The sequence below is a fragment of the Lycium ferocissimum genome, chromosome 7 (genome assembly GCF_029784015.1).
Source record: "Lycium ferocissimum isolate CSIRO_LF1 chromosome 7, AGI_CSIRO_Lferr_CH_V1, whole genome shotgun sequence".
NCBI classification, from domain to species: Eukaryota; Viridiplantae; Streptophyta; class Magnoliopsida; order Solanales; family Solanaceae; genus Lycium; species Lycium ferocissimum.
Genome location: NC_081348.1, coordinates 26,586,545 through 26,658,633, shown reverse-complemented (window position 1 = coordinate 26,658,633; position 72,089 = coordinate 26,586,545). Strand labels below are relative to the sequence as shown.

General features: G+C 34.6%; 3 protein-coding genes and 1 pseudogene across 3 annotated transcripts; all 4 read right to left on the bottom strand.

The window, feature by feature from the left end:
• Nucleotides 1-892: 892 nt before the first annotated feature.
• On the bottom strand, nt 893-3,270 carry LOC132064080 (protein RGF1 INDUCIBLE TRANSCRIPTION FACTOR 1). Its single transcript, XM_059456941.1, is given in 6 exon segments — nt 893-1,268; nt 1,271-1,538; nt 1,975-2,115; nt 2,216-2,290; nt 2,379-2,555; nt 2,651-3,270. Coding segments are annotated over 6 exon segments (720 nt in total). The 5' UTR covers nt 2,654-3,270; the 3' UTR covers nt 893-1,212.
• Nucleotides 3,271-27,642: 24,372 nt separating this feature from the next.
• Nucleotides 27,643-31,765, bottom strand: LOC132064079 (axial regulator YABBY 1). Its single transcript, XM_059456940.1, has 7 exons — nt 31,483-31,765; nt 30,874-31,020; nt 30,538-30,652; nt 28,951-28,999; nt 28,718-28,793; nt 28,447-28,521; nt 27,643-27,999 (listed from the first exon to the last, which is right to left on the bottom strand). The coding sequence occupies exons 1-7, from the start codon at nt 31,708-31,710 to the stop codon at nt 27,931-27,933; spliced, it is 759 nt and encodes a 252-aa protein (XP_059312923.1). The 5' UTR covers nt 31,711-31,765; the 3' UTR covers nt 27,643-27,930.
• A 6,849-nt stretch (nt 31,766-38,614) lies between these two features.
• On the bottom strand, nt 38,615-39,398 carry LOC132062066 (maturase K-like; annotated as a pseudogene).
• A 10,817-nt stretch (nt 39,399-50,215) lies between these two features.
• Nucleotides 50,216-58,218, bottom strand: LOC132064078 (Golgi SNAP receptor complex member 1-2). The gene is made up of 6 exons (XM_059456939.1): nt 58,001-58,218; nt 53,810-54,006; nt 52,517-52,606; nt 52,359-52,427; nt 50,532-50,661; nt 50,216-50,446 (listed from the first exon to the last, which is right to left on the bottom strand). The coding sequence occupies exons 1-6, from the start codon at nt 58,119-58,121 to the stop codon at nt 50,349-50,351; spliced, it is 705 nt and encodes a 234-aa protein (XP_059312922.1). The 5' UTR covers nt 58,122-58,218; the 3' UTR covers nt 50,216-50,348.
• Nucleotides 58,219-72,089: the final 13,871 nt, after the last annotated feature.

Genomic DNA, 72,089 nt, shown 5'->3' with positions numbered 1-72,089 from the left:
AAGCCAGCCTCCTTTGTGTTTGTAGATTTACCTGAATATGAGCAAGGGTCCCTACAACCATCTGGTGCCACTTGCCAGATTATGATTAATATAGTTTTACAAATTTGTAACAATTAGCATACTATAACATTTTGATACTCCCTCCCTCCCTCCCAATTTATGTGATGTAATTTAACTATATACAAAATATATAAAATAAAGAGAGCCTTTAAAATTTTTTGATTTAAAACAAATCAAAGATATTTATGTTTCATTACGTGTAAAAGAAAAAATTTAAAGTTAAATTATTATTAAATACTAAAAAAATGTGTCATTATTTTTCAAAATGACTAAAAAAGAAAAGTGTATCGTATAAATTGGACAAGAGCAACTTTTTTCTTGCTTACTACTTTAGTTACTATTTAATCACCCCGTAATCAATCAAGCTCCTAAGTCCCAAGTCCTAACCATCATTTCAAGCTCCCAAGCGATTCTGCTCTTATTATACGTACAAAGTTTCCACGTTGAGTATGCATCCTACGTTAAAAAGCTGATTAAATTTGCATTTTTGCCAGTTAGACTATGAGGAAATTGTGTTTTTGCGTCAGAAGTGTTACAAGTGCATGTTTCGAAAATAACTACACCAACTACGTATAAAAGTGCACAGTTCCAGCGGTAAAACAAGCAGCAAAGAATACACACATGCAACGACCTATAAATTCACCTAATAAAAAATGAAGTTCCTCCATTATTATTATTGGAATGACAAAACTTGCTAATTCAACAGAAATGACGACAACTACAATCATAGTGCAAGCTGTAAATATACCATAAAATTGGAATGATTAACAAATTAGCAGGGGCAAAGCAGTACTAAGTAAGACATTAAGACTCAAGACATTAAGACTAATCATTGAATTAAATCGACAAAATAAGCATCAATAGGAGCACAAGCAAGTCCATGTAAAACCAAATGTTAGGTATAACTATTACAGTAATTTCAAAACATTAATACTAATCCAATTCGTATTCACTTGTTTCTCTATGTCAGAAAGGAAATATAGCTTCCATAATGTCAGATAATAATGGAGAGAAAAAAGCCATTCTACAAAATTGGGAGGTAAATTTTCTTTTTCTTCCTAAATTACCCTTAAAACTAAACTATTTGAATTTCCAATTATGTCCTTCAATTCTACCTCCCGACTTCAATTCTTTCCCTAAAAAAACACAAAATTAGTAAAGTGGAGACCGTTGAGGTGTACCCTTTCTCCGGTTCATCCCTGAACCCGGTCCACAACCGGTTGAAAAACAGACCGGAAAGCCGACAAGGTACTACGTTTCTTCCTTACAATCTCTGTTGTTGCAGTACATCCAACCGTATGGCAACCCACTTCTCCGGTTCCACTTGAACCGGACTCGGTTCCAACCGAACCGACCGGTTCAAGAATTGTATCAGGTGTCATTTGTCCATCATCTAAACCCGGTTCAGGTAGTGTCATGTAGTCACACCTATAGATGTATTTCGTAAGTTTGCCCTCTGTTCTTAAAATGTGTTGAACCTGTAACAAAAACAAGACGTACCAAGTGAAACAGATTGTATATTAGAAATGGGTCGGTGTCAAAATTCAAAATAATTAACAAAAAAAGATTGCAACCAGTAACAAAAATAAGACATACCCAGGTGAAAAAATATTGTATATAAGTAATGGGTCGGTGTCAAAATTCAAAATAATTAACAAAAAAAGATTGGAACCAGTAACAAAAACAAGCCATACCCAGGTGAAAAAGATTGTATATGAAAAATGGGTCAGTGTCAAAATTCAAAATAATTAACAAAAAAAAGATTGGAACCACTAGCAAAAAAGAGACGTACCCAGGTGAAAAAGATTGTATATAAGTAATGGGTTGGTGACAAAATTCTAAATAATTAACAAAAAAAGATTTGGGGGGTTATGAATTATCATAATTGGTGTAATTAAAAAGTGTAGAACTAACCTTGCAAGAGATGGAACAAAAGAGAAATGGATCCTGAAGGCCTCTGTCACAGATTATGCAGCAATTACCTGAGCCTCTACTAGCCCTTGTTTGTGGCCTTTGGTTTAAAAATACCACTTTTGCACTATTTGTAGTGTATGACTGCATTCCAAAAAAGAGCAAAAAAATCTTACCACTCTATCAGATAATCAAAGAAGAAAGAAACAATTCAAAAGGTGACAATTTTTTCTTAAATACTCACTTGAACAAAAGAACAATCCAGCAATTTATCAGCATCACCAAGCCTTATGACATCATGATACACATACCTCCTAATCTGCATAGAAAAACATCATATTTCAGAATTATGAACATAATTCAACATGTTTATGATGGTGAAATTTTGAAAAAGAAATTAAGGAGACCTGCAAAAGACGGTGAGAACGGTGACGAGACAAACAATGAGGGCAAATACCCTCACAACAATCCAAACAAAAAACATTCTTTTCATTCTTCTTAGCATCCTCGTGAATTATGCAAGCATTAAAGAATTTCTCTGTCAACAGTGCAACAAGCCACTGAGGTAAATGTGCATATTCCAACTGCAAAAACAAAAACAAAAAAAGAATCATCAGAATATATAATCACTTTGTTGTAATAGAACTAGAGAATAAAATCCACTAAAAAGAGACCCCACCATGTTTATATGAATATTCCTCCTCCTTTTTGCTTCGATATATAAGGTTTTTGCAAGTTAAAAAGAAAATAGTGTTTTGGTTAGAAAGAGAAGAAAAAAGGTATGGGGTATTGAGGGGACAGAGGGAAAAAAGGAGGACGGCGCCTGCAAAAAATATTAAGACTGTGGCCTTACTGTAACCAATGAAAGAAGAAGAGTAGTAGCAGTAATAGTGTAGTGGTATGGTATGGTATGGTATATGTGACAATTTGCTAATGGTTTATAATGATATATAGGCTACAATTCCCTCCAATTCGTACTAGTACTATCTCTCTCTTATCTTGTAGTATGTACTAGTACTACTATTCTCTTTCTTTGCAAAATTGCTTTACCAAAACAATGCAGATTTTGATTTGAAACCATTACCAATTTTGTGTAAAATCTTGAACTAAGTCAAAATAAAAGGTGGAGTCTAAAAATCTGTCTCTTCTCAAAGGAAAAGAAAAAAGGAGAAGAAGAACAGATTGATATCTTCTGGTTTGTTTTGTTTCGATTATTGTTTTGTTATTTTTATAGTAATAATTAGCACTATTTACAAGTAAAAGAGCTCGTATACCAAAGAGCCTATAAGAAATGAGCATTTGGTGGTTTATGTATGGTAGGTTTCTTGGCTAAGAGCACTAGGCAGAAACAGAGTCCCTTCATCTGATCTATTTCTCTCTCTTTCCTTCTTAGCTAAATGACAAGACCCTAAGATGGTGACTCTTTTCTCACATCTCGGTAAAAAAACAATAAAAATTGACAGACTCAGGTTAAAGGAAATTAGGAAGTGACCCTATTTAAATTTTCGGAAAAAATCCATATATGCCCGCGGACTATGCGAAATTACACGCATTTGCCCGTCGTTTAAAGGTCAGTCCGCTCATGCCCCTAACGTTACGTTTTGCGTTACTCATGCCCTTGAGTTAACGAAACCTGACAAAAATATTGGACTCGCGAATTTTAACGTTCCCGACAAAAATATAGTATAGAGTCATATTTGATCCACTAAAATTCCTAAATATTATGACACAAAAGAAACAATGTGGCACAATATATCACTGCATTTCAAAACATAAAAAATAAAATTCACTTCTTTCTAAATATTATCATTCCTATTCCAAAAGAAACAATGTGGCACAATATATCGGCCCAAAAGCCCCAATTTTTAATTCAAAACTTCACGAATTTCTGAAGTGAATTTACAATTAAAATGAGTTATTGAGTTGGCACATTAATTGGCCGCCACTTAATTACAATCCATGCATCAATCATTACATTACATCTAAATTATATAATCCATGCATCAATCATTACATTACATCTAAATTATATAACTAAAAGATCAAATGCAATTACAACTACCTTTTAAAGATTGTTTTCACAAATAAGAGCACCATTTTATCTTTTCAAAAGATTTATTTTAGAAATGATAATATCTTCTTCTTTTTTCAATTAGTTGATGACCTGGATAGTTCTTTCTAGATATTTTTTGTCTTCTCAGTCCTAATATTTACAGATTTGCCATAAAAAAATCTTGCAGTGCTGAAATTTTGATAGCAATAATAGAGAGAATATTATATTTTAAGGATTTATATGGTCTTACATAAAATTTAATATGGTATGGCCCTTTCGTGAATTCCGCGCATAACATAAATTTAGTAGAATTATTTGGAGTCCATGATGTGAGATGGAGTGACGAACCCTTCCACAACTATTTGAAGAACTCGAAACTTCCGACATTTCATAAACAAGTGAAAGAATAAGAGCACAAAGTGTGGGTTGCACGATAAGTGTGGAGTTTCAAAATGCAGTACCAAAAAATCATTGGCTAGCATAAAGGGCACTAAAAAAAAATAAAAAATCTAAGAACTATTGGTACAACAAGAAGTTGTTGCATGCATTATCGTGTAGATATTGGGACTAGGAAGACGAAAAATATCTAGAAAGAATTATCCAGGTCATCAATTGACAAAAAAAAAAAGATATTATCATTAGTAAAACAAATCTTTTGAAAAGGTAAAATGGTGCTCTTGTTTGTGCAAAATAATCTTTAAAAGATAGCTGTAATTGCATTTGATCTTTCAATTGTATAATTTAGATGTAATGTAATGGTGGATGCATGAATTGTAATTACAAATATTTTTTATGTTTTGGAATGCAGTGATATTTTGTGCCATATTGTTGCTTTTGTGCCATAATATTTAGGAATTTCAGTGGGTCAAATATGACCCTATACTATGCGGAACTGCAAAAATTTGCCCTCCAATATTTTTGTCAGGTTTCTATTAACTCAAGGGCATGAGTGACACAAAATGTAACGTTAGGGGCATGGGCGGACTGACCTTTAAATGACGGATAAATGCGTGCAATTTCGTATAGTCCGCGGGCAAATATGGACCTTTGCCGTTAAATTTTTAACTTTGGTGATAAAGCATAATCGTTTTGGGATATGCTCAATTTTGAGCTATGTTTATCAGATAGCCAGACCACTGTAAGGTAGCCTATTATGATCCTATAAAAAATCTACATTACAGTTTTGTGACAAATTTTTGAAGAAAATATGGAAAAGAACGAGTGATGGTAGAAATTGGAAGGCATTTGCTAAGCGGAAATTCCAAAGGGAGTCAAGAGAATACTTGAAGTCACACTAGACTTGCACTGTTTTTCAAGATTTAGAAGTAGATATTTCAAAAAGATTTTGCGAATCACTAATAGATATTCTAATGTACATTCTTTTTTATCATTTTACTAATTCTGTTGTTAAAAGGAAAAAAGAAAACGAAAATGGTGATCATAATTGATGATAAAGAAGTCAAAGTAGCTTTCACATTGAGCTTGTGCAATATACATGATGAAGGCAGGGACAGAAAGAAAAAGCCAGCTAACTTTTCCCAATTTTAGCTTACTGTAATGGTCGCATGAACTCCAAAGCCAGCCTTGGAACCATGCCCTATTTACTATACTAGTCATTTTTACACACAGCTCATACCTGTGCTGTTGTAGCTTTACATATACAGACGAATTTAATAAATCTGTTGATTGTATTTTTTGACTCAATTGTCATTCGTTGTGTTTGAAGACCTGTAGAGTTGTATATTTCTCCGTTAAAGGAAACAAAAAAAGGAGTAGCCTATTGGTTTTTTACCTTTTTATGATCATGGTGTCGAGTTCAGTATAAGCGCATCTCAGCCAATTTTATGGGATGTCGATGACTTTTCAATAGTAGATGCACCGGGTAACTCTATTTATCAATACTTAGATAGAAGTAGAAATTATCTAGTAGGCGTTTGACCATAGATTCCAAATATATTTATTTTGAATTTTATGAAATTAGAGTCGAAGATAGAGTTATGTTTGGTTATACTTTTCTAAAGGAGAGAAGAGTCCATCTTAGTTGAAATTTATGAAGATGGAGTCGGAAAACGAGTTAGAATTGAAGTTGTTTTTTAAACTTGGAATCTAACCTCAAGTTGGATTTCGAATTTTCGTGGCTAAACACAATTTTGAAATAAAGTGAAAAATTATCCTTTTCTCCGAAAAAAAAAGTGAATAATTCTCACACCAAATGGTTTCCAAATATTTTTACCTCCACTGAAATTTGAACTTGATACCTAGTGAAATTCGATTTACTTCACCTATTAAACACCCTCAATCTTAAGTAAAGGACTAGCCTCGTTACTCTCTCACATTTGATGATTCATTCCTAATATTTTCATTGTTACTATATTATTTTTTACACGGGAGATTTATAAAATTTAACGTTGCTAGTCCTCTTAAGGGAGATCTTTACAGAATTATTTTCTTCGGTCAAAATTATAACTGACCATAAAAATTATTTCCTCAAAGCAACAAGTTTCTATCATTTGTCTTCACATTAACGTATTATTTAACCATAGTAAGCTAACAAATATTCCAACACGTATTTAACACTTGTCATGGTACATTAACATGAATTAGTTTTAAATTCAAATATAAGTAGATATCTTCATTGTCAAAGCCAATAGTCGTGTTTGAATTAGGATTAGTGAGGACGAGCGGATTTCTCTGTAAAAGAAAAAGAAACAGAAGAGGGACTAGCAGATTGTTACTGGATAAAGGTTGGACTACTGGTGTTGGAATAATGTGGGGTGAGATGAATAAATTTGTAGTTTTTACTGTATAGTTAGTTGATCTAAGAATTTAAAAGTTTTGTAACTCTTATTCAAAGAGAATTATTAGTTGAGTGATCATACCAGAGATTAACCAAGTCAACCATATATACACATTAATTAAGTTTAATTATATATGATGAGCAAAAAATACATATAAATTTATTGTTCACTTATGGAAATTATAAGAAGTAAGTAAAATTTTGATAAAACTGACCCTGTCGTTTGAACATTGAAGTTACATACCGTTAATGGACAATGATTGATTTTTACCTTATTCTATTGCCTTATTTGGCAATAAATAGTACTATTTCCGTATTGCAAATACCGAACATCAATATTTGAAATATTAATAGAATATTTAAAATGATGTTGGATGATTATTTCAAGTGAAACAAAGGTTTTTCAACCACAAAATAATTTTCTTCTGTAGTAAAATTTTATATCCAAACTCTCAATTACTCTTTTTTTCAACTTCAACCCCAAATATTATTTTCTTTTCTTTTTCTAAAAATAAACTAAACCAGATATTGTTCCAAATGAATTTTTGGGCAGGGAACTATACTGGGCTGGATGTCTACAGTACAAATTGGTCAACGAGTATTGCTTGCTCTGAAGAGGGAAGGCATGGATGGGCTAGGCTTCATATTTGTCTTTATATAACGGTCCATTTGCATCTCACTCCGTGGCCTATATAACGTGTAAGGACGCCATTTAAATTTATTTTCCGTTTAAGAAAATTTGTGCAAAAATTACTTCAATGCCACACAACCATAATAAAAATAAAAATAATGTTTTCACGAGTTATGTTGGGGAAGATATAACTTTGGTACAATTCTCATTTTATTTATTTTGTTAAATTTTTCACATGTCTTAGCGAATTAATAAACGGAAAAGGGCCAAATATACCCCTGTACTGTTGGAAAAGGATTACATGTACCCCTCGTTATACTTTGGGTCCAATATATTCCTGCAATTATACTTTGGGCTCAAATATACCCCTCTCGTTATGCAGTGGCACAAATATACCCCTCATTTTAATGGAAAGACACGTGTCATCATCTTATTAGTCTATTTTAAATTATTCCCTAATTAATTAAAATTTAATCCATAATCTGATATCCAATTAATAAAACCCATACCCATACCCGGAAAATTAGACGCAAGCATGGAACATCTTCTTCAATGGCTGCTTCTTCAATCCAGCCACTTCTTTTAGGTGCAGAGGAGAAGAAACAAGACGAAGATGAAGACCAAGATTGCGACAATAGTGAAGAATCTACAAAGGAGATCCAAAAAACCTGTTACTGTTGGGATATATACTATTAACCATGTGTTTGGATATAGTGTTTATTAAAAAACAATTGTTTATTCAATTTTTAATAAAGAGTTAAATAGATCATGTACTAATATGTGTGTCCTTTACTTATATAGTAGATGATTTAGTGTATAGAGTTTAGCTTATACACGGAAGATTAAATCATCGGTTCTTATAAGTATAAAGTTTATTTCACAATCTAAGATGAAAATTGGACAAAGCCATCGGTATGATTGTAGCACAAGATTAAATATAACGTATCTTCATTATGGGAACGGTATACTTCCGTCTTCTTGTGCTAAAACATTTTGTATGTATTGAGCGGACCAAATAGAAATAAGTGTTTTTGTACTGACTATATAAAACAAATTGTCTAGTTCATTAAATATACTTATACTCTAAATCTTGATATAATTATTACGATCAATGTGATATGTTCATTATTTTGATTTATTAAAGGTATGACTCAATTGCGGGTCTATGTATTCCTGGTAAATTAGATAATGGCAAAATACATTTGTGAAATAATAATTAGTTGATAGAATACATGTCTCGACTTTGAGTTGACGATACCCCTTTATGAATGCTTATAAGTCTCATGTGAAAACTTTGTCGGTGGATTTTGTATCCGTCACATGATATAAGTTAAGCGAAAATATAAAAGATTTAATTAGTCAATGAATTAAATTGTCAGTACTTTAATTTAATTGATTGGTATTTGCAATCTTAACATCGGGAGTTAAATAAGTGAAAGATTTCGAAATTAAATTGAGGAGTGCAATTACAATTTTTTAATGGAATAAATTGTAATTTAGGATTAATTCATTCATATTCCGAATTAATACCACAATTGGAGCCTCGTTATTAAATTTGTGATCCCTGCTATGCCTAATTATTCTTGGACCTGGAAAATAATATTTTTTGGGGAAAAGCAAGTCCACACGTTTTGGACTAAGGTTTGCACCCTAAAATGTGGTCATATATAATACGCTTTTCAGCCCTAAAGGGTAGGTTTTTTCATGAGCCTTAATACTTGCCACACAAGTATTCATAGTCCAAAGACTATTTAGGTTACATAGCAGAAGACTACAGACTGTGAAACTGGAGGATGATCTGCTCGTGATTGAAGGTTTGATTCGCGGTCGCGGTCGCGGTCACGCTTCAAGAGATAAATATCGATTTTATGTTTGATTAAAATCTTTGATTATGTGTTATCTATATTACATGTAAGTTCGATCCTGGCTATTTGCTTCCACTGTTTATGCCCGTATTCCATCGGTTATATCGTCTCTAGTTATAAGCTGCTTACCCCATCAGCTTAAGCTTGATATTTCAGTTGATTTCATCAAGTATGATAGCTTATGCTAAAGAGTAAAGGGCTAATCAAGTCTCCAAAAAAAAATTAATAAATGATGACAGTTTCTGGTGTGATAATGAACCATTTTATCCCAGATTTAAATATCTTATGGTTTTGTAGATTTTAACCATTGATTTCTTGGTACATGGAATCGTTAGATTCGGGTGAATTTAAAATGCAAAAGCAATAATACGAGGAATTATTTAAATGGGTTAAAAAGTCAATGTAAATTGGTTGTATCCATTAGATTCTCTAGACTCAACTGCACACAAATTGGTAGCCTTAGGAACACAATAGTGTCTCTCCGTCTTTCTGAGGGTTGTGCAGACTGAAATTCCATATGTGCAGAAGCAGCCGTTGAAGAAGTTTTTTCAAGCTTGCTCCAAATTTTCAAGGTATGATATGTTTTAATTGGATACCGGGTTAGGAGTTAAATTTTAATTAATTAGGGATAAGTTTAAAATAGACTAATAAGATGATGACACGTGTCCCTATGTTAAAATGAGTATATTTGTGCCACTGCATAACGACAGGGGTATATTTGAGCCCAAAGTATAACGGCAGGAGTATATTTGAACCCAAAATATAAAGAGGGGTATATGTAGCCCTTTTCCAATAGTACAAGGGTGTATTTGGCCCTTTTCCGATTAACAAATCTTTCATTAGTAAAAAATTATGTCGGGTTTAACCTTCACATAATCTGCATTCCCCTATCTTGTTAAATTTGATCACAAATTTTACCGAATCAGAAAGTCTGCCTTGTTCACAAGGTATGCCGGGCCGGCATAACTTTGATATAATCTTCATTTTACCTATCTTGTTAAATTGTTCACAAGTTTTTCTGGATTGACAAATATTGCTTGTGTTATTAAATTGTTCACAGTTTTTTTTTTTTTTTTTCTAGATGAGCAAGACTTGGTACTATCTCCATTCTACCTATCTTTATTGTTCACAAGTTTTTCTCCCTACAAGCATTACTTGATACTATTTACATTATACCTATTTTGTTAAATTGTTCATAAATTTATGTGAATTGACAAAACTTGTATGTGTTAGTCAATTATTCACAAACTTTTTGCCCGACGGGTACAAATAATATTATTTTCATTCTACCTAAGGAGCCGTTTGGACATGATTTGAAATCATGAGATGAAATCATGTTTGGACATGCAACTTGAATTTCTTAAGTTGTATTTTTTTTTATAGAAATAAAACACCACAAGTTGTGAAAACCGTCAAAACTTTCCCAATTTTTATACAATCTTACCAAATGAGCAAGTCATAGTTCATAACAAGATTAATACGCTACTAGAAGGCCTTTCTAAAAAATACAACATCATTTGATCAAACTTTAGTTCAATAAAATGGAAAATTGAATATGAGTTATAGGGTAACTAATCTTTAATATAATCCTCCCACATAGTTGGTAAGAGTAAATTTGTTATAAATATAGTACCAACTTGTAGATGTTTTAATATTTGATATAAATGGTTGGTAAAAATGATTGGTAAATATATCTACCAACTTATGGACTATTTTTATAAAATTATAAACTTATGGGTCAACTTTTACATTTAAAATTTTGAAATCATGATTTGGAATCCCAAATCATGTCTTTTTGGATGATTTTTTTCATCTCATCTCATGAGATGAAAGATGAAATCACATGTCCAAATGCTTATTTCATCTCATGAGATGAAATCGCATGTTCAAACGCCTACGGACCTAGACTTTACCCGTAGGTCACCTGCAGAAAAGGTTTGAATAACCACTGAACCCACTTTATAGATGCTTTATGTTCCCAATGGTTTTATCACTCTCTATCCAATTCATTCTTTCGCTTTTCTTCAATAAACTAGATGTTTGACGCCTGTGCACATGTGACTTGGAGTATTTTTTACATGTTTGAATCAAAATTACAGAGCTGCACAACAAGAAATCATGACCTTATTGATCTTGAATGGACAAAAAGAAAATTATGAATTTATTGTCTTGCGTGATGTTACAAATAGACATGATCAAGCTAAAAATAGGAGCATTGAAGAGGAACCTAATTAAACAATTATACTCTTAAACGTTTTTGACAACTGCATTAGAAGAAACCAAAATCTGGTAGATATCCCTGTCCACTCAACACGGGGTTTTACTCCAATAGACAATTCCTCCGTCCATACGTCTCTGCATCATTTAGCTTTTACCAATCTGCAACATAAATTTTATACCATTGGGTTCATATAGTCATGTAAATGTTTGACGAATATCTTTGGACCAATTTGTAGTGAAAATAAATTGTGAAAATGGCAATGACAATTGCAGGTATACTTCCCCAAGAGCTTCAAAGATCACAGCAACTTACTTATTTAATGTGCAACTTTAATTCTCCTACCTGCTAAATGATGCAAAAAAAAAAAACGAAAAGGATTTTTTTTTAACTTTCCATGCACTCTAAAATACATGTAGTACATATAGTACATTGATATTAACGTGAGACATGGATATATACTTATACATCTGAAAGAGTTGGTTTTTGTCTTGTGATAGAAAATCCATGTGACGATTTTAGTTGGATGATTTCTATTACTTGAAGCCAAAGGATGGTTTACTTGGAGCCAAAGGATGCATTGCTTGGAGCCAAAGATGTGGAGGAGAATTGAAATGCCATGTAGCACACTTGGAGCCCAAGTCATTTTATGCCTGTAAAATGAGAGGCAATTCTTCTTTGTTCATAATCCAAAAATCATACAATCCATTGTAGTGAGTAGAGAGTTGAGAGAGCAATTCTCTTAAGTGTAATTGGGAAATCTCCCCTTCCTTTGTCAATAATAAAAAGACAATCCTGTTCTCGGTGGACGTAGGATCATTTGATCGAACCACGTTAAATCTTGTGTTCTTTCTTTTACGTTTCCGCTAACAATTGGTATCAGAGCGTTAGGAATATTTGAAGATCCTAAGAGGAAGAACAAGCAAAGATGAGTTCCATGAAGTTTGAAATCGATAGATTCAGTGGACACAACAACTTCAATATCTGGAAGATCCAGATGATGGCGTTACTGCGGAGGGAAGGTTCAATCCATGCTATTGACGGAAAGTATCTCGATGGTACATCGGCTTCCGACAAGGAAAAGATTGAAGGAGATGCATTGAGTGTAATCCAACTGTCCCTTGCACCTAACGTGCTTTGTGAAGTGAGTACAAGTACCGAAGAGACAACCAAGTAGTTATGGGACAAGCTACAAGGGCTTTACCAGGACAGATCGGTGACAACAAGGATGTTGTTACAACGACGTCTTCACACATTTAAGATGGGGTCAGGTACTTCGTTACAAGATCATTTAGACGCGTTCAATAAACTTGTCATGGACTTACAGATTGCGGTGAATTAAAAAGGACGAGGAGACGCTTGCATGCGCTTTGCTATTTTCATTGACTTCAGGATATCGTGACATCGAGAATTCAATGATGTATAGCAAGGAGACTATCAACCTTGAGCAAGTGCGGCAAGCACTTAACTCAGTGATGTGAGGAGGCATTTTGAAGGAGACGAGATGATCGGGCAAGTGGGCTCTTTGAGAGAGGCCGGACTAGCCAACAGGGAAGGAGCAAATCAAAGCACAGATCAAAGTCTCGTGTGAACAAGAAGAATGCAGATTGTTGGGGCTACGGCAAGAAGGGGCACTTTGAACGAGATTGCCCAACGTCAAAGTCCAAGGAAAAGGCGAGTGCATCCGATTGAACGTGTACATAATTCGATAATGATTATGTGCTTACAACATCAAACAATAATGGAAGTTATGGAAACAAATGGGTGTTAGACTCAACTTGTACTCTGCATATGACGCTCCGAAAAGACTGGTTTAGCAGCTATGAGAAAAGTGGAGGAACTGTAGTAATGGGTAATAATGCAACTTGTGCAATAGTTGGCATTGGCTTCGATTTGGGTTATTTGCCATGATGGAGCCGTGAGGACTATTACACAAGTCGTCATGTTCACGATGCGAAGAAGAATTTGATCTCCCTGGGTACTCTGGATGAACAAGGCTACAAGTACATGAGCGAAGGAGGAACTATGAAGGTGACTAAAGGTTCTTTAGTCATGCTGAAAGGCAAGCTGGAGGATGGCCTTTACACATTGGCAGGAAGCACCATTGTTGGCTCTGCAAATGTATCTACAGTGCAGTTATCTAATGATGACAAGGCAAGATTATGGCACATGAGATTGGGTCATATGAGCGCATGTGGACTGGAGATGTTGAGCAACCGTAACCTTTTGAAAGGTGAGAAGATCGGCACTTGAATTTTGTGAGCCTTTGCGTTCTAGGGAAGCGTAAGAAAGTCGGCCTTCGATGGCAAGCACAAGACCGGAGGGGTGCTAGACTACATCCATTCAGATTTATGGGGTCCCTCTAAACTTCCATCGAAGGGCGGAAAGAGGTATCTTCTTACTTTTATTGATGATTTCTCACGAAAGGTTTGGGTGCATTTTTTGAAGGCAAAAGTGATGCTTTTGAAGCATTTAAAGAGTGGAAGATTTTGGTTGAAAATCAAATGGAGCGAAAAATCAAGTATCTTCGCACAGATAATGGCTTGGAGTTTTGCAGCGAAGAGTTTAATGATTTCTGCAAGGTTCATGGGATCTCAAGACATAAGACTGTTAGGCACACCCCACAGCAGAATGGAGTTGCCGAGAGAATGAATAGAACTCTTCTTAAAAAGGCTCGTTGTATGCTCTTACAAGCCAAAATGCACAAAGTATTTTGGGCTGAAGCAGTTCACACTGCTGCTCATATTGTCAATCGATCTCCAGCATCGGCGATTGACTTTAAGACTCCGAATGAGGTATGGTCAGGTGAACCCTCTAACTATTCATACTTACGAGTATTTGGGTGTACAGCTTATTATCATGTTAATGAAGGAAAGCTTGAACCAAGGGCTAAGAAGGCCATATTCGTAGGGTATGTGGATGGAGTAAAAGGGTACAAACTTTGGTGTTTGTCTTTACTCAAATTTATAGTTAGTAGAGATGTCACCTTTGATGAATCCTCTATGCTTGATCCCCGTAAAGTTTCTGTGGAGCTTTCAGGAAACGAGAACAACGAGCAGGTGGAGCTTCCGTGGAGCTTACCAAGGAAAAGGATCAAGAGACTCAGGTTAAAAATGAGTCAAAAGATGTAGATCTTGAAGAACATCTTTGTCAATGAACCATACACAATTGCGAAGGGAAGGGAGAAGAGGCAGATACGAAGACCGAACGCCTTATAGATCAAGCAAACTCGATTGCATATGCATTCGTAGCTGCAGAAGAAGAGATTAAGGATCTGGAGCCCTCCTCGTATGTTGAAGCAACTTCTTGCAAGGATGCTGCACAATGGCGGTTAGCCATGATGGAAGAGATGGAGTCTCTTCATAAGAATCATACATGGGTCTTAGTGAAAAGGCAAAAGGGGAAGAGGACAGTTGGATGCAAATGGGTCTACAGAAAGAAAGAGGGAATTCCAGAAGTGGAAGATGCTAGGTTCAAGGCGAGATTGGTTGCAAAGGGTTTCAGTCAGAAGGAGGGAATTGACTACAATGAGATTTTCTCTCCGGTCGTGAAACATAACTCAATTCGCGTGCTACTAGCATTGGTTGCACAATTTGACTTGGAGCTTCAACAACTTGATGTCAAAACTGCTTTCTTACATGGTGATCTAGAAGAGACAATCTATATGGATCAGCCTGAAGGTTTCTTAGCTGAGGGAAAAGAAGATCATGTATGCCAACTGAAGAAGTCTTTGTATGGTTTGAAGCAATCCCTTGATAGTGGTACAACAGGTTTGATGCATTCATGACTACACCTGAATTCTCAAGGAGTGCATTCGATAGATGTGTCTATTACAAGAAGAAATCTGGTAACTCAATTATTTATTCTTGTTGTATGTTGATGATATGCTTATCGTCGCTAACAACATTACGAGAGATAAATGCTTTAAAGAAACTGTTAAGTAAGGAATTTGACATGAAGGATTTGGGGCTGCAAAGAAAATTCTTGGTATGGAGATTTCAAGAGAAGACGGTGTTGTACATCTTTCTCAGAAGAGGTACATTGAAAGGGTTCTCGAGAGATTCAATATGCATACGTGCAAGCCTGTAAGTACACCGTTAGCTCCTCATTTTAAACTTTCAGAGTTACAAATGCCTCGGTCCGAAGATGAGGTGGAGCATATGTCAAAGGTTCCTTATGCCGGCGCGATTGGTAGCATTATGTATGCTATGGTATGCACGCGTCCGGATATTGCTCAATCTATAAGTGTGGAAGCAGATACATGTCCAACCCAGGAAAGAGGCATTGGGAAGCTGTCAAGTGGATATTGAGATATCTCAAGGGAGCTTCTGATGTTGGTCTGACCTTTCAAAAAGGTGGTGGAGGTATTTCAATTCTCGGTTATGTGGATTCTGACTATGCAGGGGATCTTGACAGAAGGAGGTCCACAACTGGATATATCTTTACTCTTGTTGGCAGTGCCGTTAGTTGGAAATCGACTTTGCAGTCGATTGTCGCTTTGTCTACGACAGAAGCAGAATACATGGCAGCAGCGGAGGCGGTGAAAGAAGCTATCTGGTTGAAAGGTTTGGTGGCAGAATTGAGTTTGGTTCAGCAGGAATCAATCCTTAGATGTGATAGTCAGAGTGCTATTCATCTGATTAAAAATCAGAGATTTCATGAGCGCACTAAACATATTGATGTCAGATTTCATTTTATTCGAGATGTTGTTGAAGAGGGAACTATCAAGGTCGTGAAGGTTATCACAGACGATAACGCTGCAGACATGTTGACCAAGATAGTCCCGCTCGCTAAGTTTGCACATTGCAAGGACTTAGCGGGAGTACGCATCAACTGATGCAACTCCGAGAGAACAGTTGTTAGGTGGAGGTGGTATGTTCAACAATGGTTTGATTCTTCTTGTTTCTTACAATGGGGTTGCTCAGTAAGCTTAGAAGTTTTGGCCGGAGTTGTGCATACGCATGCTCGTGACGCAAACCAAGGTGGAGATTGAAAGAGTTGGTTTTTGTCTTGTGATAGAAAATCCATGTGACAATTTTAGTTGGATGATTTCTATTACTTGGAGCCAAACGATGATTTACTTGGAGCCAAAGAATGCATTGCTTGGAGCCAAATGATGCATTGCTTGGAGCCAAAGATGTGGAGGAGAATTGAAATGCCATGTAGCACACTTGGAACCCAAGTCATTTTATGCCTATAAAATGAGAGGCAATTCTTCTTTGTTCATAATCCCAAAAATCATACAATCCATTGTAGTGAGTAGAGAGTTGAGAGAGCAATTCTCTTAAGTGTAATTGGGAAATCTCCCCTTCCTTTGTCAATAATAAAAAGACAACTGTTCTCTGGTGGACGTAGGATCATTTTGATCCGAACCACGTTAAATCTTGTGTTCTTTCTTTTACGTTTCCGCTAACAACATCAATGTAAAATAAGTTTCTGTAATATCAGGTGATGTGAAGGAATTGCATAAGCTCTCTTATAAACCTTAAAAGTGGGGGGAAGAGATTGACTTACACCTATATTATGCTCTTAAAAACTGGGGTATCTTTAGCAGCCTTAGGATTAAGTACACATTTTTAGTCTTGCAATCTCTTACTGAATCTTTCACACGTAAATTCTTACTGCCATCTATTCTGAAATTCTTCAGCAGCATGTCCTGAATATTGAGGTCCAAAAACTATTAATTTCTTTTGTCATTGAGAGCATATACTCGTGACATCAATATTCAGTTATCAAATGTGTATTACCTTCCAAGGAATCAACAAGTTTTTCCAGGTTTATACTAATGAGGTGATGTAGCTCAATACCAACCCATACTGGACAGAGAATCGGGGAATAAACAGATCAGATTCTACAAAAACAAACACTTGCCAACATCCAATCACAAGTATGTGTCCTGTCTTGAAAAATTAGATTTTTCGTCACATATTTTATGAACACAAATTCATGTTTCTCAAGTAGAAGAAATCTGCCAATGGTAGTAACAAAAACAAAAATCAAGCGTTTATGCAATCATAAAGCATAGTAATTCGATCTTTTTGAAAACCATTTTTGTTTGCATCTAAAGATACATCTATATATTGTCATGAAAAGATTTCTCTTATTCAAACTCTGTGGACCAAATTCACTTAATCCAAAAAAGCACTAAATCTACCAATGTTAGTAACTAAAAACCAGTGAAGTGTTTATGCAATCCACCACATTAGACATGCTCGCACTTTGAGGATTAGTAAAGTTGTTGTGACAATATACTCATTGATTATTGACGTTTCTCAGTCTTGATCCATATCAACATGCATTTAATTTCTTAGTTGATAAACTTCTAGTATTTCTACTACAAACCCTATGGGAGAGATGATTTTTGATGTTGAGTTATATAGGTTGTGCTTATGCAAGCCTTTGCGGCATTGTGCATCATTTTTAATTTGTTGATATTGATTTCTAAAGATTCTAAACTTTTTTAACATGTCACTATGCTTATAGATCAACTTATAAATTCAGAGCAGTTAACTCTAAGTAGTACTTAGTTTTTGTTCTAATAAAGTTTGTTGGTTTCTACCTATATATAAAGCAGACAAGAGTCTCTTTAATGAAAACAGAAAGCAGCTACTTGATTTCAATTTACAAAAGAAAATAAAGCAGACAATTGTGCAAATTTGTAGTAAAGCTAATAGTAGATCAATCTTGCATCTACCATACTTGGTACTGGGAGAACCTTACAGCAGAAAATTAAATATAGCTCTAGTCAGCACAAAAGGATAAGAGATAAACAGATAGCAGCAGCCCATTGAGCAGCTTAACAATTTTTATTTTTTTTGAGTATCAAATGGCTGAAGCAAGTAATGCAAAATCGAATAATAGATGTAAGTATCCGATGAGCATCAAGAAGAATACGGTGAGTTGCTAGTTTTCCCCAACAAAATAGGCCTATTCTAGTTTTTCGACCTTTTTTTTCTACTAAAACTAAAACTGATCCCAGATACAATCGTTTCGTACTATGATATGTATCGATTCCCGCATAACTAATACTGATATTACTAATACCTGTATAACTCTAACCGGCTACCATACAACCCCTAAGAGAGGAAAAAGAACAAAGTCATAGAAGAAGAGGAAAAAGGAGAAGACGTAGGTAAATTTCAAAGGGATTATACCTCAAATTTTCGATCAGCATTATAAAATTTTCACACTTGTCATACCTACCTCAAAAACAAAATCAAAAATTTCAAAGAGGTTATATCTCTAAATTAGAAGAGAATCGGCCTTCGACTTAACAATAAATTAAAATGGGGGAACCAAAAAGACCCGTGCTAAGCTTGGGCCCAAACCTAATATATAAAAGTAGATATTTTAATTAAAGAAATATAATTTATGTTAGTAATATTTAAATCTCATATAAGTATATTTTCAATATATAAAAGCAAAACTTTCATTTCACTCCTTTAATATTTTAACTTTCATTTTGATGAAATTATTTACTTCAAATCAAATGCGGAGTTAGAATTTGGCGGTCATGAGTTCTAGATCCTAATTTATTTAAAGTTATTTTGTTCATTAATAATCTATACATAGTTAATGAACTTTTAAGACAAATACAAAATTTGTGCAGCGGATGGGGCTGCTCATCCCTTAATTAGGGGTCACGGGTTTGAGCTTGGGTATGAAAAAATCTTTGGAGGAAGCGCTTTCCCCAAATAGGCGCTACAAAATGCGAATTATCTAGATTAATCGGGCTCAAATACGGATATCGGGCACCGAATAGAAAACCAAAAAACAGGAAAAAATGAGGTAGAAAGTTCGACAGTTTTCGAAAAGTAGACCTTAAGAACAAAAAGTAAATTTGATTTTAAAAATAAGATTAGGACCTAGAAATAATTAATTGAAAATTTTGACATTTTATTGAAAGTTTTTGTGAGGACTACAAAAGCCTCTTAGTTGTCCCTTATATATAATAGTAATATTTATTTTGAACTAAGTATAAAAGTTAAAAATATTGCTCTATAATATAAAACCGAGGGAGTAAAGAGAAAAAAAAAAACAGAAAAAATTATTACAATATCAATATACAAATTAAAGAGGGAATGAACTTAATAAAAATAATTGGTGTTAAGAATTGGGAATAACCAACCAAAATGCAACAATTGGAACACACTTGGTGCAACATGAATGGTCAATCAAAAATGTGAGGACTACAAAACTTGCATATTCTCCCTTATATATAAGTATAAAATTCAAGGGGTTATACCTCAGTATATTCGCATTCCGCCATCCGAAAACTCCAAGAATGCTCGTAGGTTGCAGTTTGAGGATTTTATCCCAGAAAACCCTTTGAGAACTAATCTCAAACTCAGAAACCACAAAATCCTAAATTTAAAAAGATTTAACTGGAAGAAAGAGGGAAGAATGTTTCAGAAGATGTTGCTAAAAGGATGAAGAACAGCTAACCTGAAGATTATCAGATCAGTATTACAAACAGTATCTCTGAAGCAAAGAAGATGAAATCCCGTGCGGTGGAATTAAATATATGCGCTATCTATACGATTAGAAGCCACGTTGAATAACCAAAATATTTAATGCGATATCAGCTATTAGGGGATGACAAAAATGGCCGTAGTTTATATTTATTGACATGGAAGCAACTATGTCGATCCTCCTTCAAAACTCACTCTTCTATATAGTTAATAAAAAACATTCTTTAAATTGCTTTTGGCTAGTATCTTCATAGAGTTGGCAGTAGCCTGGTTATGCTCATATTTGTCCATGCTCGTCGTTTTTTCATTATTCATGTTTGTCTAACTTCCTAAAACCGGAGAATCATTTCTTTTTGACATCGACCTACAAAAGGGGTAAAGCCTAACCGAAAACTATTTTGGGCCAAACTCTCAATGGAGTTCACTTTTATAGACTATACAGCATTAAGATAACAAAAAAATGGACCTTGACTCTAATTCAATTGCAAATATTACTCAAAAGAAGAGTATTATCCAAAGTTTTATAAAGGGACAAAATATCATTAAACCACTGCTGTGCGACTTAACAGATTAGCGGAGTTGGGAGATAATATCATAATACATTATAACACATTAGCGGAGTTGGGAGATAATATCATAATACATTAATATGAAAGTGGTTATTGAAGATGTAGTTGCACAGTGTATATGAAAAAAGTTAAATTTGAGTTATATAGTGTAGTACATTAACATAATTTACATGACAAAAGAATTCTTTATATTGCTTTGTGGATGAGCTAAATTGTCATCATCAAACATAATCCCTGTAAAGACAACTCACTGATAACTAGGCAGTCCCAATTAAGTTGATATCTATCTAATCATCATCAAACATAATCCCTGTTGATATCTATCTGTAATATGGTTATCTTTTGGCTCATTATATATACCTTTGTAATAGGCATGAGCCTAATTGGAAATCTCTTGGTAGAGATTGTTTCTTGGAGCCAAAGTTTGGTGATGTGGAGGAGAAAAATGGGCAATTTTTCTCTTTTCTTTTTGCACAACTTGGGAGGCCAAGTTTTGCCCCTATATAAGGAGGGTACTTCTTCTCCTTTGAAATACACCAATTTGAGAAGAACTTAGTGAGTTTGTGTTCTTCTAAAGAGAGTATTTGTAAGAGAGTTGTGTTGGGAAACACTTGTATGAACCCTTCTTTGGAGTGATCTTGTGAGGTTATTCTCTTGGGGTTTTTGGGATATTAGAGTATTTAATTACTCTAATTTTGTAATCTCTTTTATTGTTTGTACTCTCTTTTGTATCCGTTGGTGTTAGTAAATTTGTTCCTCTTTTGGTTGTGGATGTAGGTCAATTTGACCGAACAATGTTAAATCTTTGTCTCCTATTGTCTTTGTTATTGTCTTTATATTGACTGCTTTATCTAATTCCACACTATCCCGGACTCCCGATCCTAACACTATCGAATCAGATATCTTCTATAGTTTTACAAGTTTGAATCTAATAATCTTCTTATAAGTATTGACACTTAATTGGACCTCTCCAATTTTCAAGGACGAGGACTTTGTTACCATGTGGGCACGTTAAGACAATGGAAGTTTGGGTTGGGTCTAGCCATCTGTAATGGGGCTGTTTTGGGCTTTTCCATCCATAATTGCGCTATTCTAAAGCCCGCATGTATAACCATTAGCCATACTTGAAAGCTTGTATATTTGCAGATTTGTAATCAAACTGGGAAGTCTGCTCTCTATGGGCCAGCATCACTACGTTAAAGACCACCTACAACATTGAATTTTTTATTTTTATACCAGATGTTGCTGTTCCTAGAAATAGTTTCTCTATTTTGTTAAGTATTTCTTTTCCTTTTCTTGGCTGAAATCTAAGTGACTAATTCGATCAACTAAAAAATAGAGTTTAAAAATATATAACTCTTCTACACTTTAAAAAGCTAGAAGAATAAACTTCAAATAAAATAAAGAGATAATTACGGCACCATACTTCTCGGTGATCTAACTTACCAAATTTGGCCTAACTCTTTAATTATTACCCGTGCAATCCATTATCAATTGCTTGCTTGATATTATTTTTCATTTTCTAATTCTCCTCCAACAACTAATTTATTTGGGACTCTTGGATTCAAAAAATGCTAGGTTTGTGTGAAATTTTAAAATGCATTATGTACGAAAATGAATATTTGCATATTCCAAGCTAGTTTCACCACATAACACATTCCTTCGATTAAAATTATTTCTAGACTTTGTAACGTTCTTTTAGGTTGTACAGATTCTAGTTAGGGAATGATGGTTAATTCCGGTGAGCCACTACCAAGAGTTGTACTTGGCGATCTTCTTCGCGGGAGCTCTTCTGATGGGTTTTGCTACCGCTTTGTGTCATAGTTTGTTAGGATTCATATTTGGCGCAGTCGTATATGTAAGGTTCATATATAGCTATACAGAATATATACATTATATGTACACTGTAATTTGAGTTGATTTCGTGTGTTTATAGATGATTATGCAAATCATATACATTATATATACGGAGCATATGTAATGTTTATATATAGCTATACAAAATAGATACATTATCTATACACCGAGGATATGGGCTACGTACATCAACTGCAAACTAGATGTTTGGGCCGTATAGTTATACGGAGCAAATACATTATCTATACACCTATGATACAATGGACTTCATCGATTGCAAACTAAATGCTTGGGTTGTATATATGAGTTATTTCCCCTAAAATAAATACGGATTTTACCAAAAAATTGAAGACCGCTTTTAAATTTGAGGAAAAAACATAACTGTACAATTTTTTAAAATTATTTACAATTTCTTAGCAGAGTTATTTTATTTACATTTCTATCGTTTTATCCTCGTATGCCCATCACAATTCCCCCGAAAAATCAGTATTATCTTTTCCAAAACTTTCGTGTAGTTCCTCATTTTATGCTTAACATGAATCTTATCCTTTCTCTTTCTTTCAAAAAATGATTTTGTCTACTAGCATAAACCATGTTTTTATCGGTAATGAAAAATTTACTATTTTCTCTCTTCGATCAGCCTTCTGTCTTTAATTATACTTATTGTTTTCCTTCTTCTTCTTCTTCTAATCATAGATTATTGTTACGATTATACTTATAATATTACTAGCATAATTAATAATTAATAATATTAATTATCATAATATATGCATTATCATACTTATAATATTAATGGTCTAATTAGTAATATATATAATTATGCTCATTATGTATATAATTAACGTTTTATTATACTCATAATATTATTATAATTATAATATAATATTAATATTGTTAGTATAGTTATTTATACTTATAATATTATGAGTATAATTAGTGTACCACTAATTATACTATAATCATTGGTATAATGAATCGTATACATAATTATACTCATAATATTATTAGATATATTTATGAGTATAATAGTAATATATATAATTATGCTCATTATGTATATAGTTATTGTTTACCTATACTCATAATATTTATAAGTATATCAATAATTATAATAATAATATTACCACTATACTTATTGGTATAATCATTAGTATACTTTATTAAACTCTAATAATAATATTGATATATATGTCATATACATTAGGTGTTTATGATAAAGTTTGTAGGCTCATAGCACACAAAATGGGAAATAATTGATCACGTATAACTAATAATATTATACATATAGTCTTTAAAAATAAATAAGATATATATGTTATTTATTTGCAACTCCAGTGACTTCTTATATGGAAAAAAAGATCAAAATCCTCTAGATCTCATTATACGTTCAGAAATAATTAATTAGAAGTAAATCAAATGATTTTTATAATTCTGTTAAGAAAATTCTGGTTTTGAAAATAACAAAACTACATTTCAAATGTTAGCAGTAGATCAACCTAGACAAAATATGAATTATAAATACATTCAGAATCGAAATAATGTCTTTCATCCTCTTCTATGTATCTCTGAAGCTAGAATAATGAGGGCGAATTGGTTGAACAAGAAGCTAGAAAAAAATGGGGTGAATTGGTTGAAGATTGAAGAGGGTGCAGAAGAAGAAGCCAGAGAATGATGAGAAGAGATTAGTGAGAAAAATAGGGGTGTGTCACTTAAAGAAGAGAGAGAAACAATAATAAAGAGCAAGAGAATAAAATTGATCCCCTAATTTAGTGGAATTATTAACTATACCTATTTTATCTTAAAATGCTGAAAAAGTTTAAATACGTGCTATTTTTGATGTACTTTAAAGATTGTGTTAATTATGTTTATAACTTTATAAGCCTGACCCACGGTGTAAATTTCTCGTTGGCTTTGGATCATATTCTAATAAGCTGCCCTTGTAACCAGTATCCCTAAGGCTAAGGCCCAAGAGGGCAATCCAGCATGAAAAATTGGTAAATAGCCATTTTTAACATGTGCTATCAAACATATACGAGCTAGTAGTCTGCTATTCCAGTTGTATTTAAACTGTTAATTTGGTTATCTTTTTCTACTTCTAAGTGCATTTATCTATTTCTCAACATAGATTCTCCTGTCTTTAAATGGGTATGGGTAAAATGTTAGGAGCAAGGTAACCTCCTTAAAATCATATAAAGAAATATTAAAGCAATAATTAGCAGATAGAGCTAATTGGGTTTAACTTTGTTTAAAGTGAAACTTACATAAATAACTACCTTTTATTGGCTTCTAAGTAGATATAACTATAAAATGCAAAATTACCAAGCGTAGCTACTTTTCTTTAAAAACACGTGTATTTCTGTTTTTTTGAAATATAGAGAAATACAGTGAACAGTAAACACGCTCCAGTGAAATCAGGAGCTATTTATGGAACAGATTTTTTGAAATATAGTGAAATACACGGAAATACAAAATCGGGTTGAGTAAAAATAGGCTATATTTTTGGAATAGATTCTTCTTTTTCTTTTTAAATGGTAAGTTAAATTAAATCAATCATATTTTATGCATTCCATAACAGCTCATGAATCTCTCTCAACTTTTATCACAATCAAAACTTTTTGAATTCAAAAACCACTAAAGATCTGAAAACTTCCAAATATAGAAAAATATATGCTGGAATACAATGAAATATGGTTGATTATTTAAGAAATATAAAGTTGTAGTGTGCGTATATACAATGGAATACAATGAAATATATCAGAAACTATTTCATAAATTAGAAATACAAAATGCAGAAATACGTTGAAATACAGCGAAATACAAAAATCGTGAAACAAAGTGGAGTAAAAATAGGCTCTACACCAAAAAAAAAAGAAGATAAATACATTTAAATACAGCAAAATAATACACTGAAATATACTGAAAAATTAGATATATTATTTGTTGATACGTAAATATACTGAAACATTTTATCAAACACTTGGTGGGCATGAAGCTCTACAACTCTCACCAATGGTGTTTCTACAACACCAACCTATTCTCTTGCTCCGAGATGATGCTACAATATCATATTGCTATAATCAATACTATTATTCATCACTCATAAGATAAACAACACCACATGATTGCAAACATAAGAAGGATTTTCCTCTTATTTCAGCCTATCTATGGAGATTTAGCAAACAAATTGTTATGGTTGAGCTTTGACCATTGGCTGGAGATCCTCCACTGCTTTTTTTGTTGCCACTGGTGTATTTTTGCTTGGAGTATCAATATCCGCCATTAAACTGGAGAGTTAGAGCTTGTTGAAGATATTCTAACAATGGCTGAAAATTAAAAAAAAAATTGAATGAAAAGTGAAGGTAAAGACGATGAAATTTATGAACAATTGAAGAGAAATACAACAAATAACATAATGAAAATTAGTTACCTGTAGAGATTGGGTAACTGATAAGGAAGAAGAAGAAATCGTGCTAATTATGGTGAAGAATAATGGGGTAAAATACAGTTGTGAATTGAAGATGTGAGAGAAAAATATTTGGAAAAAAAAAAGGAGAGATTGTGGGTAAGTGGGAGAGAGGTACCTTATTTTTAGGGAAATATACTACAGTTACAAAAACAAGTTATAAATGGTAATTTGATAAATAATTAAGCTACCAAAAATAATTTAAAAAAAAGATAGCTATTATTAATAAATAAGTCTTTGAGGTAGTTATGGGTCGTAAATTTTCCTTGTTTAAATTACATCTCATTAGCCCAAATTTGGACTAACTAAGGCATATTTTAGTTATCGTTGTAATTACACCCAAGTTCATGGCATGTATTGTCCGTCTTGGTCCAACAAATATTACAGATTTGTAGGTTGATTTACACAAATGTCCCGTTTTAGTTCACCATTTAGATTTTGTCCCTATTTTAAAATTTTATGCAAATATAGCCCTTGGAAAATGATCCTTCCAAATAGCGTTAGACTTGAGCTAATGTTTGTTCATATATTGCTTAACCTTAAAGACAAAATTTGCATTACTTACAAAATTTTAGGCAGTGGTCTTACATTTTCTCATAAGATTTTTAGTTTACTCAAAATGAATCTTTAGATAGTGGTCTAAAGATCAGTAAGCAAGAGAAATAACGATGGAATTTTACTAATTAAAACCTATACCAAAAAGGGACAGCCGGCGAAATTTTACGGGGTTTGTCTCTTGAGCAACGCCATCATCGTGCCCAAAACTCATGTTATGGTTCATATAAAGCTCTTTCACGTTCCTTTCCATTTCGATATAAGATTTGTCTAAGGTGTCAATAGTTAGGTCATTGGAACATCAAGTATACGTCATTGGCGACATATTGGAATGTTGGTCTAACAGAGATTTTAGTTTGAAAATATGAAGAACCTAAATTAGATATCTGAAAAAACTCGAGGGAAAAGGACATTTTACCTATTTGTGGCATGTGAAGAAGAATAAAAGATCATAAGTGTACTATTAAGTATATACTACAGGGGAAGCAATGAATAGTTGTTAATTTAGTGCAATCAACTTTCCCGCAATATTAAGATACACGTAACTTTCTAAAGCCAATCTTGCAGAAGATGCAACGCACATGTTCTTCTGCAGCTGGCAACATATGACTTGTTGATTGAGAAAAGTTGAATTGATCTTAACAGAATGCCGGAAGCGTCGTGCTGTAAATTAGCAAAAACTTCTATAGCATAATCAAAAACTCAGATTCTCGGGACACATTGGTCTAAACACAAATTTTCTAGTTGAATTGTACACAAGAATTTTAACAAGGTCATAATTAAATGTACATAATTGAGGAGAAGAAATTCAACCATCCCCTTTTGTTGAGCCTGTGCATTCAATAGCGTAACTAGCATGGTTTTAATTTATATCTTGCATGTACTGTGGCTAATTATGCTACTCATGTATCAGAGAGTTTTTGAACAATCGGATATTTATATATAGTAGGTCATTTGGCTGTCAAGTCAATGAATCTTCAGATTCATTTGCTTTGTATAATTATAAGCAAACGAACAAACATAGTAGATTTGACACGTTAACGAAATTGACAGTTCGTGAATGAAGGTACAATATATCGATAGACACTGTAAGAGAAGATTCTAAAGACAAAAAGGAAACGCCCAAAACAGTAAAAAGCCAAAAAACTAATTAATGAGACGAAATTCATAATACGATAGTACTCTTTAACACTTATCAACATGTAGCAGTTCCATTGGGGGTTTCAGAGAGCTTAGTTATTAGCAATAATTAACAAACAAACAGTGGTTCAACAGAATCATTTCCTCAGTACTCACTAGAAACTAAGCAACCTGAAACAGTTAGAATGTCTTCATCAAAGACACAACAGAGTGTTCTTCAAAGAAAACAGAGATCGAACAAGAACCCTAATATTTAGATAAAACTAATTAACATTAGATCATAAAAAGACAATTAATTCCAACACAGGAAGAAACATTGGTGACTTCATCACTTCCTTAATTAGTAAGGAGATACACCCACGTTCGCCGGAGCAAGAAACCCTTCCTTCATAAGAACATCCTCCCCTTCCTACACATATCCCAAAAAAAAAAAAAAAAAGAGAAAATAATAATAAAAAAATGCACAACAAAATTAAATAAAATGGAAATTAAAGCAAGCTGCCTAACGCGAAACTACTTAATGATATTTAACAATGTAAGAAATAATTATACAATCAGCATAATGCTTCAACATGTTGTACCGGATTACTTGCTTTATTTTACGTCACTAATTAATCTCATATATTATGGACGGATTGCCTGTAGTTTCTGATAGTATATAAGTTCTTTTACACAGCCAATTTTTAAAAGTTAAAACTGTATAATAAACCTCCGTAAAATAAAGAAGGTACGATAACACTTTAAAGTAAACTTAGTAAAGTTTATGAAAATTAGGAAAGTGTGCTTTAGTTAATTAAATCAGTCAAAGAAACATATACTGTGTGAAAATCTAGGGTTATGATGAGTTGTAGGATACCTGTTGACAGGCATTGGGTTTCTTCACGGGTTGATCAGGCATAAGTCCGAAATGAATGTGTGGAAAGTGGGCCCACTGAGAACAAGAAAACAAACAAACCAAAATTCAAAGACATGCTATATAGACTTGTTCGAAAAAAGCAACACATGAACGAACCAAACCCTAGTTAGAAGGAATTGAAAGTAGCCTATAAGAATAGAATCTTTATTTCCTCTATTTCTTGAAAATTATTTCTTGTTCATGAGTAAAATAGTATTTTGGAATATCTTACATTCTTTGCAGCAGCACTGAAGGCCTCCCTGTGACTTATATCGGGATTTCCAGCTTTGATGCGTTGGATCTCGTCCCTGTCATTCATTTTCATTGTTTTATTTGTCAATGGAATTTCATATATGCTTCTTTGACATTCAAATATTTTTAAAAAAAATATATGTCGATGTCTCTCTAAAATAAAGTTAGAGAAAAGATGTGAACATAAAAGTTAGAGAAAAGATGTGAACATACTTGATGAATCGATTGTAAGCAGATGGCACTCTCTGTCGCTTCTCCGGAGCTAGAATGAGTACAGAGACATGCAGACAAACAAAAACATGCATTAAAAACACTTGGATGACTTTCTGTATATTACCGGTAAGTACCCTTTTACCCACCCCACACGGGACCAAAGAGAATACTGTTGGGTCAATCAAATCATTTCATGATCATTATCTAATCATCTACCCTTCTCTCTATCTATTCATCTAGATTCTGTGGCCATCTAACTTTCCGGGCGACATTTCTCTTTTATCTCCGAAGCCATAACATGAAGGAATGAGAGAGAAAAAAGGCACTCCTTATGTAACATAATTTGATTTTGAACAGAGTTTAAGTGAAGATGTAGTAATTTTTTAAAATTTACGGTTTTAAATATATCTTAACACTTTTGTGGCCGTAAAAACGTCTCCTTAAAGATTAAATGAAAAGTTTATAATTAGATATTTCCAATATAGGAATATGTCATTTAAAAAAAAAGATTAATGAAAAAATTCACTCCATCCTCCCCAAATATAATCCCCTTATGGAATTGCACTGGATATGTTGTTGTTGTAGATTAATGAAGAAATAATGTCATATAAACTGAAAAGGAAAGAGATCATCAAAAATACAAAAGTATAGATTTTTGTTAACCGCTGCATAGTCGCAACAGTGCTAAAGTAGCAAAGCCAAGAATTTTAACAAACAAAATTCAAATAGGTTTAACCTATAACCTAAAGCAATTTTTAAACTATATTTATCAGTATACTAGACGTTTAGTTCAACAATTATATCTACAACCTAAAGCAACTTTTCAGCTTCATATACTGGCATAGTAGATATTTTCCTCGTGTCAAAGGAACTTGACGTTGGAACCCTGCAACCTATATGCACAACATACCTTTTCGATGAAGGAGAAACTTCATTGACCTCCTTTAAAAAAAAAGTCCTCCCTTCTCTCTATTGAAGTTATGTGACCATCTCTTTCATTGAGTAGCTTAAACTCTTAGCACTTTGTTTATTTACTTAATTATGTCTTCTACACTTCCCAGCCCGACCCAAGAGAGAAGAAGTCCATATGAATGGTTAAACTTATCCATTCTACACAGAGCTTGGATTTGACCAGATTTTACTGTTAAGATATTTTAATAACATCATCATGGTGAGCACATTTTATATTTCACTAATGCAGAATCTGTAGATGAACAATGCAAATACGTTTTAGCTGCAATTTCTAAACTTGGCTTTTTTAGGAAGTACTTTATATTTAGAAAATTTTGGAGAAGGAAGGCTAGCAAAAGAAAATGGTAGAAGACCCTTCGCCAAAAATGACATTTAATTATGGAAAAGGGAAAAGTTTAGACACGGTTGAAAAGTAAACAGAATATCATGCATATTCTTGCTTCATTTGATAAGAAACCCCTATTCACTGGAAAGGCTAGAGCTGGATAGTTTGTTTAAAGGTACAGCACGCCATATGCTGAAATTAAAATTTGGCACTGTTCAGTAACTGCCTTACTAGTAATAAGTACTCTTTTCACTTGTTAAACTTTAAGTCCATATAATTTTTTATCTTACGTCTGTTGGCGACAGGTGGTTTAGGAAGTTCATCAACTCCTCGAACAGGCATGAGTGACTCATTCGGGTTTGGCTGATTCATCAACAAACTTGGTGGATTATTCCGAATCTCATCCTGAAATGTATAAAGGAATAATTAATGTTAAAATTACCAGATATTCAGAAAGAATAACTGTTAAAATAATTGTGCGCAAGGATTGACACACTCAAATTGAGAAAAATAAAACGTGGAGAATGATATATTGATGTTAGAAATAGCTAATTAACATAGACACATATAGAAATGAAAACCCTAGATTAATTCAATGGGAAAAATATAATGTAAAAATTACATACCAGAAGATTCTGAGGAGAAAAGAAAGAATGGGGGAGATGAAGCTGATTAGCTGCAGTGGGAAGAATTATGTTGACAGACAGAAGGTTGGTGCAATGGCCACATCTCACTGTCACATTCTTGAAGAAACTCGAGCAAGGAACACTCACCTGTACCATAAATTAAAAAAAAAAATGGTCATTTTATAAAAATGCAATCTTTAGCTAAAAGGGTTTAGCCAACAAAACTTAACATATCAAAAAAATGAAATGTTGTTGACTATAGCAAGTAGAAAATGAATAAATTCAAGAAGAAAGCTAAAAATCCAAAAGAGGGAGCATTTGCTTGAGAATAAAGATCACTACTATTAGGGACTAAGTATTATTGAGCAATAATGAAAGACCATACAGAAATTTAGGGAAAAACCAACAAAGATCATTTCGACTAAAAAAATAAAAAAAAAAGATTTACTGAAAGTGTTTCAACCTACTATATTTTATATCTATAAAGAGTATGAGGCAAAACTTAGGAATAAATTCAACGTAACATATAGTGAAAGGGGAGAAGAGAGGAGGAATATTGTTAAAAGAGGGAAGAAAATGATATGGAGTAGAGAGTATAATAGGTAGTACCGCAAGAACAGTGTCACAAAAGTTGCATTGGACATAACAAAGTTGTTCCCCTGAGGGAGGAGGGAGGTGATGGTGGTGAACGTGGTGGTCCGGAGCAAAAGCAGCAGATGAAGTCGACATTTTTATGAGTGATTCCTTCCTCTGCCTGATTTGAGACTTCTCTCTCTTTTTGATTTGATTGATTGATGATTGACTGATCGAGGGTAAGCCTTTTATATTGGATAGCATCCCATCCTTCCTAATTCTCTGCTTTTTCTTTTCTTTAATCTTTTCTTTTGGGGAGTTATCAAGTCTTGTGGGTAAGAGAGAATTAGAGGGGAAAAAATCATCGATATGAATTATGGTGAGATGGTTGGAATCCCTTCATTCTTAATTAGAGGTTTCAGGTTCGACTCCTAGAAATGAAAAAAAAAAAAAATTGTTGGGCGAGTCGCTATCAGAAATGGCCCCTACAGTACACGATTTGAATTTTGTCGGACTCCAGTGCAGCAATCAGATGGGTGGGAAACCAAAAAAGAAAAAAAGAGGGGAGAGAGACAGAAACCGACCTAATGTAACAGATTAGGGGCAGCTGATGGATCAACATATTCTTTTCTTTTCTTTTCTTTATTCACATTATTGCACTTCTAGAATTACCAATAGACGCTGCATATTACTTAAAAACTGTTATCAATATTACTATAGTACTGCCACAATAGTAAGCATCCTCTTCGCGCGACCGATTTGGATGTTATAATTTCATTTCTTCTTTTCCTTAACTAAATCAATTGATCTCAAAATGTAGGACTAGTTTAACTTTTATGTTCTGATGGTATAAATTTTTGCACAATTAAATTAGTTACTTAGGTAATTACAAATGAGTTCTTATTTTATGATAAGTACAACTTCGAACATGATAGAAATAAACTAATCTGCTATCAACAATTAAACTACACCGACATGTAAAAACTTTTTATTGCTAACATAATGTATATAATTTAAATTAAATCATTTTTTGTATCATTTTTCATAAATAGACGGCTACCACTATCAGTAGTTCACGCTACCATACATCACAAGTTAAAAAAGGCTGGATACATCGACTGCCCCTTCAACTTGTCAGTATATTTTATTTAGACATTCAAGCTACTGTTTGTTCCGATTTAACACCTATACAATGATAAAATGATCCTATTAGATATTTTAGGCTCAAATTTGAAATGTTTTTCCCATGTTCTCAATCGCATATGACATGAATAAGCTATATAACCACATAAAAGATCCTTAATCATACACATCAGAGCCTCAATTAGAATGACTGAGGTTTTATGGCTTATTGAGACTAAAATGTATAAAGGGAGGTGACATATTTTACGTAGTTAACTTATCTACGTAATGAGTTCTTGAGAACACACACATAAACTTGTCAAGAATTTGGGTCGAAAGTACCTCATAGCAGTAGCGGAGCCAAAATTTGCTATAAGGGGGTTCAAAATAGGAATTTTTACTCATTGTAACTTCTTTTAAGACCTAATTATTAGTATTAACTACCCTTTTATTTAATTATATTTAGTAGCTAATTAACTTTTCTAAATTACAATTGGTAGCTATATCAAAAATACATACCATATCTTTCTTTTTTCCCAATCACTACCCATTTCAGATTTTTCATTTCTCAAAACCCTAAAAAAATCTCTCTCCCCTTCTCTCAACCACCACCACCACAGCCGCGCCGCCCCTCTCCCTCTTCTCCCTCTCCCTCTATGCTCACCCCTCTATGTAGCAGCTGACTTGTTGTTGAACAAGAATGGAGTGAATAAAGGGGCTCGTTATTGCGGCGTTGTTGCTGTCCAAATTGCGAAGGCAATAGTGCGGTGTTGGTGGTTGTTGTAGCCATTCTTGTTGCACTGTTTTTTGCTTTGGCTTAGCAGCTAACGTTTTTCTACTAAATAGACAAAAGGTGCAATCGGACACTACATAAGTTTAAGGAATTTTTAAGGTTTTGGTGGGGGTGGAGAGATTAGAGTTTTTGGTGGTGGTGTCTCAGATCTGGCCATGTGTATTTTTTGTATTTTTGTGTGTATTTGTTAAAAGCCAAATACAAATACATTCAAAAAATCTACATCTCAAAAATACACTGTTTTTGAATGTATTTGTGTTTATATTTTTTTACTGTATTTTTTAGTGTATTTTGTTAATAGCCAAACACTGTTTTTTTAATGTAATTGTCATGTATTTGAATTTTTTTGTCTTGTATTTGAATGTATTTGTTGAAATCCATTCAAATACATGAAAATTTGAATGTCTTTTGGCTTCATATGTAGTTAGAATGTACACAATATATTTGAAATACATCAAAGAAATACATTAAAAAAAAAGAAGAAAAAGAAGGCACTGAAATACATCAAAAAAAAAAAAATCACTGAAATGCATAAAAAAAAAAAGACTCAAAAATACATTATAGCAAAAAAAATCATTCAAATATATAAAAGCAAAAAAAAAAATTACTATGTATTTGAAAACAAACAAATACACCCGTAAAATACATATGTTCATTAAATAGTAGCTATGATTGGTAATATTGAAAAGGTAGCTACTAGAGGTATGGATCTACTAAAGAGTAGCTATTCATGTAAGTTTACCTTCAAAATATGAAGAAGTAAACACAAAAAAAGCCCAAGGGGGTTCAACATCTACTATCTATACATAATAAATATTTCAACCACGTATAAACAGTGTAGTTTTCCGCTGAAAGGGGTTCGAACGAACCATCTCAGTCGTATGTGGCTCCGCGCCTGCCTCATAGAACATTTTATCATGTGTTCAGGTATTCCATCGGAATAGGAGTTCGTGTGTCTATATAAATAAAATTTACCGACAAGTTGAAGGGGTTGTTGATGTATTTTGCCTTAAAAAAATAAGTGGTTGTGAAACTGGAACAAGGAAATTAAAAAAATAGCAAATGGATATGACAGGTTTAAGTCCCGTAATTGTGACCCTAATTGCAGAGGCAGATTTAGAATTTTTAAAATATGAGTGCACCACTAAATTAATGAGGAAAAAGAAGGTGTTCAATTGGAATTGATCCTTGTTACTCTAGGTAAATAACTCAGCATTCAACCAAGTGCATCCTTCATCCTTTTTATAACGTGAATGCCACGTTGATATATCAGATCAATTCTATTTTTTTTATACATAAATTCATAAAATACATAATTTGCGGAATGGTCATGGATTCACGTGCACCGTTATTTCTACCATAAATATGCCCCTGCCTATATGCAGAGACAAATCTAGGATTTCTAGAATATGAGTGCACTACTAAAAAGAAGAAGGACTGATCCCTAGTCCTCTAGGTAAATAAATTAACTTTCAACCAAGTTCACCATTTAGCCTACTTGTAGCATATGTGCCGCCAGATAATACTATACCAATTTTAGAAAATATATACTCTATAAAATATCTAATTTTACGGAGAGATCATTAGTTCATCACGTGCCCCAAATTTAACATATAAATTCGCCCATGCCTATATGGCCAAATTTGGATTAATCAGATTATTGAGTTTTGCATACCACATTATTAAACGAAGAAAAAAAAGGTGAATGGAAATTACTTCATTTGCAAAAGATCATACAATGATTAATTAATAAGACAATTAGGAGTACACAAGTTGTAATACTTATTGATTGATGCATCATACTTGGTGTGAAAGAAAAAAAATGTGTGGTTGGAATTCCCAAATCCCAATGGCTGTGCTTGTCTTTGTGTCTGAAGGCATTGGAGTGGGGTGCGTGGGGTGGGTTTGGGGGGGGGCGGGGGGGTAGGGAGAAGGCAGAGGCGGCAGAGGTGGGGGAAAGGAGTATGAAAGGGACGTTTGCATGGGCCGATTAGCTTTCCCTCATTCACTTGTAGTTTTCATAGTTATGAGAGTCGTGCAAGGTGCTATCCTTTTTCTTTTGGTTCTTTCTTGGTTCCCATATCTTCATTTATTTCCTTTCTTTTTTCGTTTCCCGGTACTTCATTATTTAACTATTATTAGAGACAGGAGGGTTAATAAAAGCCATAAATGGCGGGCACCTATCCTCTCCACCAAATTATTATGACCATTTTGGTATAGTAGTGCCATTTTAGCTTCAATATCATACGTACCTCCAAGCATAAATTTTAAGTTAGCACATTTGAACTATCAATATAGTCTTAATTATTTCCCTGGACTTGATATTTGATAGTCTTTAGACTCTGATGCTGCAAAGAGAGTGGCTATACTCTTTTTAAGATGTGTGGGGATGAATAAAGAAAATTAAAAACCTGCTCCTAGATAGGTTATTTTCCAACCGTTAATCGACACCTAATTATATACAATGGTTTATTTATCCCAATTGTATATTTATTCTTTAAATGAAATGATATATACACGTGTGATACATGTTTCTTCTATTTCTCCAAGTAAAGCTCCTCGCATCGCGATGTCTATTGTGTCGGTTTAGCCTTTCATAAATGAAGACAGAATAAAGCGTCCAAAATAAATGCGTTTACTGTATATAATTAATTAATTTAATATACTACAAGAAAGTATAGAAACGGCAACAATTTTTTTGGCAACAAATATAATATAGTTGGCAAAATTCAATATTTGGCAATGACTTTGTTTTGTTGTTGGCATATATCATGAATCTTTTAAAAATGTTTTTTTTTTTTGTTGCCATAGTATTGACTATTGTTGCAAAAGGTGCTTTTGGCAACAAAAAAAAAAAAGTTATTGCACGTCGTTGCAATAACAGCCGTTGGGAAGGGTTTATGCAACAACAAAAAAAATGTTGTTGCCAAAAGTAGTCTTTGCAACAATAGTCTATCTATTGCAACAAAAATAAATTTGTTGATAAATGTCTTCTTTCTTGTAGTATATTACTTGTTGCAACTATTTGTTTCAACTGTGAATTTCTTCTATTCTGGGACAATTTGTAAAATAAAACTTGGCTCAAACTCCGTCAGTTTTAGCAAACTAAAATTAGTTTTATCCAAAATATATAATGAAGCGCCAACTATATATGTATTTCTTCTTTAGATGCAATGACTATTTATTTTAATTGTGTATTTTTATTTTCAGGCCAAAATCAATAAAAAAATTTATGAGTTCCACTATTTTTATTTAAATTGAAAAAAAAATTAAGGGCGTCTTTGGCATTATTATTAATTGCTGCCTATTTATGGGTCCTGCTTGGTATAGGCTTGTGCTAGCTGCATGGCTTATATATGTGCTCATGCCTAACTAGGACTTGACCAGAGATATTCATCTTTGAACTACTATTGACCTCCAGCCTACCCAGTGGGCTACTCCTAACTTCCAATTGGATTTCATGGCTATTATATACGTTCATTATATTAAACTGCATGAGTATTCCTAAATAAGTGAAACAATCTAAAGAATAGCATGCGGGAGATAGCTATGAATTTCCCTTAATTAAATTAACAAAGAGAAATTACAGGAAGAAGCAAAGAGAGAGAAAAACTCATGAATAGAGAAAACTCATGAATGTTCAAGTTTTGCTAAACATAATATATAGCAAACGAGTTAAGAAGAATATCAATGATATTACATGAACTAAGTTCGGAATCATAGTGTATAAATCAAATGATACAAAGGGTATTTTGTCCCTTACAATTCTTCCACTTGCGCTAAGAATTGGATTACACAACTGGACTTTGAAAATGGTCCAACACTAAGAAACAAAGATTAAAATCATTAACAGTATAATATTTGACTTATTGTTGAACAGAAAACAACAGTACGAATTGTCATGTATATTGTAGAAATCAAGGTGGGGTAATGCAAATTTGCCTTCATCGGCATTTTCCCCGACGGCCCGACCTCTCCTGAATTTACATTAGTTGACTTTGTCTAAGCATCAACCCTAAATATGAAAAAATAGTACACTTTTTGGGCCAAATATACAACTGAATAGTACCACATGTGAATCCTTGTAATTTTTATGAAACATGTGCTTTTAGAAGCATCAATAAAATCCTACCTACCAAATCTCCTTAATTGAGCCTAACTCGCTCCTCGAATAGGATTAGCACGATGGCCGTTTGGTTAGAAATAAAATGAAAATTGGATTCACATAAATCGTTACAAGAGAACGATTTCCAATTCCTTAGTCGGAAACAAATGTGGTCATAAAAGAAAAAATTAGTGCAAAAATAATTGATATATTGGATAGTTGAGTCGTGGAAACATAAGCTTGTTAATTTAATTCATATTTTGGGCACATGTAGATGCCTCTAATTATTATATGGTTGCAATTTTACTTCAAGATATTGTTTAAACAAAAGAAAGAAAGACAATGACAACAGCAACATACCTAGTATATTCGCATGGTAGAGATGCGGAAAGCAAATGTATAGATCTTACCCCTACGGCAGGAGGTAGAAAAGATCAAGTTTCCGATAGCCAAATTTCTCAACCAACAAAAAGAAAGAAAGAAAAAAAAAAGAATCAACTTTGTTCGATTGAAGAGAAAAGAATGAACTTCATTTGATTGGCTTTTCGAAACTAAAAAAGGGTCTTTTTCTCTCCTCTGAAGTCTACCACAAACAAAGCGATAAAAAAGTATGATTTCAACATACATAAAAAATAGAAAGAAAAAAAAAAAAAAATTCTACAAAATTAGATTCTTGTACTTTTTACCATTCAGCCATTCTTCCTTTAGGGCCCCAAAGTGTGTTCTAATTGTAAGACGGAACGACTCTCTGAATCAATCAAAGAGACTTAGGTCTTGTTTATTTTAAACACACACCTAATTTAAGATGTTGTATTAAGATTTAAACGCTGAATAACTAAAATTGTTTATTTATGCTCAACATTTGAAGGTATATAATTATATTTATTTAACTACTAATAATTATAAGAATTAAAATAAATAAATAAACGGAAAAAGGCCTAAAATGCTCTTGAAGTGTAGGATTTGGTACAAAAATGCCCTCCGTTTAGCAGTTCGTTCTAAAATACCCTCGCCGTCAACCTATGGGGCCTAAATTGCCCTTATTTTTAACGGCCCCATTTAAAAATATAGTGCATAATGCATGAAAGGATCCTCGAATAACCATAGGGTAACCCGAAAATCCTTAGCAAAGACTTCTACAAGAAGTTCTATTTTTCCATAAAAATAGATTCGTTCAAGAAGAGATCCAAAAGATGTTGATCATAAATGAGAAGATTGGTTCCATAGAAAGACGAAATCGCATTCATATACATAAGAATTATATAAGAAGAAGAAGAATCTCTGATTTCTTTTTTTTTTTTTTTTTGAAAAAGAGTAACTGGGCTTCTTTGAAGTAATAAGACTATTCAAATTCCAATATTCGTGGAGAAAGAATCATAATAAATGTAAAGAAGAGACATCTTTTGCCCAATAGCGAAGAGTTTGAACCAAGATTTCTAGATGAACGGGGTAGGGTATTAGTATATCTAATACATAATTTAGATGTGAAAAATTGTCCTCTAAAAAGGAAAGTTTTGAATGAAGTGATCGTAAATTATGAGATTTGAAAATCTTTTTGCCTTCGAAAGAAGATATTAATCGTAGAGAAATTGGAATTTCCACAATAAATGCAAATCCCTCTAATATCATTTGAGAATACAAACTATTGTTGCACCCCAAAAATGGATTTTTGTTAGAATCATCAGTTATAAAAAAAAAAATCATTAGTAGAAATAAGAAAATGATTCTATTGATACATTCGAGTAATTAAACGTTTCACAATTGGGAAACTAAATTTATTGTTATAACTCCGGATTTTCCAACAAAATCGACCTATTTCTATTTAAACCATGATCATGAGCAAGTGCATAAATATACTCGAAAGATAAGTGGATATAGGAAGTTATGTTGTTGCGAGCTATCCGGTCGTAAATATCTTTGGATTTCTTCCATTTAAAATTCGATTTGAACCAAAGATGGAAGATTTTGAGGGTTATCAAATGATACATAGTGCGATACAGTTAAAATAAAGTATTATAGTAAGAATAGAATAGATACCTTCGATACAAGTAAACTTCTCAACGGATTCTGTATCATCTTTTTTTTTTTTTCCATTTAATTGGTCTATATTATATTGTTATAAAATTTATTTATTACGTGACACGATTTATTGGCTAATTTTAAAATAAACAAAATTAATTAATTAAAATTCCATCCCAATACCCGGATCCACCAAAGACCCAAACACCCCCGCCCCTGCCCCGCCGCCTAAATGCCCCATTACACTAAAATGAATTGCCAATAATCTTCCCTGTTCTTCATCTTCCTTAGACCGTTCATGTCATGCCCCGAATCATGGCCTGGGCGTAACACGCACTTGGCTCGACCGTACGAAGGACCGAGCGAACCACATGGCTTGCCGAATCATCGCGAGGCATACATGAGCGAAATTATAAAGGAGAGTGCATGACGAGCTTTTGTAAAACATAGTAAGTCATAATATTAAACACAAGTACTTGGTTAAGTCATGTAATGCGGACAATATCATAAATGAGCCAAACCGGCTAACCAACTCAAGTCTAGCATGACACTTGTCTTGTCTATGAAACCTCTAATACGAGTCCGAAACATGTAACATACTTATGACAAGGCCCCCAGCATACCTTTAGATGTAAAACTAAATAAAGAAAGACAATGCCTAAACCCCGAATGAGATGGGGCTCACCAATAAGCTGGTACGTGCAAATCCTCTCAAAAGAGATGTGGCGTCCTCGTAAACAGACACGCATCGTGAAATGCAGGCCCCGGCAATAAAAGGGGACGTATAAGACATTGAATGTACTAGTATGTAAAGCAACAATCGAATGAAATAACATGGGACATGAAAATAACATAACAGACCGAGTACAAAACATAATCATGAACATGAGTACATATACATATATAACATGTGTAAAGTATTGTGAGGAGAGCAGTAAATATAACCGACAACATGGCTGGTCCTTGCGTCCACACTGAATACTCATACCTTGCCAGGGACATGATATTTACTAATATTATGAAAGGATCTAGTCATTATGAGATATCGTCCTAAGCATGGATGGAGCAATCCTCATCCTACGGTGGCTACGTAGTTGAAGCCTTCTCAGTAATTAATGCAACTTCCAAAAACATGAACATGTAAAAATAAGTGGCACTTGCTGCCCATGGTTTCATGAATCATAGCTTGCTTGTACGTGGATATCATGGATTATAACTTACTTGCATGAACTTGTAAAACATAGTATTTTCTTGAAAAATATCATAGCATATCATAACTTGCATGTAAGAACCCATGGAATGAGATATATGGGTTTTCATGGATTACGGACTGATTCTCAATAATCATATGGAGTTATTAAGAACACAATGATAGAATAATAGGAATTCATACATAATATAATCATGGACATGGACCTAGGGTTGTTATGAGCATGGTATAGAAACACTAGTTTTCGTAAAGATTCATACTTTATGGATTACGAGGCGTGGGGAAGAACAATGATGTTCCCACACGTAGATAGTAACTCCACATACCTGGTAATGCTCCAAACTTGAATTAAAGACTTTAACTTTGAAGAAGATTTCCAAAATCTTGAATCTTGAATCTTGAGATGGGTTTTCTTGAAAACCCTAGGTTAGGAATGATGATTTCTTGTTTAGATTACAAGGATATATATTAGAATTGACTTGGAATGATTAGAATAGGCTTACCTTGGTGTTCTTGATAATGGGAGAGAATAGAGGGTCGTTCTAGGGCTTGGGGGTGTGAAGAATGAAGTGAAAAAGCCTTAAAATGAAGTTTTAAAATAGCTGTCGGACCCATTTTACGCCCTATTTTACGGCCCATAAAAGTTTTACGGACCATATATCCCACCGTAAATCAATTACAGTGATTTGGGCTTTCTGGACCAATTTTACGGCCTAAATCTCCGGCCCGTATAATTTTTACGGCCCGTAGATTCCACCGTAAATCGGCAGAACACTGTTTTAGTAAAAGGGGGATAACTTTTTGTACAGATGTCTGTTTGACCTCCATAATATACCGTTGGAAAGGTATTTCAAAGTTTCAAGAAGGAAATTTTCCCAAATTCCTTACATATTTTTCTGTATACTCATTTTAATTGAGACAAGGTGCAAACTCACTTGAAAACACGCTCCGTAGGGTAGCTTCCGACTTTCCTTTACTCAAGGACTCTTCTCATGTCTTGATTGGGTTTCAAACACCATTTATACACTACTCAAATTGGGTTCATTATACCCCCCGTCTTATGAGTCAAATCTTAGCCCGAACGCACGAGGTGTTACAGTTCATCATCTTCATCACCATTTGTATTGAATTAATCTGATCAAATCGGCAAATTTCAAGCACCTAAAAAAGCAGAACAAAGAAACCTATAACCAAAAAAATTAAAATTGGACTATTACAACGGTGTCGATTTTCTGAAAACTTCACACCCTATGCATCGCAAATCAGTGCTATAGCAGCAAATCTCTACCCTTTGAATTCTCCATAAAATGACACAAATTTACTAGAATAAATAAGATAAATAAGAGAAGCGGAGGAACAACAACAAAACCCACCATGAAAATGCTTCAACATAGAACGAAATTTCCACAAAATCCGAAACAATTCCACAAATTGGCAAATTCGAAGAACCAAAAAGAAAAAGAAAAAGCAGAAATGAAAAAACTCATAATCAAAAACTTGATTTGAAGCAATGACACATGTAATGCCCCCTATTTTTCAACCCCAAAAATGCACAACCACAGTCAGATTCCACAAAATCCAAGCAATTTTGCATTTTATTTGTGTTGAAATTTAGTTGAATACTTGTAAAAAAAATACTTGTTTAAACTCATGAAACCTCCATAAAATTTGGACATTCATTGATGAACATTGACCTCAATTTGAAAATTTAATTTCGATAGTTGTTGGCGATTTGAAGTTGGTATGTTGGAATTTGGTTGGTATGTTGGAATTTGGTTCTTAAGCTCAAACGTGATTGAGTATATTTGTAAAAAAACTTCATTGAAGAAGTGAACCAAAGCCGCCATTGAAGGAACTTTTCGAAGCTTGCTTTAAATTTCTAAATCTGTAAATTTTGGGTGTTTAAATTAATTGGGTGATACTATTTTTAAAGTTGGTAGCACGAATAACTATTGGATTAGGGCTTAGAACCTGAAGAAAGAAGCAGAAAACTCCATGGAAGTCATTAATGAAGCTTGAAGCTTCAAGTTAGAACATCACATGGTGGTGGTATTTTTCACACGGGCTGGGTCGGGTCATTGGTGATTAATCTGGAAAGGGTTTAAATTTGGGCCAATCAGATCTGGCCACATAATAAATAAATATTTAATTATTTTTAATGAGACCGTTAAAAATAAGGGCAAAGTAGACCCAATAGGTTAACGTCGGGGGTATTTTGGAGCGGAAAGGTGGATGGAGGGCATTTTTACCAAATCCAATAGTTCAGGAGAATTTTAGGCCCTTTTCCGATAAATAAATAATAAATCTTATATCCAGACAATATTAAAAATAGACTACTTTAGTCTACATGGTGTTGAATAAATTATTTTTTAATAACTTATTCTCTAAAAGCTAGTAGCAGTTGAAACTGATGGTGTTAATGGCCAAAACGAGAATGGTTGCAAGGTGATGGCTAGTGGTGGTCGTAGTTAGTGGTGGAGGCCAAAGATGATGGATGTGTAGTTGTGGCCAGTGGTAGTTGTATGGTTATGGTGGCCAAAGGTGGTGGACGTGCGGCGGAGGCCGGTGGTTGGTGGTAGCTAGTGGTAATTTTTAAATGAATTCATTTTAAGATTATGTAAGATTTGAATGATTCAAACCTTTTAAAAACTAGTAAGCGAGTCGAAAAGAAAATACAAATGAGCCTAATTATTTGAGATATAAATAAATGGGAAACTTAAGTAAATATACCCTTTGGTCAATTACTTTACCAAGTATGGCCGAAGTATACACTATCTATACACTCCGGCTGTATATTGAGTATATGTATGTATATTATATGTATAGGTAAATAAATTATATGTATAGGGCAGTCCGGTGCACTAAGCTTCCGGTATGCGCGGGGTTGGGAAAGGGCTGAACCATAAGGGTCTACCGAACGCAGTCTTGCCCTGCATTTTTGCAAGAGGCTATTTCCAAGGCTCGAACTCGTGACCTCCTGGTCACATGACAAGAACTTTACCTATACACTATGTACATATTTTATATACTAGATAGCCGAATGGTATTTTGGCTGTATCTTTCCCTAGATAAATTTAGATTTCAAATTTCTATTAAGCTGAAATAAATGAGGCCATCAATTAATTGCCAACACTTTTCTTCTAAACCCTCACAAAACAATTGCATATAACATTAAGCAGTGCAAAAGGGCACCTATCTGCTACAAGTATGGTGCTTGAGAAAGGAGTAAAAAGCATGTCACTGATTAATAAGTAGGAGATTAAAGCAAGGTGATTAGAGTAAGCAAAAAAAGTTTAAGGGGCAAAATGATTTGACAGTTCAGGCTGTTTCTCGCACACTCACACACGCAGAAACACAGAGATACGTAGCTGTCAGGGAAGCAGAAAGATATCTTTGATCTTATTAATTTATGCAGCTGTTTGTCCTTACGCTAATTTCTGCAACTTTATTACAACCAGCAGTTTCCAGTTAACCTTATAGACCTAGCTTTTTAATCTTTCCTAGGTGAAAAGAAAATAAAAAGGTCCTTTAAATTTTCTTGCATTATTATTGGAAGAAGCTAAGTGAGTGATGTTTTAAAAGCACAAAACAAAATTTAAAAAGTATGGTTGCTGAAAAAGATTGATGTCAACTTCTTTTTCCCTAACATAATTGAGAACTATCACATCTTGACCATATTTTCATCATGACATTGTAGCAGCAAACATGTATAGTAAAGAGAAATTAAGTTGGTCTTGTCATACCAAAGATTTCCCTTTAAGGTAAAGCTGTTCAGAGACTCCGTTACATATATTTGTGGTCCATTCCTAACTTCATCAAGAATTCTAGCATATTTTCTTTTGAATGTTCCTTATCAACGTTACACTTCATGTGGTTTTCCTTAGATCCACAGAACGGCAGCTTCGCATTGACTGATCAATAGTTTGCTTGGAAGGAGAATCTATATATGCCTTCTTTAGTCACTCCAAAATTTTGATGTACTCCTATATAGAATAAGCACACTAGAAATGAACTCCCAGAAATAGATGAATCGTAGCTACATCAATTGAAGCGATCAAAAAGAAATTACAATACTGCAATTTTGGGCAATTTTCGGCATTTGTTTAGCATATAAAGAAATTTTACGAGTTGGGTATTGGGTCGTCGGATAGGAAGTTGTTGGTTAAATTGAGTTTAGTGTTTTCTATTTTCTGGCTTAGAATTAAGTGTCGTTTCATTAAAAAGTGATTGGATATATCGTTTTCAGGCTTGAGTAAATTCACCGACAAAAAAAGTAAAAAAGACTTTATTCACCGATATCCAATAATCTATGACCCTTTAAGTAATGAACTCTGAAAGTTGGACAAATTAGGAAGTTCTAAATTCCACAATTTAATCCTTCACGAATTACAGATTATAATATAGGATTCCAACTATTTTTCTTATGCAACTTTGTTTGTTCTCACATTTTAATAACCTTCAATTTTGAAACAAGTAATTCTTTTATCTAGGAAAGTCATCTAATTACGATAAGTTAATTAGTATTTACATGAACCTTCATCCCTATTTAAGTAGGAAAGAGGTGACAAGACATCTTCGATAGGATTAATATTTAAGCTGTACTAAAAGATTGTGTCGTGTCAAACACTATAATATACTTAAACAGCGTTACTTTTATAGGATGTCGATGACTAGGTATGTATACAAGTATGTTAGTACAAAAAAGATAGCTCCCACAAGCTACTAGTTGTGCTGATTTTTTTTTAATTATGTGGATGCATAATACATGTTAGTAGTATTTATTACTGGATGGCCACACATTTCAACGAAGAGAACAAAACACTCTTCTTGAACTGATATTGAAATAATATTATTGACATACTCCATGTAATAGTGTAGTGTAATCCTCGATCAATATCTCATGATTCTCATCACCCAATTAGATGTGAAAGAAAGTACAAATGAAATAATATAGACTACCGTACTGGAATTTCGAATTAATATCCCATCACTAGAATTACCCTACTGTGGAATCAGTGCAGGAAGTTTTTTATTGTTGAAGATCTACTGTTGGCTCTAAATTTTGTTCGCTTATTTGTAAATAAGAACAACTGTATCATGTACTGCCAATTATATAAATACAAACTTTTCAGCTACATTGAAATAAATCACTTCTGATCAGTTCAATCATTTAAAAATCAAGTGAATTTGTCCATGACAATAGAGTATATTGCTAGCAAAATATATAGTAGACGACCATAGAGTCATTGGCACTTCAACTAAGTCTCATTTACTAACATTATTATGTTCGTTGTATTCCAATGAAAATAACTTCTCATTTTCTTTCCACTCCAGAAATTTTTTACCTTTCTAAAATGACAAATTAACTTTTCTCCAATTTGCATTTAAATTATATTCTTTCTAAAATGTTTTACACAAACTTCGATGTATTAATTTATTCAAATATTATTCTTAAACTATGCCAAATCAATTGGGCCTGCTGGTTGGAGCTGGGAGTAAAGAGCAACTCTAAGAGTAGGATAGGGTTGAATAAAATGGATTCTATTTTAATTGAAATGGTTACAATGGCTGATCACTTTCTCCTATATGCAAGTTGAAAGTTAATCAACTTATATTCTAATTTTAGTCCTAGACTAGAGCTTATGAGTAGAAAGCTAATGGAAGTGCCAACTGATGTCCCATAGAAAGTTGATTAAGCATACAGTACGTACTTTTTGTGGTACTTCTACTTATTTTCATTTTGAGTTCAGCACTAATCGTGCAAAAAATTTTTTAAACGATCACGTTATAGAAAAAATAATTACAAGTATCCATCCAATAAAAGTGAAATTAATAACCTAAAAATAAGATAACTTATATGCTATAGCACGTTAAAATACATTAGTGGATTTACATTATCTATTGAAATGTGTGAACATCTCATCTAATATTTTAAGCTGTTAAAGAAACTACACTTTTATTTACTTAATTATGTCTTCAACACTCGTTTCACGTGTGGGCCTAATTCTTGATGGTGTGTAGCGACGAGACTCGAGCATATTAGTTCAGAACTTCTGTCTAACTTTATTTACTTTAGTGATATAATTTCAACGTTTCGTTTTATATTTTGCTCTTTAATTTTTTGTTTCTTCGTGGGGATACGCACATTCTGCATTTAAGCAAAGCCAACAAGGTACATTTATAGAGCAGTCTACAATCTATGGAAAAAAAAAAGAAGTCTACCAATTTTTTTGGGCATCTCTTTCTCCCTACAACAGATGTTAGAAACTGTACATGGTAGCAGAGCCCTCCAAGTGTGTGAAAACAAACATGGTGGAAACCAATAAAGTTACTAAGCTTATTTAATAAACCTGCCAAGACTGCTTAAATGTTTTGGAATCTAACACCCATTTCTTTAGCATCTTCTTTTAACGTCAAAAAGAGTACGTAAGGAAAAAAAATTGAGTAGCTGTAAGGCTATATAGATGCCACTCTCTTGTGGCAGAAAAAAAGCATAGAGTACCGTGAAGGGTTATTGATTAGGAAGGCCAAGACAACATTGTATTGTATGGAATGGTATAGCTTGTTTCCATGCAGATGTACATGTACAGTGTTTACTAAAGTACGGGCCAAATAAGTTTTTACATGTTAATGTTTGGCAAAGACTATTGGCCATACTTTGATGTTTTGCTAAATTTGTAGTAAGAAAAACGTCTTTGTACTTTGTAGAGATAAGGACTGAGAAGTGTGCAGCGATTTGGCTTTCTATGTGCTATAATTGTCTGTTTCCTCTTTTCACTGCATGTGAGTAGGCAACCCCTCGTATATTTATTGAACTACTATTTACCCCACACGAGTACTAAATTCTTACACAGAAAAACTGTTTGAACTTATTTTCAATCGTGCTTGTTCTATCTTTGATGTTAGATGGTCATCTACGTGTAAATTTAGGCGATTTTATGAATTTGTAGTAATTGAGACCCGATTAGGATAACTTAATATCTGTTTATGATTCTCCTCTATCACCATCAGACAAATGCACATGAAACGTATAAATACAATAAGTAAAAGTAGTAAAATTTTATGGTTCAATATAACCATCCAGAAGTCCAGTTGTCTAACTAATTCCGATTTGTGGTGGATAAGCCTATTAATTAAAGGGGTTGAAATGTAAAACACAAGGTTCTCCATATTTGGAGTTCTTTAAAAAAAAAAAAAAAAAAAAAAAAAAAAAAAACTCTAATTAATGATGAAGAGATTTCTAATGTTACACCAGTCATTCCAGTTCTAGCTTCAAATAGTTTACACCTCGCTCTGATCTATATACTAGTGAATGTGCCCGCGATTTGCGCGATCTAAAAATCCGCATTGAGTTTACGAACTAATTTTTTTAATACCCAATATTAAAAAATAGTATCACTTCAAACATAAAGGTAACAAAATATAAAACCTCATTAAATTTTATAGGAAAATTGCTGTTTATTTATATTTAGAAGTGAAGCGAAGACTAAGCGATCATAAACATAAACACAATAGATATTTTAATAACATCAAAAGTTAGAATAATCTATACTTGAAAGCAAAGTTGCACAACCTTAAATAAGACAATGTTCGATGAAAATTTGAAACAACTGGTAGAAAAGAATGAACTTACTACAACTAAGTTATTTCTAAGAGCATTTTGCATTTTCCTTTTTGACCGGATGGTACCATTTGGTCAATCTTTCTAGTATAGCCATAGGCATATCCCCAAAGACCCCCTGCATGCATGTATAAAATTGGTTAAAATCGTAACATATTATTTTGCCAAAAATCTATAATATTTGGAATCATCATGAAAATGAACTTTGAACCCAAACAAAAAAATCATGAAAATGAACCAACAAATCTTGAAAGCCTGCCGTCCAACGTGAATGGTATGAATTATCTTTTTTCATTGGTTTCTTTGCTCTTGTGTCGTAATAAAGAATTACAGAAAGACAACGGGAAAAGAGTAGATCAACAAAAACTTCAATATATCACTATGCAAATAAGAACATAGCAAGTATAATTAGCAGAACTATAGCATAAAACATGAATTGTATAAATTACCTTTTTCCATCGGTTTCTTTGCCCTTGTGTAAAAATAAAAAATTAAAGAAAGACAATTTTAAGCCACGAGGAACATCAACAAAAACTCCAATATAACACATTTAAAAAAGAAAATGGCCTATAACGTACAAAATAGTTGCATACAGCTGAATGTTGACAACTACATGGAAAATCAGCAGAATTTATAGTAATTGAATTTACTGTGCCCATCATCTTCAATTGGCTGTTATGGTTTTGTTGATTTCTATCAATGCTTGTAAATTGAAATACAAAGAGGTTCATAACTGACTAATTCATATAGCACATTTAACATAATTAAGAGAGTTAAATGAGTGTCTTAGATTTTTTAATATAGGAAAAAATGGAAAAAAATAGAAAAAAATGTCAAAAAAAAGAGAGAAAAGATAATTGTGTTTCTAGAGAGGTCACATCCATAGAGGCGGATCCGTAATTTAGGTGTAGGGGTTCAACCTTTAACATCGTATAAACCTTATCTATTATTGCAATTTTGATAGATTTTTATATTTATATATAGATTCAATTGAACCCCCACCCAATGTGCTACATACGCCCCTGTGTATAGATTGTTGCACATCTAAGTGGGAATTTGGTCAAACGAGAGATAATTATATAGCGCAAGATCGACAGAGAATAAAATTAAATCATGTGTTAGTCTAATAACTCATGTACAAAATATGAGCTTAGAAGAATGTGGTAGCCTAACGCTATAAGCAGTTGTATAAGGCAATCCACGACCTGCACCCAGTGTCTTACATATACGTTTTATCATTTAACCAAGATTAAATGATATGATATACAATCTCAATTTAATTTGTGACTCTTAAGGTTGATCTGCTTGACTTGGTATAAACACCAGATGTCATTAAGCATTTCATCCCTATCCATTGCCCCTTGATGCTCCATCAGTTTCAGTTAGGATCCATCCATTTTCTGGTAAGTACCAAATCATCATGAAAATTTTGAGTTTTGGTCAGCGCCACTCGATGCATATATCAGTCATCTCCAATGCAGTGGCATACGGGAAGTAGAGGACATAGATCCAGCAGTACGTAACGGATACAGTTAGAAATCTAACAGATAACTTTGGACACCAAAATTCAACCACCATATTTAAAATTCAACCTAAGGTTGAATAGTCCTATACAATAATCCCCTTAATTACCATGTGACTTGGTGTTATTCTTACTACAAGCTTCAAAGCTTTGCTACAAAAGTAAGCAGGATTCGTATCGTAGCCTTGGTAGAGCAGCAAGAAGCCATATAATCTTCTATCCTAGTCAGTTGGTGGATGTTTCTTTATGTCTTTTAAATTCACCAGTGACTCATTTGCTTCCTCTAATAAGTTGCTGAAGAGCAGCAGAGCTAGTAGTTACCAACTGAATGTGGATTTGTCCATCGAACATAAACAATATTGTTTAAAAGCAAGGCAGAAGTAAACAGAAAGATTTTATAGTAATGAACTCAAGATTATCACTTTTTTCAGGGAATGGCAGTGACTGCAAGTGCAAAATTCCGTTGAAAACATTATCTTCTGAATTTTCTTGTATCAACAAATATACCTATTACTTCGAGAGCCAATAGATAATAAGAAACAAAGTGCAAGCTGCGATGACTGCAGATAGAATGAGTGTATCCCTTGATTTCTTCCTTCTGATTGAACCTGCATTCATCAGCAATGATGTCAGCAAGAGATACTTTTATCAAAGACATTTTGGTTGCTGAAATGGTCCCAAAAATAGTAGTACCAATTAGCCCACGGATGATAGGAAACTTGTCACCCAATTGTTTCACTTTTCCTTGAACATCACCAAATAAAGCCCTTTGAGAACCCAAGGCAGCCCTAGTTGTTTGTGCTTGGTTAATCACGTCATCAATCTGCAAGGAAGGATCAACATGATTAGAGGACGTGTTAGACTTTTCTGGCGACATGTGTCCCAGCTTCTCATGAAAAAGGATGTCCTCGCTTTTGTTTTATATTCAGTCATGAATCATGATTGTTGGTTAATCAGTATGATCAAACAGTTTTATGAGGATTGGCATAGTTCTAGATTCAGGGAAAAGCTCTTAAGCATCATGCAATAATAGATTCAAAAGACAAGGAGCAACTGTAGAGCCGAAACGATTCAGAATTCCTAAAGAAGGAACCTAGATCGTATATGGGGCAGAATGGCTGTCACACTCCCGTAGCCAGATAATCTTATGATGTAACCATAGTTTAGTTACTAGCTCATCCATAATCCAGTAAATGCTACGTGACTGACATATCCAGTCACTATAAGATTCTAATAAAAAGATAAGCGGCAAAGTTTGCTAAAACGCATATCTTGATTTAGACCCTACCAGCAGCCGTGCTACACTCTATAAAATGCAGCACAAAAGGTGATAAGTACATAATTTTTGTCACCTAATTCTGCCCAGTATACATAGTAACAGAAAAGAAAAGAGGGAAAGGGTATTGTACCATGTCAATGTTAGCGTCAACTAGGCCTTACATTCCCCCAAATTGCTCGTCTATTGCATACTAAGAATTAATCTATTAGCTGTAAATTCTGGAATCAGTAATTATGCTGACAGAGTTACAGCATATAGGCGACCCCTAGAAGCTCTGAGGAAACTCATATTAAACCACCAATGACCAGTTCTCATCATGTGTTTAGATTGACAAGCTCCATAAAATTCCAAGCCCGGATATATAACTCTAAGACACAAGACTATCTCCTGGCTCTCAAGTGACAACTCCTACCAAGTAAAACCGACAAGGTTTTCATTCCACTATTAATGAATTTTTCTTTTATGGTGGTGGTGATCAGGTCTTCGCCACTTCTAGGCACTTCACCTAATGCACCAGGCAGCCTAGTGAAGCCCAGAAGCACAGGTGTTGCTAGATAAACCTACCGAACAAGCCTGGAACAGCTAGGCGGCACACTGATTGTTGTAGCTGCGATATGAACCAGGAATTTCCAAATTGTTGCTCCTATGTCTCGACCACTCAGCCATCTCCTTAGGGATCCATGATTAGTGAATATCAACACTATCTTTGACCAGATTATAATACAACATAGGCCAAAAGCGGAAATCAGCAATACATTCTAACTAGTAGCTGAAGCCAATAGTGCTTCCAGATAGTTTGTGCGCTTCACCTCACTTAACCGGCGCTTCAATGCAGGCACCGAAACGTTAAGGCGTGGCCTAATCATCCATGTGCAATGTCTCGAAGAGAGTAACGCCAAGCAATAATATCTCATCTGGTTATAATCTTTCCAATCTTTTCTACTATATAATGGTTGTTACAGTCATTAGTTAATTCTTGAATTACATACATATTTTATATCTTTCCTTCAATTGCGTATTTCTTCACTAAAGCACACCATTCTTTTTTTGCGCTAAAAGTCTCATAGACTTTAGGGATTGTTTTGCATTTCTCCTTTAATAACACTGTTTGCAAGGATGTCTTTAAGATTTGGTTGTCACTACAATACTCCATACCAAGACCATCATAGAGGACGAAAGGGAGCAAACTCTGTACAAAGAAAATGATGTCTGTAAAAGCTAAACAGAGCACTTAATCTTACATGAGATATGCTTCCATGTATAGCAGCTCTCTCCCTCAGTATCTGCATTTTGGGGGAACTCCCTGATGCCTGAATGGATACCAAAAAAAAAAAAGAGCTTAAGAGGCAATTGAAACTATAACATTTAGATAAGAACTTCAACAATGATGTTTTCTTACCTTATACTCACTGATATCATCTCTCACAGAACTGAGAAGTTCAGCATGTTCCCTCATTGAGCTTATATTTCCTTTAATACGCCTAAATTCCTGAAGAAAGGACTATGCGTCAGTCATAAAAACAGTGACTGGAATAGGTAACAAGCAATTCGAACTACCTCAAGATAGTATGCACTCCGAATGATGGCAGTTCAACATTCTCGTATAACCAAAATTTTGATAGTTCAATTTTGAGGATATCTGACTTCCCTAGGGCTCTACTTAAGTATTCTTACTCTTTCTATGTTAAATCACAATAATAGAAGTTATCTGATTAAAGAGTTCAGCCACAATTATTCCCACAAAAGAAATTGATACATGATAGACTAACAAACGCTCACCAATTTACCCTTTTAAGAAGTATGGAACTGATAGCTAATCTGATAATCATCAGAAGACTTCGCTTTCTAAACACATCAGTATTTCCAAGAGCTTAAGTGAATTAACTCAGTTAACATGGGCACCAGCAATTAATCTGCAGCCAGGCCAGGGAAATGGATAAAATATTTTGATTGTAGTTTGTGTTTTATTTCAAGAGACTCAGTGAGGTGTGAGAGGTTGGCCCTGGTGGGTCTGAGGAGAGGAAGAGGTAGGCCTAGAAGTCTTGGGGAGAGGTGATTAGGCAGAATATGGCGCAGCTTCAACTTACCAAGGACATGACCCTTGATAGGAGGGTGTGGAGATCGAATATCAGGGTAGAGTGTTAGTAGGTTGCCGCACGCATTTCTTTTCCATCCTGGGAGTATTAGTATCTTTGTTACATTTGCTTATTCTTAGATCCCTAGTACTACCTGATTGTTTCTTTCACTCCGTTATCTTATTATCTTGCTGCTATTACGGCTTATTATTATTACTGCTGCTTTTTCATCTCTCCTTGAGCCGGGGATCTATTGGAAACAACCTCTCAACCCGTCACAAGGTAGGGGTAAGGTCTGTGTACACTCTACCCTCCCCAGACCCCACCTGGTGGGAGTATACAGGGTATGTTGTTGTTGTTGTTGATTGTGGTCTGGGGTTAGCATAAGCAATCTGAGCAGTGCAGTTACTTTTAGAAACTGCAACATGAGTAATCGGACATACAGAATTCATATCAGCTGGATGTCAACAAGGCAGGAGAAGATGTCACCATTGTCACTGGAGCTGCTGATTATATACTTTATTTTTCCCACTTCAGAAAGTTACAAATGTTACAATGTCAAATCATTTACGGTGCATCAGTGACTACATTTAACATACTATAACATGGTTAGTAACCTGGGTAAATTCATGAAGTATGTCCCTGTGCCTTGCCAGTTTCTGTGTAACGGAAGTTGTAGCTGATGCAGATGCCGCACATCTACTCATAGAATCATTTACATCCAGTAATTTCTCAAGTAATGACTGAATCTCCATTTCTGTGGACTTCCAGGACCTGCTGGATCCTAAAGTTGGTGAACCCGCCTCTACATAACCTGAACTCAATAAAAAGAAGAATCAGAAACCACACTACAAGCCAAGTTGTTCAACAAGCTCCAAAATGAGAAACAAGCCATATTTGCTTCGCTCTTCAAGCATCTTGTCAAATGTACAAGTTTAGTTGCAGATCATGAAAGAAATAGAGATTTAACTTTCTAAATTGGTTCTTTTTTCTGAAACTAGTAACTCTAAATTGGTTTTTTTTTTTTTTTTGATCGTGAAATGGAAAAGAGCATCAAGACTTGGTCACGATTCTATGCTTACATTAGGTCATGTGTTGCTAGGGGCCCATTTAATCTGTTTAGAGATTTGCACGTCAGTAGGAAATGTAGAAAATTTCTAGTCTTAGTGACCTCAAATTATTAAAAAAAAAAAAAAATGGAATCAAACGGTTCCAAACAGAGCGATAAAGTTGGTGAAAATTCATGTGCAGCTAGCTCGGGAGGGAGGTATAGTTGTTGGCTATTTTCTTTTTTCTTGATAGGTAAATTTATGTTCAGTTCTTGATAGATACATTTACTCTTGTTTGTCAGGTGAAGCTCAAAACCAAAACAAACCCATAATGACCTATCTAAGATTATGGGGGTAATCAGTAGTGTCGACCCTTTTAGGTCTCCATGGACAGAGACAAGCACCTAACATATATCTACAGAAGTCAACTCCTGGTCTGTAACATAGTTAGACTAATGATGTGTTTTGATTAGTAATTAGACTAATGATTTCTGCAACAGATTTGGTTGTATCGTACTGTTAACTCAACTATGTGGTAGAACTCTTCTTTTCTTTTAGCAGCTTCAAAATATAAGTAATTGCGATCATCTTTTGAATATGCATTAGAAAAAAAGAAGATGAATGAAAATGTGGAATATGACCAGATCAGAAAATGGAAAAACAAACCTATAACGGAAGAAGACCAAGACATCTCCACAGCAAAGCGTGCATTAAATTGTAAAAATTCTTGGATTATGAGAAACAAGGTGTTAAACATCCTTTTCTAGGTCATCTACCAGATACTACCTCTGTCCTAACAAAGTAGACGTAATTTGACATGAACAGTTTTTTTCTAAAGATAATGTGTAAAACTAAATAGGATTGACATGATCTCAGACTAAAATGTTTAAATAGATTGAACCTGGAAGAAAAGTATGGACAACTTTTTCATTTACAAAGAAAGAACGAAGGAATAAAAAAGTTTTATTGAGGGAGGAAAGACAATGCATAATGGTTTCGACAAAAAACTTAGTTCACCTCTGCAAAAGGATTAGTAAGGCAATCAAAAACAGAGTTTATTTTCATAATAGAAGTGTCAACAATGATGACAGTATAAGGAAAGAATATGCAGAGGTACAGCAGTGCATTGTATAATTAATATGCAGCGAATAAAATACTTTAAAACAACCCATAAAATTCTTCAGGTTAGCTATTTGAAAAATCTTTTAGTATATCTCCTTTAAAAAAGAAATAATGGAAAAATTAGGAGTTTGCAACATTTCTGTCTCTCTATACAAAATTTCATTTTGATAGATTGAGATAAAACTGATGTGACAAGTCATTACAATGTAAACTTTACCTTATCAGAAAAACAAGTCATGACAATGTATAGCATATAATATCATGGCAGCAGTTCTTTTATAGCACATAAATTTTGACTGGCGCAGTAAGTAATCCCGTGCTTAGAAATTTATTAGTGAGTGCAGTCTAGTGACAAACTGGTGAGGTCAGGAGTTTTAATTTAAGGTTCTTTTATCAATTGCTGGTTTTATTCTTATGTGAACCACATACTTGGATTGCCAGTCTAATATATAAAAAGTATACTTATGGCTCTCACAATTTATTCTTTAGGTAAACAAATGAGTGGAGGAGTGTCCTGGACAAATGTGACAAAAAGCTAGTCCAATGGAAGAAACAATAATCCCTTTGTCCCAATTTTATGTGGCACTTTCCGCTTTTCGAGATTCAAACTATATAAACTTTGACCAACATTTTAAAATGTATTTTTTCATCACATTGACATGAGAAGAATTGCAACTTATAGTACTTTTCATATAGTTTTTGAATATCCAAATTTTAGTTTTAAAATTTGAGTTGATCTAATCCAATTTAGCTTCAATGATTAGTCAAATACTCAAATTGACTCTCAGGAAGCCAAAAATGCCACATAAACTGGGACGGAGAGAGTAACTTTTTTGGGGTGGAATGTTGACAATCAAACAGTGTACTGGATGGAATTTACATACATGACGTCCCTTTTATTCCTATCTTAGTAAAGGTTGTAAGCAGCTGGACAATCACAGCTGCAATTTTTTGTAAAGAAAGTAATGCTGATAGAAAATATGCATCTGATTAAATGGTAGACTGTGATTAAAACTAAAATGAATGGGTATTTGGTAACGAACTTAAAGGTTTCACAATAAAAGCCTTGTGTTCAAACAGTTGAGAGAATTCTATACTGAAATGAAGGAACTATGGAAAAAGTCAAAAAGGTAACTTGGCAAAATGCAAAATGGACGGTCGATGGTGCACCAAAGATGTAACAACACCCTATGGGTTAGCAGTTTAGAAGCAGAGAAGGAAGCCAGATGTATTGGAACGACCCGTAAAAGCCCAAGTAGGAATTGGGAGGAAACCAAGGATGTGGCAGGACAAATGGCTGGAAAACCGACATCTTAAGGAACTTATCCAGATTTCTACGATCTGGTCAACGCCAACTAATCAGCATAGCTGACTGCTTCAACGGCAGTAACTGGGATCTTCACTTTAGAAGGAACTTACTAGTCTAGGAACTAGGAACTATTGGACCTATGAGGTTTGAATGGCAGAAGATGCAGCTGTAGATAAACATCCGCCACGGGTTCAACCGTGAAACAGCCTCTTGGAAATGAAGAAGATGGAATTGACCCTTGTGGTCCAGCTTCCCCCGGAGATAAACATGCACCGGGCTGCCCTTTTTGTATATTTTGGACAGATGGATAGAAAAGGAACCGTGGATGCCTTGAGGAAAGTTTTTTTTTATCTTCATCACTTTTAAAGTTTAATTGCTTAAGATACATATGTTTTAGGTGTAACAGAAACACTGTAGAGTGCAGATAGATTAGTTGCTATACAGGAATTTCATGGATTTCTTACATGCATGAAGGACTGAATTCCACAGGCACCTTAATTCTAACATGACAGTACATTCTCCGTACTACATTCATTAACTAGTGTCACTTTGCATTTCAAAAACTATTTAAGGTGGTTATTCACTTCCCTCAATTAGTCAAAGTTGCAGTAGCGACTTGTTGCGAAAAATCACTCATTACCATAATTTAAAACTTCAACCAATGAAATTGAAGAAGCAAAAAAAGGACGATCCCCAAAAATGAACCAAACCAGAAATTATATTCATATACAGCATAGAGGAAGAAACAAATTATGATACAACGAATAAAGATAGAAACAAAGTATACCCTTTCTCAAATAAAATAATAGACACACCAACAGAAAGAGCAATTGCATTGATACATTAAATCAAGACAGAAGCTTTACACTTTCAGGACCAAAACACGCTTACAATTTTGATACAATGAATCAAAGATACAAAACTTTACAGTCTCCCAACCAAAACCCATTAACATTTTGACACACTGAATCAAGAAAGAAACTTTACCAATTTCTCAACCAAAACCCACTAAGAATCTCCTTACAAAATTAGCCATCAAAATAACAAGGTAGCACCTTCTGGACCAAAACTACAAACACTTTGATACAATGAATGGAGACATAATCTCCCCACTCTCTAAACCAAAACCCCATTAACAGATTTAAAAATTTGAACTTTCTAAACCAAAAACCATCAAGATTTGAGAGAATGAATATTCCAATTCTCAACCAAAACCCACAAAGAAATCATTCGAAAATTAGCCATCAAAATAACAACTTGTGGACCCAAACCATAAACACTTTGACATAATGAATCAAGTCACAAATGCAATTGGGTTTGGAGATTACCTCCTTGGGTGAGGCGAGCACCAAGTTTAGCATAAGAGGAGAGCTTAACATCAAGATCACCTTCGATCTTCCGAGCTTCTTTTCTCAATTCTTCCCACCCACTTTCTTGCAGTATCTCCATACTCCGATCCCACCCGATCAATCTTCTTCGGGCTTTCTGATCTGACAGTTATTTCAGTTGAGGGGTTTATGGTTTTCGATTCACCTTTCTCCTATAGTTTACACACACATTCTTTCATCTGCTTACTTCTCAAGGCCAGGGGAGGGACAAAATTGTCAATTTATTACAATTATTACTTATAAGTTGTAAATATATTGTTATAAAATTATATAATTGCAAATAAATAATGGAAGAAAACTAATAACTTTGTAGAGAGGAGGGAGAGATTGTATTATCACATTTCTTAGTGTTACAAATGAGAAGGCAAAACTCTTTGTGGTCATTTGGTAGGTAGCCAAAATTATTCCGGAATTATAATCCCGGGACTAATTTATCCCACCTTTTGGGATTATTTTATACCATCTATAAAATAATCCCTGGACAAGTGGGATAAGGTGGGATATCCCACCCTTAGGCTTATGCTTCATTTTGTACCGTGTTTGGTAGGAGGTACTAATTTATCCCAAGATAAATTTATACCTCTTACCAAACATGATACAAAAAATTAGTGCTAGGATATCCCAGCCTGTACCATGCACCAAACGACCCCAAATATTTATAGAAGAGCTTTGTCTCTCAACCTGCAATATACAACTTGTGCAAGTTGATGGATACAACTTGGTACAACTAAGATACAAGTTGCAAGTTGTATTTATCACTTTAAGTCAAGTGATACAATTTACACTTCAAGTTGTATAATCATTAATAATACATCCAAAATACAACTTGACAAATAGTTTATAACACTCCCACTTGGATGTTTATTAATAGATAATGTGCCTCGTTAAAACCTTACTAGGGAAAAATTCTAGTGAAGGAAAAAGAGTACACATATCTGGTAATACGCATTTCCGGCTGCCTCATTAAAAACCTTACCAGGAAAATCCAATGGGACAAAAACTTGATAAGGAAAAAAAGAGTGCAGAGCGTATTTTACTCCCCCTGATGAAAGCATTGCTTGATCCTTAACGATGCTGTACTGCGAAAGTAACCCCGCATGGGCATAAATAACCCCGGATGGGCATAAATAACATGTTTAGATCAAACATTTACGTCAATCATATGAATAACTAGTATATTCAAAAGCTTGACAATATGTGTTAGGATAAACACATTCATGCTGGGGCTTTTATTTGCAAGATGCAATTGATCTTACTTCAATATTTCCATGTAGGAGTAAAAAATTATATCATGTCCATATTTATAGCAAAATATTTAAATGCATTAATTGCACAAAAATATGATACTTCTGGATCAATTTAATTTTCTAGTTCTTTTAGCAGTTAATCTACTGCTTTTAGAAACTCTTCAAGAGCTCAATAATATTCAAGTCATCAACTTGCAGAACAATATGAAAGATTTTGATTATTATAAAGAGACAAGGGTATACAGAGTCATCTTTGTACCCTTCATCAATGAATATTCATTAAGGTGATTCCAATATATCAATCTTGATTCATTTAATTCATATTAAGGTTTATAAACAAATTTTTCAAAAACTTGTATATGCTTCAGGCATTTTGAATCCTAAATTTTTCATATAAATTTTGTCAAGTAAGCCATATAGGTTGTGACAACTTTTATTTAGTGTTTAAATGACGTGACATCTTCTATTGCCTGGACTGCAGATCCAATAAACTTTATGCTTACCAACATACATCATTTCACTTGGTAATTATTTCTACATCAGCATGCTTTAATAAACATAGAACTTAGATCCTCGCAATCTTTTATAACATTGCGTTGTATTGTTTTAATGATACCGTCAACGAGATACCATTTATATCGGTTCACAATTCGACATAACTTACTGAGATATCATCAATTCATTATTTTCAGGTACCTGAACCTCTCATGAGGTTTCATGAAGTGTTATGTCATAGGCTCTTCAAGAGCACATTGCCTTTTTATTATGATCCTTTAGATCATTTGCTCCTCACCTTTTTCAAGGTTATTGTAGTTGGAACTGATTCGTCTACCATGCTTCATGCATGTTGTAGACTTCTCCTTCAGGGAGATTCAATAGGAGCATTTGCAGCGGAAATATGAGATTAACGTTGGGTCAGCAAATGTTTCAAATATTTGACTTGAATTATCTTTTGTATGAGGAACATACTGATGGTAATTCACAACATATTTCTTAGCTGCTTATATATCTCCCCCTCATGTTAGAAAAACTAACATATATCCCCACGTCATTCGGAGAACCATTTGTGTGGATCGCGGTAGATTCATTAATCACATACCACACAACAAACCTTATTAGATGGACAATTACGGTTCCAGGCCCTGAACCAACTGAGAGGGGGTAATTAATCATAATTTATTGATATGTTGTATATAAGTGTTGTTGTATGCAATATATCATTTCTCAAACCAACACATGAGATTTTGTTCTCATAAGTAATGATTTAGCCATTTATCAGAGGCATTCAATACCAAACCAGCTTTGATATATACCAGCATTATCAAGATGAATTGTCTTGATTACATAATCTGAAAATTTTGCTCTTAACTCAATTATTTTGAGCAAGCAACTTTGTAAATGTTAAACTGTCGGTTGACAATAAACGCACATGTGACTGTCTCATAGATGCATCTATTTAATACATCACATGGCAGGTGAACGGGCCCATATTCACCTTTTATATTTTTTGAAATTTAGGGACTTCAGTCCCAACATTAGCTGGTGTAATCAACTTATCATAAGAACAAGCAATCACAAAAGAAATCTTGAATTATCTTCTAGTTCTTCAATATATTCACTGAATACTCAATCAGCACATCAAATTCAAATCAGTACCGCCATGTCATGTCAACTAATAAAATTAGATGTACTCCAAGTTTACTATGACGAGTGCTATTTATTTTAGTAAACTTCTGATTTACTATTGCATGAGATTTTATATCAATAAACTTCTGATTTATTGCGGTATGTGATCTTATCATGCTCGGGTAATGTTTCACATTCGTATTTCTTATCCGAAGTAACTTGAAGATATTCAATCTTCCAATCATTTGTCGTCTCAATATGATAACCATTTTTATTGCAAGTAAACTTCATGTTCACTTTAATTTATGTTTTGATCATACCAATTATGATCTAGGATAATGGTGCTATCATATATAACCTCTTCAAGAGACTTTAATTTACTTACCATAATCAGATATTATTTGGACACTACTGGTGTCATGATTCTTGTAAACAAACAATTAGCTCTTCTAGAGCCTTTGAGAATTAGTATTGTATTACCAAATACTGCTTAGATACTGCTTGTATCATGAAATAAAATTTGGTTAGACACTACTGGTGTCATGAAAGAAAATAGTAATCAAATGAAAATTTAAAGACAATTTTAATTTAAAAATTACGAAAAGTGAACGTTAACTTCTAAACTTCAGTATTTAAAATATCTCCTGCAAAGAGATTAACCATTAACATCTGAATATTTTGTATCAAATCGAAAATCACATAGTAATCACATCCTTCACGAAAATATACATTAATTATTATTTCCTTCGAGGAAATCAATAACAACTAACCATAATGTATCAATGTGCTCATAGTAGAAACATTCTACTCTGCTTTCTTTTGCCTTAGAATGATACTTAATAAAATTATTCATGATATTCTACGTACGATAGGTACGTGTTGCAATGACTTTTATACCACGTGTATTTCCTATCGTTATTTTATCTCTACAGGAAGTCGACTGTGATATATCTTCATTAGCTTCGGGAAATGAAACTAAATTATTCGAATGTGCTTGATAAACGATGTTCATCTATAACTCATTATTTTGCTCTATCACAAGAAGTCATTGCTTCAGAATATTTCTCAAATATTTTACCAATTCTTTCTGCCTCAAGAGTAAAGTTTAAAGTTTTACCACTTTAGGAATAAAGTTTAAAGGATTACTACGTCAAGAGTAAATCTCAAGGTCTTACTACTTCAAGAGTAAATTTTAAAGTTCTACTACTTCGGGAGTAGTTTTGGGAGCTTAACTCTTTCGAGAGTGTATTTCAGAGTTTAACTCTTTCGGGAGTAGATTTCAAAATAGTTACTACTTCGGGAGCATATCTCAGAGTTTTACTACTTCAGGAGTAGATCTCATAGTTTTACTACTTCGGGAGTAGAATTTAAAGTCTTACTACTTTGGGAGCAGTGATAAAAGTTTACTACGTAGAGCTCAAAGTTCTACTACTTTTGGAGTAGAGTTCAAAGCTTGCTACTTTGGGAGCAACTTTCTGAGTTTGCTACTTCAGGAGCAGATTTCGGAGTTACTACTTCGGGAGTAAAGCATAGAATATTTAGATTATTTTTTTCTCAATTATTTTGTCTCTTCCCTAGGTGAGTCGTGACATCTTCACAATCAATAGCACGTCCATATTTATAAGCTTTACTACATATTGTCACATTCACTTCAGAGAATGGAGCTGCATTTGTAATATTTATCAAAAGTTCTCATTCTTCAAGAATGGAACATATTTGAATGTGCCTTAAGCACATCAAAATATGATAGCTTAGAACCTCTTTTGAGATATTTCTACTTTAGGAGCAAATTGAGGCATACATACAATGTAGAGAATTTTTCTCTAACATATCTTCAGTTGTAATCACAATAAGCCGATGAAATTATTACCACTTCTGGTGATCATAGGCGTAACTTTAAGTCTTAAGTGGACTATGACTATATCACCACTTCGGGTGGTTGTAAACGTAAATCTTAGTCATAATGAGCCTCCAAAATAAATTGAAAACAAAAGATAGACAAAAGAATTTAATAAATTGCTAAAAGGATAAATCAAATGAGAATAGTGTGATAGTATTCGTTTGCCACATCAGTACTTGATCATAGCGTTGGCAATAGAATTGTGGTTATATCACTCAATAATCATATAGTAATTACTACCATAACTATGCTTATAGTGATTTAATATCCTTATATGTATAATATTCCGCATGTCCATGTTCTGGAAAAACATGTATTTAAACAGAAATTTTTCAATATTTTAGTATTAATATGTATTCAAAAAGATATCAAAGTAGTGCAACACACATAACTTAATCGAGAAGATCATTTACCTTGGTATCATATTTAGATTTGAAATATATCAAGAATATGCTACTTTGATAACCAAACCTGGAAAACTTAAGTAACAGAGAAGTTCTGTACCCGGTGCGAAGCTCCATATTTGGAGGGTATTAGTTCTTTTGGCTAGAGGCTCGTGCTGATAATGTGTTATAAAATTATATAATTGCAAATAAATAATAGAAGAAAACTAATAACTTTGTGGAGAGGAGGGAGAGATTGTATTATCACATTTCTTAGTGTTACAAATGAGAAGGCAAAGCTCTTTATTTATAGAAGAACTTTGCCTCTCAACCTACAGTATACAACTTGTGCAAGTTGATGGATACAACTTGTTACAACTAAGAAACAACTAAGATACAAGTTGCAAGTTGTATTTATCACTTTAAGTCAAGTGATACAATTTACACTTCAAGTTGTATAATCATTAATAATACATCCAAAATACAACTTGACAAATAGTTTATAATATCTATATATATATCCTTTTTGAATGTTTTTTATATCCTTCTAAAAATGCACTTTCAGTTTAGATAGTGTTGGAAAGAAACAAGCAATAACCAAATTGCACGACGAGGTAACAACGGAAGAAATACCCAAGTCGAAACTTCCCACACTATTTGAACCAAGAGAAGACAATAAACACTAGCACAAATGGAAATCCAGGTAGCAGCTATACCAACAATAAAATAGCAAAGCAAGTAAAAATAAATCGAATGGAAGAGAGACCAAATTTACGCAGAAAACTCCTTCAAGGTGAAGAGGAACATCCACGGACCTCCGGCCCACAAAAGCTCCACTATAATCAACAAGAGTTACAACAATATTCTCCAAATGGCTACAACAACAAAGCCAAGCATGGAGCAACAATACATAAAAGATAGCACCAAAACTAATGAAGAAATGAGAGAAATCATCCCAAAAAATGAGCTACTGTTCGTACTCAAAAACTAGAGCTACATACCACAAAATCCGATCTGTACCGTTGAAATCGAAGAACCAGATGTTGAGAACCCCCAGTTTAAATTTTAGCACGATCCAACGGTTAACGAATCCGGCAACTCAATTTAAAGAAGACTACTATAGCAGCAAATTTCTGGACGAAAATCTGCTTTCTCTCTCGCGTTTTTCTCTCTATATGGCTGCTATAAATTCACTCTTGTGTTGTCAAAATAAGACCTAAATTTATCCTATATATAGAGGAAATTTTGGGCAAAATTGGCCTGGTCCAAATTGGATTGGGTTTTATTAATCCAATTCCACATAATAAGGGAAAACCCAAAAACCCAACAGATAGTACATGGAGCACTTTTGTTCCTTAAGTAAGACTAGCTAGTTTTCGTTGTTTTTCCTTTTATGTAATAGTATAGTAGCTTTTTAAAAAAAACTCTTTCAAGTTAGATTAGTTTATGTAAATTTTAATTAAATCTATCAAGCATCGAGTAGCATGCTTAAAAGTGTTGAGTAATCTATTTTTTTTTTAAAGCGTTGAGTAATCTTATCCACTATAATTACACAAATATCTCACTTTAAGTTTCATAATTGACATTTCAAAGCCTATACTACTATCATCCTATGCAAGTCAGGACTTCTGACGAGGAGATTCACCCGCAATACTTGGCTAAGCATTATGCCCTTCAGCCACGACACTGGAGCTCATATTGTGTTAAGGGGATTCAAAACTTAATATTTATAAATATATAAATAATTGACCTTATATATACAATATAATTTTTCGACGAAAGGGGGTTCAATTGACCCCTTGAACCCCTGTAGTTCCGCCCCTGATCCTATGCTTGATACAATCCCCGTTACATTAAGACCTTTCACAAGAAGCCAAGCACGAGAACTCCAAGCTGCACAAGGGCTTTTCATGAAAATGGATGTGTTCGGACACACTTTGTTGCCATTCCGAGGACCCTTGCATTGATGATCGTACGGGAGTACAAAGTGGTGTTGGGCGGGGGGGGAGATGGCACAACATGCGTCCAAAGATAGTGCGCACCGTGTCTAGCAAAGTGCGCTTTCTAGCAAAGTGTGCCGCATGTTGAACATGCGAACCAACAACTCCAACGCAAAGCCGTGTCGCAAACTGGAGATTTTGAGGAGCGCAAGATGCGACGGAACAAAGAGGGACGCATGTTCGCATATGGAGCCACAAAATGTGACATCCGGATCTTTAGGGTCACTTTTGCAAACTTGAGAGCCACTCTTGGGCTTCTTATGTAATAATTTAGCCTAAGACTCAAAATAGCCTAAGTTAGCTCATTTTGAAGGGAGAGACTATTTTGATTATTGATATTTTGAGATTGTAAAACTCTTTTGAGTGTTGAGAGCTTGCTAAGCTTGAGATTGTGAACATTGTGAGAGGATTGGTTATTAGGGTGTCAAATCCCTATTGGTCATCCTAAGAGTTTCGTGCTCTTTAGTTCCTAAATTAGAGGTCAAGTTTTGGTTGCTAATTTGGGTCTTTAATTGTGTCAAATTATCTATCCTTTACTTTCTTGTCCTTTTTTCTTCATTTATCGTTTTGATTATTGCATCAATTGGTATTAGAGCTTGGATTAGATTTGTTCTATCAAGTCTAGTCTTGGGTTTGTTACAAAAAAAAAAATCGAAATTCTTGAAAACCCCAAAAATTTTGTGTTTGTTTTGTTGTTTTGACATTATATTTGAGTCTCTTAGTGTCTTAGGGTTTCAAATCCAAAGTTTCGTGTCATTTGAGTCAATATTGAGAGATCTACCATTGTTGAAGGTTGAGCTTTGAAGAAAAATTGAAGAACATTTGGTGGGTTTTGAAATTTTGGTGAAATTGGAGGTTGATAACCATTGGGCTTTATTCTATTTGATTAAGGGAACTCAAATCCGAAATTTGGGGGAATTTTGAGTAGATTTGGAGGTAGATAGAAATTTGAATGTTCATGTGTTCTTGAGCCACCTTCATAAATTCTTAGTGAAGAAGAAGACCCAAAGGAGGGTTTGATCCAAAAATATTCCCACAAGTTTTTGGAAAGGTATTTCCTACCCCCAAAGAAGTAAATGCAAGGTTAGGGTAGCTCAAGCGGGATCCAAGAATTCAGAAAATCCAGAAAACGAACCTACCAAACGGATCCCAAGAAGAATTGACGTCACCAAATTGTGAGCTGGAAAAAAAAAAAAAGGCACAACCTGCGACCCCATATGTGGCGTCACATGTTCAACATGCTAACACGCAGCTCCACAGCAAAATGTGTCAGAAAACTTAGCAAGGCATGTGCGTAATATGCTAGACGCAAAGCGTGTCGCGTACATCGTATTTGCAAAGCTTACAAGCATTCATCTCAAATTGCATACTTGTGTTTTTGACTCAAATTTCATTCCATTCCATTTCTTTTCACCTTCTTTGATCATCTAAACTGAATTAAACTCTAGTAATTGATTCTACTTGAGTTTGATTAGTTATTGAGTGCGTACGTTCTTTCGTGCCAATTCTCTTCATTCTTTTCTCGTTTTAACTTCGTCGATCATTTATTGATTCAAGTCCGTTAGTTTGAATTGAGTCGTCCGTTCATTCTTAGTCTAACAAGAATCTATTCCGACCAAGAGTAGCATTTGAATCCTCGTGACTAATCGACATTACAAGAACACAATCTTTGGCTAAAGCAATTGCAAGGCAAGTAAAGGTGAGCATACTTGAGAGGTTGTGAGTTGATTTTACTAACTTAACGTGTTTGCTTATTTTGTTGAGTGTCTTGAATAGGTACCATGGCTACGGATGATGAAACACAAGTTCCCACTGGAGAACTCACACTCATTGATATGATGAGGGCATTGCAAGCCTTGAACGACAAAGTCGGGAGTATCGATGGTCGAATGGAAACTTTGGGAAGTAGGGTGGAAGCAATTGAAGGAGGTAGTAGGGAGGTCTCATATTCGCCCCGAGTGCAATACCAAGGAGGCACAAGTGGAGCTACTCGAACCACTTCACTTACATTGTCACCCGGCACCTTCCATCATCTATATAACCCCACTCCCCAAAACACTCCTTAAAACACAACTCTCACCCCACCAAATAACTTTCCCATAGGCCAACGGGACAATCCACCCCCACAAGATCAAACTCCAAATGATCCACCCCCAAATGATCCACACCTAAATGCACCTATGCCACCCCACACCATCCAAACATCCAACAACCAAATGACGATGAGATAGAAGAACTCGAGCATGAACGATATGGTGACCAAGGTTGGAGGAAACGAGGGCAAGCACAAGGAGGTTATCGAGGGAGGGGTGGAAGGCATGGTCCTAACCCTCACATGGGTAGGCAAAGAGGGTACCAAGCTCGTGAAGGGTACCAAGGTCGTGACCAACATGGTTATGATGATGATGGAGATTTCAATGGGCATCATGGTTATGGAGGAGGGCGAGACACGCGTCTTAATTCCATCAAGGTTACTCTCCCAACTTTCAAGGGAAGTAGTGATCCCGATACATTCCTTGATTGGGTGATGTATTGTGATAGAATCTTCTTGACGAATGACATGTCCGAGGTGAAAAAGGCGTCTTACGCCATTGCTCAATTCAGTGGTATGCCTCCACATGGTGGGAAACTCGTTGAAGGCAAGAAGAATTATTGGGCTTCTTCCCACACCTACTTGGGATGAATTGAAGGATGCCATGCTGCGAAAGTATGTCACCGAAGCTACAAACAAGAACAACTCAAGAAGGTGTATACCTTAAGGCAAAATAAAAAGAATATGGAAGAATACTATGATGAGTTCTAAATTGTCAAGATGAGAATCGACTTTGACGAGGATGAGTTAAATGCGATGACTCGATTCTGAGCCGGGTTAAATGGAGACATTGTCTCCCAAATGAGACTCCACAACTATAGGAGCATTGAAGAAACCCTTCAAGCGGCTATTGAAATAGAGGAGGGTCTCAAGAAAGACAAAATCAATAAGTCAAGGGGCTATGTGAGTTCATGGAACAATAACAAAGAACGAGGAGCCTTCTCCTCCAATTGGCAAAAGAATAAGGGTCCCATACAAGAAGCCAAGAAACCCTTTGTGAAGAATACTCAAGTTGAGAAGCAAGTTGACAAACAACCTCCAAGGTTTGCTCCAAAAGAAGGAGGTACGAAAACTCCTATTCAATGCTTTAAATGTCAGGGCTTCGGTCATAGAGCAAGTGAATGCCCTAATCGTAGAGCGTTTATTTTGAGAGACACTTATAGTGAGGATGAGGAAGGAGATGACGAGGGCGATCATGAGAATGCACAACATGATAGTGAAGGGGATGGTATTGAGGGTGATAATGAGCCTATTGTACCCAATGTTTTAAAAGGCGAGGGCGTAAGGCGGGGCGTTTACGTACGCCTGTGAGGCGTAAGCCCCGAGGCACGGGGTTTTAATTTTTAGTATTTTATAAAATGATATAATTATAATAAATACTTTTAAATAGGTGAAATAGCGTAAAAAATTGAAGAAAACTATAAATAAGTGATATATATATATATATATATATATATATATATATATATATATATATATATAAATAATAGATTGTTCTAATTAGTTTTTTTTTTTTTGGTGGTATATATAGCGGGGATCCAGCCTCACCAAAAAACTAATTAGAACAATCTATTATACGCTACTTACAAGTATTGATCGCTCGTTACTTTTTTGAGATAGTAGAAGACAAGATAAATAATTGGAAAAGAATATATATTAGGCATTCTAGCAATAAAAAAAGGTCTTGACTTTTAAATTTAATGCTTAGTTCCTTTTAAAACATTTGAGTAATTACATGTTGACTTTTGAGAATTTGGGCATTATATTAAGGACTTATTTAACAAATTTCATTTTAGTTTGAAGAAGTTTTCTGGGCTTACGCCCCAACACGCCCCAGCCAAAAAAACTCGCCCCGGACGGCGACGCCCGAAAACCTTTTTCGCCCATTCAAGTGTATCGAAAACGCCTTTTAAAACCGAAATGTGTGCGAAGGACCATGATAAGCAAAGCAATGGATAACCCAAGCCAACGGGAAAATCTTTTCCATTCCAAGTGTATCATTAACCAAAACACTAGCATCATGATCATTGATAGTGGGAGTTGTACCAATGTTGCTAGTACCACCCTTGTTGATTTCTTGAAACTTTCCACCACCCGCCATGAAAACCCTTACAAACTTCAATGGTTCAATGAATGTGGTGAATTGAAGGTGACTCGGCAAGCTATCATCAAATTTAAATTGGAAGTATCACGATAAGGTGTTATGTGATGTTGTTCCCATGCAAGCGGGTCATCTTCTACTTGGCCGACCATGGAAATATGATAGGTCCGTCAACCATAATGGGAGAACTAACCAATACGCCCTTGTCCACAATGGTGTCAAACATGTCTTGAATCCCATGACCCCCTCCCAAGTGGGTGAGATCTATAACAAAATGAGGGAGTTAAAGGAGAAGGGGTCATAATGCATTGCAAAAGAAGAATGTCGGGGAAGAGGGAGTAGAGGAGAGTAGTTCTCAAGAGGTGAGTGAAAAGAAAGGAGAGCTTAGAGGAAAAATCAAGGTGTCTCTTTTGGCGAATTGTGGGGAAATTAGGGAGGAATTGGGGGAGCGTCAATCGGTGATTCTCCTCATACATAGGGACTATGCATTGCACACTAATGAACTAACCCCTTCTTTTCCTAGTTCTATTTCTTCTCTTTTGCAGGAATTTGATGATGTGTTCCTAACGGAACTCTCAAAGGGGTTACCACCCTTGAGGGGAATTGAACACCAAATTGACTTTGTCCCGGGATCTCAATTTCCAAACAAACCAGCTTATAGAGCCAACCCGGATGACACTAAAGAGCTTCAAAGGCAAGTGGATGAGCTCCATGAAAAGGGAGTTGTGCGAGAAAGTATGAGTCCTTGTGCCGTGCCCGTGATCTTGGTGCCAAAGAAAGATGGATCATGGCGCGCGTGTGTTGATTGTCGAGCCATCAACAAGATAACGGTAAAGTATCGCCATCCCATACCTCGTCTTGACGACATGCTTGATGAGTTGAATGGTTCATGCATATTCTCTAAGGTAGATCTTAGGAGTGGGTATCATCAAATCCGGATGAAACCGGAGATGAGTGGAAAACCGCATTCAAGACCAAGTTTGGTCTATATGAATGGTTGGTGATGCCTTTTGGTCTCACTAACGCTCCTAGTACTTTCATGCGTTTGATGAATCATGTGATGAAACCTTTTATTGGCAAATTCGTGGTTGTTTGCTTTGATGATATTTTGGTGTATAGTAAAACCATGGATGAGCATGTTATTCACTTGAAATGTGTGTTTGAAGTGCTTAGACAAGAACAACTTTATGCTAATGTTGCTAAATGCTCTTTTTGTGTTGATGAAGTTGTTTTCTTGGGTTTTGTTGTGAGTTCAAGGGGCGTTGAGGTTGATGAATCCAAAATAGATGCTATTAAGAATTGGCCCTCCTAAATCCATTGGTGATATTAGAAGTTTTCATGGATTGACTAGTTTTTATAGGCGGTTTGTTAAGGGGTTTAGTACCATAGCCGCTCCTTTGACCGAGGTAATCCGAAAGGATAAACCTTTTTCTTAGGGTGTGGAGCAAGCAAAGGCTTTTGAAACTCTAAAACAATTGCTTAGCTCCGCACCGTTGTTGCAATTACCCGATTTTGACAAAATCTTTGAAATTGAATGTGATGCTAGCAAAGTAGGTATTGGTGCCGTTTTGATGCAAAACCAAAAACCCATTGCCTATTTTAGTGAAAAGCTTAAGGGTGCGACGTTGAACTACTCCACCTATGATCTTGAATTGTATGCTTTGATTAGAGCTTTGGGTAATTGGCAACACTACTTATGGCCTAAAGAGTTTGTGATTAGGACCGACCATGAGTCCTTAAAACATCTCAAGGCCCAAGGAAAGTTGAACAAAAGGCATGCTAAATGGGTTGAATTCCTTGAAACCTTCCCTTATGTAATCCAATACAAAAAGGAAAAGGAGAATGTAGTGGCGGATGCCCTATCAAGGAAACATGTTTTGATTAATACCTTGTCTTCCAAATTGATGGGTTTTGAAAGCTTGAAGACATTATATCCCGAGGACCCCGTCTTTGCCAAAATCTTTCTAGATTGTGAAGAGTGGGAAAGGAAGAGGTGGATTAGGGATAGGTCTTCTACTCCCTATTCTAGGTTTGATGGTTTCTTGTTAAAAAACAAGCGTTTGTGTGTGCCCATGAGCTCTTAGAGGGAATTATTTGTGAGGGAGGCACACAATGGGGGATTGATGGGACATTTTGGGATTGATAAGACTTTGGGGATTCTTGAGGAGCAATTTTATTGGCCTCATATGCGGAGGGATGTAGCTAGGATTTGTGGCCAATGCATTGAGTGTCGTGGTGCCAAGTCTAGACTCCTTCCCCATGGTTTGTATACCCTCTTCCCCCCTCAACAACCTTGGGTTGATATTTCGATGGATTTTGTATTGGGTTTGCCTAGAACCAAAAGGGGTAAAGATAGCATATTTGTTGTGGTTGATCGATTTTCTAAAATGGCTCATTTCATTGCATGTCATAAAGTTGATGATGCTCCTCATGTTACATCTTTATTTGTTGAACATGTGGTAAAGTTGCACGGTATTCCCAAAACCATTGTGAGCGATAGGGATCCCAAATTCCTTAGCCACTTTTGGAAAGAATTATGGGGACGACTTGGTACTAAATTGTTGTTTTCTACCTCTTGTCACCCACAAACCGATGGCCAAACCGAAGTTGTCAATAGGACCTTGGGTTCTATGCTTAGGGCCATGGTTAAAGGGAAACTAGCATCTTGGGAAGATCAATT

Coding starts and splice junctions, on each gene's coding strand:
- LOC132064079 (XM_059456940.1), bottom strand. CDS start 31,710: ATGCTATCCAATATAAAAGGCTTACCCTCGATCAGTCAATCATCAATC. Junction 31,021..31,482: donor TTTGTGACACTGTTCTTGCG/GTACTACCTATT, acceptor TTTATGGTACAG/GTGAGTGTTCCTTGCTCGAG. Junction 29,000..30,537: donor ACCACCTGTCGCCAACAGAC/GTAAGATAAAAA, acceptor TACTCATTCTAG/CTCCGGAGAAGCGACAGAGA.
- LOC132064078 (XM_059456939.1), bottom strand. CDS start 58,121: ATGGAGATACTGCAAGAAAGTGGGTGGGAAGAATTGAGAAAAGAAGCT. Junction 54,007..58,000: donor TGCTCGCCTCACCCAAGGAG/GTAATCTCCAAA, acceptor TATTGAGTTCAG/GTTATGTAGAGGCGGGTTCA. Junction 50,662..52,358: donor TACATGGAAGCATATCTCAT/GTAAGATTAAGT, acceptor CCTTCCTTGCAG/ATTGATGACGTGATTAACCA.